Here is a 70781-nt window from a genome sequence, read left to right as displayed (position 1 = left end):
ACAACGAATTAATTTTTTGGATGTCGAGGTTTACAAACAGAATGGGTCTTTGCAGACACGCATCTACACGAAAACCACAGACAGAAATACGATACTACACTATAAAAGTAACCACCCTAGACACCTGCTTGAATCCCTCCCCAAATCACAGATGTTGAGGGTCATTAGAATAGACAGTGACCCTGTACAGTGTAAAGAAGACCTGGTAAAAATGGGAAACAGGTTCCTGGAAAGGGGATATCCACCCACACTAATTAACGATACCATGAACTCAGTTTCAACCTTGTCTAGGGAGCAGTTACTTCAGGGTACTACAAATACCATACAAGAAACAACTAAAGAAAAAAATGATATTTACTATGTGAGTAAATTTAATCCTTACAGCAAAGCCACAAAAGAAGCTGTACTCAGACACTGGGAGATGGTGGCCAAAGATGAAATGCTAGCCCCAAAGGTTCCAAAAAAGCCAAAGTTTAGTTATTCACGGAATACAAATTTAAAGGAACACTTAAGCCCCGCCGATCCAGTAACCAAATATGTACCACCCAAAGCCCAACACTTTCTGTCTGCCCGCCCGGGAGTACATAAATGCACAGGTTGCGTGGTGTGTAATACCCTAATACTGGGGAAGGAGTTCAGGCACCCCAGAACAGGGAAGAAATACGAAATTAAGCAGAGGCTTACATGCACGTCAACTATGGTAATTTATATAATCAAGTGCCCATGCAGTTTAATTTATTGTGGTAAAACCATTAGACAGTTGAAGGAAAGAATCAACATGCATAGGGCTAGCATAAGGGCAGCATTGGATACAGAAAGGCGGGTTGAGGCTAATAAACAGGACATAGCACAACAACCTGTGGCCAAACACTGGAAGGAGGCAAAACACGATCCAGCCACATTTAAGTGTATGCCGATTGATCAGATATCGAAACCACCCAGAGGTGGTAACATTGACAATTTATTACTAAAACGTGAAGCCTTTTGGATTCACGAACTTGATTGTGTTATGCCTAAGGGACTTAATGGACAACTATCACTGAATTGTTTCCTTGAGTAAATAATTTTCCTGTATAAAAGCTACTGATAAAGTTACATTGACTTGTACTGACAATGGCTATTCTATCCCATAGGAAAAACGATACAAAATGTTCTCCTCAATATCTGTAAGTAATTTGTTTTCCATTTACTATCATTTATTATCTTTTACTATTGATTGCAACATTGTTTCACAGATAAAACAAAATAACCTTTTTGGAATGGTTATGACAACTAAGCACAGGAGCACAACACTGCCATCTAATGGCGGAATAACAAAAGGACACACCACACTGTAAAAAGCAGAGACTTTATTTTTGGAAACCAAGTGCTTGTATATGGACTGATGACGTCATCAAGGCGCCAAATTTCACATGTGGGGGAGGGTATAGAAACACTTCTATTGTATAGCACTGCATCCTTGATCAAATGTATAGGTTACTGCTATATATATATATATCCCAAAAGCCACGAATATCTTGTAAATTATATCCTTATAAACGGTGAGTTCTGATGTCATTTTTGTCACATGACTCACTCAAATTTGTGTATTATAATAAATAAAGTACCCCCAGTTGTAAAATACGAGGATATTATAAGTTACCTCGGAGTTCCATGACCTGTATAGAAACACTCGGCCTTCGGCCTTGTGCTTTTATATGGCCATGAAACTCCTCGGTAACTTATAATATCCTTATATTTTACAAGAGGGGGTACTTTATTCAATATATATATATATATATATATATATATATATATATAATATATATATATATATATATATATATATATATATATATATATATATATATATATATATATTGCTGATAAGAATACAAAATCGTTCCATATAGGGATGCACCAAATCCAGTATTCGGTTCGGGATTCGGCCAGGATTCGGGCTTTTTTAGCAGGATTCGGATTCGGCCGAATTGTTCTGCCCGACCGAACCGAATCCAAATCCTAATTTGCATATGCAAATTAGGGTTGGGAGGGAAATTGCGTGACTTTTTGTCACAAAACAAGGAAGTAAAAAATGTTTTCCCCTTCCCACCCCTACTTTGCATATGCAGATTAGGATTCGGATTCGGTATTTGGCCGTATCTCTCGCAAAGGATTCGGGGGTTCGGCCGAATCCAAAATAGTGCATTTGGTGCATCCCTACTCATAAGACACGGGAACTGGACTGCTCCATAATAGTGAAATAGCGGCTCAGCGTCCTCTGTAAAGATCTCCGCTCCGTATGTAGTAGCAAGCCGGCTGTCAATAAGAGCGGGGCAGAGCTAGATTTTCAGTGCATGAAGTAACATCGCAACACAGGCCGGGTGCAGTTGATCTTCACGGCTGTAGAAGAGGAGATCCAGCTGTCAACAGGTGGCAGGTGAGCAGCAGTTTGTGGTGTGGAGGCGTTGTTAAGATGTAGACACTTAGCAACCAATTTCCACACTAGCCAGAATGTAATAAACAAATTTCAAAATCGGATTGGTCATTGTCTTTAGTGCCATTAGGCCGTCTATATAGTACTGGCCTGTGTTCCGATGTTACTTCATGCACTGAAAATCGAGCTCTGCCCCGCTCTTATTGACAGCCGGCTTGCTACTACATACGGAGCGGAGATCTTTACAGAGGACGCTGAGCCGCTATTTCACTATTATGGAGCAGTCCAGTTCCCGTGTCTTATGAGTTCCACTATACCGGTAACTTCTAGCGCTCACATTTACCAGTTGAAGGGAGGCACCAAACTTTCTATACAGAACTGAAACTAATACTGTATCTATGTAACGATTATGTTTATAGGGAACGATTTTGTATGCTTATCAGCGATGTTGCCATTTTAACAGGGAAAGTTACATTATAACTTAGCTAAACACAGAGAGATGTATTCTAACCCCTTCTCATGTCCATGTACTTTAAGTATTGCTTAATGTTTTCACAGTATGGACCTTGTATTTTGATTTTTGAGTTTATTATGTATATACACTTTTATTTTACTGCACTATGACGTCACTACTTCCCATTTCCTGCCACTGGGGGTTTAATAGGTTGTTGTTTGTTTGAGGGTGCACTTGGAGAAAGGCTAGAGAGCTAGCCCAAATGTTAGTTGTTCTTTTTTGATTGAATAAACACCTATACACTTTTCATAAGACCTGTGAGTGAGAGCTTTGTTTTTGATCTACGTTTACTTATTGGACTTATAGCACCCAGGCAACGTTCACCATCTGACGAGTGTGCTGGCTTTTAGATCTCTCTCTCTCTCTCTCTCTCTCTCTCTCTCTCTCTATATCTATATATATATATATACATATATATATATATACATATATATATATATATATATATATATATATATATATATATATATATATATATAAAATCGCACGCCATGTTTGTAAAAAATAAAACGTCCATAATAAAAACAGCTTTCAGCAAGAATAATCATCTGTACAAAGATATTGCGATGTTTCAGGCGACATCCGCACCCTTAGTCAAGCTTGTCTCCATGTGAGTAAACCGGCACAATTGGTAGTAGTGTCTATAAGTTCCTTGTATCTGCAAGCAGTGGAGCCCATGTGACTAGTGATGGGCGAATTTGCGCCGTTTCACTTCACCGAAAAATTAGCGAAATTCGCGAAACGGCGAAAAATTCGCGAAACGGCACCGGCGTCTCGTTTTTGACGCTGGCGCCCGTTTTTGACGCCGGCCCCCGTTTTTTGGAAAAAAAATTTTGACGCCGGCGAATTTTATCGGCGAAATTTCGCGGGCGTTTCGCGAATTTATTCGCCTGCCGCGAATCGCGCAAATTCGCCGCGAATTCGCGCCTGGCGAATAAATTCGCCCATCACTAAATATAAACCATACAAAGTTGGGAAGCAATCTGTGGAATCAGGGAGGCAATAATCCGTTAAGGGTAAATGATTGGATCACAGATTATCCTCTGGGATGAAACTTCTAGAAAGTGCATCTGCTTTCATGTTTTTGGAACCTGGACGATAAGTAATAATAAAATTGAAACATGTTGTCAGGACTTACCCTGGTGGTCTAGTGGGCAGCGGGGTCCACCGCCGCTCCTTCGGCGTGGACGCCCGCTGCGTAGCTCCCTCTTCCTCCTGTGCCGGCTTCCTCTAGGGCGCGTGCCGCACGCACGTTCGTCATTTATAGGTGCAGGCGCGAGATTTAAAAGTATTTAAAGCCCAATTGGATCACAGGACCTTGCCCGTTGTTAGGTTCAATTTGCTTGTTCCTGGGTGTTATTACCTTTATTCCTGTCCTGATCTACTGTGTTTGACCCTTGCCTGACTGAAACTTCGCTGACCTCTCCAATCCTGACTTTTGCCTGCCTATAACTACGTTGTTCTCTCCTATCCTGAAACCTAGCCTGTCTATCGAAGATTCTACGCTCTCCATCCTGATTTCTGCCTGTCTGACTATTCTTACTGCTTGTGCTGGCCCAGCCTGCCTGTTCCTGCTGCTGAAAGATGCCATAGACAGTCACTGTTGCACCTATTTTGGATCTCATTGTGGACCTGCTCTGGGGAATCTTTAATGATTTGTATTTATTTGTATCCACTTTTGTAATGACCTCTATTTGTACTGTTTATTTAATGTTCTGCTGTACAGCACTGCATGCATTAGTAGCGCTATATACATACATACAAGAAACACCACCAGGGTCGGACTGGGGGGCCCGGGGCCCACCGGGACTGATGTACAGGGCCCCCCACCCCCCTACTAAGACGCGTCGGCTCAACAACAGCGCCGCTCGGTGCTCATGCGCAGGTGGCGCTGCGCAGCGCCGGAAATTGTTTTTTTTTTGTGATCCGAAATATCTGGAGAAGGGTTCTGGGTGTTCAGGGGTCGGGCCAGTCCGACACTGAACACCACTAAGGAATAACCATAAAAATTCTCCACTAAAAATGGTTGGTGCCAGTAGAAAGGATGAAAACAGAACCAGTACTACCATTAGATTTGGATTAACCATAACATTTTGGGGAAGCGAAGGAGATAATAGTTTTTGAAATTACCTTTGCGCCAATCCCAATTGCACCATCCTGATGATGAAAATTTACGTAAATTAATGGGAGGGGACAGGGGCGATGGAGATCATGGGGCCTAGGGCGGCCACTATGTAAATCTGGCCCTACCTACCCCTATTTCTGGTCCATGCCACAGTGTGTCATCAGCAGCTAACACTAATTTGCAAGGGCTGAAAGGAGAAGGTGTGGGACTGCTGCCTGGGGATGGTCATTAGAGGACTCATGGGTGTACAGAGGAAGCAGACCCTGCAGCTGCAGTGGTCCCAGGAGGTATAGGAGCTCTAATTCATATTGAATTTCAATAAATATTGGTGAAAAAGGTCAACATCTAGACATTTTAGGGGCATGAAAAATAATTTGCTGTGAGGACCAGTAATATCTAGTTATGCCACTGACAGGACTATTACTAATACAAATTGTTCCACTTTTTTTAATGCCTAACCATGGATTCATCCCCGTGCCCTTGATCTTTTGAAATACAGAAATAAATAAAGCTGAGTAGGGGTGAAACCACAGAGGGAATAGACACTACAGTTGCTTGGGGTACCTAGTAGGTATAGGTGGCCTAGTGAGAAAGTGACCAATAAGCAGTTTCTTGAAAATTGTCCCATTTCTAAGTTGAAAGGGGCATAAAATGATTTTGCTGTGGAATCCAAGACCTTGTAGTTGGGCCTCTGATGCAGAGAAAACTATTGTAATTGAACAAAACCAAAACCTAATTTGAGCTTTAGAATAACATCCCACATCTAACTGGTAACAGTGCATATAGATATTAGAAGACTCCCAGGTTTCAGGTCGGTGGATCATTTTCAGGACTGAACAAGCTGTTCCCTGTTCACTAACCCTGTACCAGTTAAAGCTTTCAAATGTTCCATTAACATTGATGATGGTTCTCCCATGTTATCCAGTACAAAGGAAAGGAACACAAACCCAAAGAGAATCTACCCCACATGACTCAAAGAGAAGGAGCAATTTTAGACATTATGCCGCCTGAGGCGGCTTCTTTTGCCGCCCCAGCCCCTCCCCACGGCACTCACCTTTACAGCGCCGGAGAGGGCAAGGGCGATCCATGTCGCCTAATGCAGAGAGCGCAATTGTGCTCTCTGCACTATAAGAGCCTAAAAGAGCACTATAAGAGCCAAATTTCCTGGTTGAAAACCAGAAATTTGGCTCTTAGTTACCAGGAGCAGCATTTTTGCCGCCCCTGGCAACCGGGGGGTGCTGCCATCTGAGGCGAGAAGCTCAACTTGCCTCATTGGTGGAGCGCCCCTGACTGGGCCTCTTCCTCTGGCCCCCTCCCCACCTCCCCCCTGCACAGTGCTACACCAGAATATGTGTCCTTTCCTTTCTAGGAATACCGACCTGCACATGCAGAACAGTGCAGAGCACTGGGGCACAATGTTCGCCAGCCCGGGCCTAGGGCATAGAGCGACAAAATAGTAGGGGCAGCATGCCACCCAGCCGCTTTCCCCTGAGCACTGGCTCACCAGCGATCTGGTCCAGGCACGAATGCACAGGGAGGGGGGTATGCAAAAAACTGGCACATGCGCAGTTGAACTTGGAAAGCTACATACTAGTGATGGGCGAATTTATTCGCCAGGCGCGAATTCGCGGCGAATTTGCACGATTCGCGGCAGGCGAATAAATTCGCGAAACGCCCACGAAAATTCGCCGAAAAAATTCGCCGGCGTCAAAAAATTTTTTCGAAAAAACGGGAAATTCGCAAATTTTTCGGCGAAGCGAAACGGCGCAAATTCGCCCATCACTACTACATACATTAGAGAAGGGAAAGAAGAGGATCCGGAAAATGCTGAGGCTGATGAACCCTGTGCTCTGCTGGGTTGTTCTGCATGTGCGAATCAGGATTCCTAGAGGAAACACTTATTCTGGTGTAGCACTGTGCAGGGGGGGGGAAGCAGTGCAGACTTTTAGCTGTGGGAGGGTTTAGTTATCCTTTAATGGACTTGGTTTGATTGATACTACACTTTGCACTGTTTGATTACTACACTTTGCACTGTTTGATTACTCAGTAAAATCTTTTATATACAGGAGTTTGGGGGTGACAGCTCCTTATCTGTTGCATACTTCAAGACCTCTCCCAAAGGTTAGTTCTGGTAGCATATAAATCCAAAATTACTGACCAACTGCTGCAGTCTATGAAGGCCTGTCAAAAAGGGCCAAAGTCATTGGAATATCTCCTGGGGTATAAATCATGTGACCAAATGGAACAACAGTAATGTCTATGAATAAGTACCGTTGGCTACGAAACGTGTAAGGCAAAACATAAATTGGTCTGTATTAGGGATGGGCGAATAAATTCGCCATAGTTAAATTCGCGGCGAATTTCTGCGTTTCGCAGCGGGCGAATTTTTCGCGAAATTGCGGCAAAAATTCGCCTCGCGACTCGTTTCGCCGCGCGACGAACCGCGACGCCGCGAATGCGCGTCAAAATAAAAAGATGCGCGACAAACTGAACGTCACCCACAGCAGCCAATAAGATGTGAGCCATCCCACTGTCTATATAAGGAGCTGCAGAGGCGGCCATTACTCGTGGCGTTTCTGGTAGAGGTAGAGAGAGCAGGATAGTGAGAGATTTGTGTGTGATTTAGCTAGTGGAGTTTGTGTAGAGAGCTTTTTTTTTTTCTGAGTCAGTGCAAGTGGAGGTTGTGGATTTCAGTTTACTGTTTTCCCTCTTCTGCTTGCCTGCTCACCACCCAATAGCCCTTTTTAGGGCTAACTGTCTTTGTCTTTGTCTGTGCTGGTGTGTGTACTCCTAGTGGGTGCACACTTCTGCTGAGGGGATTTAGTTGAGGGTTTTATTTTTTTCTCCTTTCCTTCCCCGAAATATCCAAATCCCCCCCTTATATTTTTTGTTTTTTTAGTTTAGTTGCCCAATATGACGGGCCGTGGGAGAGGGGGGAGGGGTGGTGGTGGTGGGAAGAAGGGTGGGATAGGGAGGGGTGGCCGAGGAAGAGGCCGTGGTGCTGGCCGTGGGCATCCAACCCCACAACAGCCCAGCCCATGTGCCATGCCCAGTCTGGGCACTGTAGCACAGCACAAGCTGCCATCAAAGTAGCTGCCATCACAGCAGCATCTGCAACAACAACAGCAGCAGCAGCCGCAACAACAACAGCAGCAGCAGCAAATGCCACAGCAGCAGGTGGCTTTGGGTCGCAGTGGGGCAACTGGCACACGTAGGACTGTGCCAGATTTTTTTGCCACTGCTTCGCGACCCATACGCTCGCAGCAGGCAGAGGCAGTGGTAGACTGGCTGACCCAGGCTACCTCGTCTGCAGCGGGCACCAGTGAGCGGGCAGGAGGTGGCATCACCTGCTAGCTCAGTGTGGGATGACACCCCATCCCTCTTATTTGATCCTGAGATGGACTTGGGCCCAGACACCCAGGATCTTTTTGATGATCAGGCAGGAATGGGGGGGGCATTCATGTCTGATGAAGAGGAGGAGGTCATGTCACAGCCCACATCAGTAGGGGATATTGGGCAGGGTCCCCTTATGGCAGGGCAGCAAGTTGCTGGTGTGGGGTCAGACACCAGCATGCTGGATGTGGGTATTGATGCCATGTATGAGGCAGGGTCTGGTCTGGGGGAGGATGATGACAGGGACAGACCCTGGGAGCCGGCTCCAGAGGATAACAGCAGCAGTTCAGGGGGGGAACTGTTTGTTGTTGATGAGGATGAAGAGCCGGCTCCACCGACCACTGCTAGGGGGGGCAGGCAACAGGGCAGCACTGCGCCTAGGTCCAAAGCCTATGGGCATACGGGTGGGGACCATCCCCAACCCTCCACAGCAGGTAAGGCAGTGGCCCGCACTTCAGCAGTGTGGGCTTTTTTCACGTGCCAGGCAGAGGACCAGGCAGTAGCAGTGTGCCAGCTCTGCCGGCAGAAGGTTCGAAGGGGGCAGGCAGGGTCACATATGGGAACATCAGCTTTAAGTTCCCATATGAAACGTCATCACAGGATGACGTGGGAGAGGCACCAAAGTGGCAGGGCACCAGGGGGCAGCGGGGCTTCCTGTCCACCTCCTCCCATTCCTCAGGGAAGAGGTGCTAGCTCCCCAGACCCTGCAGCAAGGGAAGAGGATTCTGGGGCTCACAGTCGGAGGCAGCCACTGTGTAGCTCAGCCTCTTCTGCAGCCTCCTCCTCCTCAATGCGGCCCCTGTCCCGCCAGGTTTCCCTCCCCCAGTTCCTCACCCGCAAGACGCCTCTCTCCCCCAGCCACCCCCAAGTGCAGAGGCTTAATGGCTGCCTGGCAAAGCTTCTGGCAGTGCAGCTGCTGCCCTATCAGCTAGTCGAAGCAGCCCCCTTCCGACAGCTGATGGCTTGCGCTGCCCCTAACTGGTGGATCCCCAGCCGCCATTATTTTGCCAGGAAGGCCGTCCCTGCCCTCCACCAGCAGGTGGTGGATAATGTGTCCCTGTCGCTGGATCATGCTGTTGGCGGCAGGGTGCACTGCACCACTGACACGTGGACCAGCAGGCATGGGCAGGGGAGGTACATAACCTACACTGCGCACTGGGTCACCCTCATGAGTGCTGGGGAGGGTGCAAGCCGGGGCGCTCCCCTCAGGCTACAGGTGCTTCCCCGTGGGGTACAGGGCAAACCCCACATGTCCACTTCCTCCTCCTCCACTATGGATGAGCCACCCCTGAAGCGTCCCCGCAGCTACGCTTCAGTGCAGCACAGACGATGTCAGGCTGTGCTGCAACTCCTCTCCCTGGGCGAGAGGAGTCATACTGCACCTGAGCTCATGGCTGCCTTCCAGACTCAGGTGCAGCGGTGGTTCACTCCCCGCCAGCTCCAAGCAGGTAACATTGTTTGCGACAACGGTCGCAACCTGCTGGCCGCCATCCACCTAGGGCACCTGACCCACGTGCCTTGCTTTGCACATGTCCTCAACCTTGTGGTGCAGCGCTTCCTCAAGAGCTACCAAGGGTTGGGTGACATGCTGGAGAAGGTACGTAGGGTATGTGCCCATTTTCGCAGGTCCCCCACCGCCAGCGCGTCTTTGGCACGGATGCAGCGGCAGCATAGTCTGCCACCCCACCGGCTCATCTGTGACCTGCCGACGCGTTGGAATTCCACCCTGCACATGGTGGAGCGCCTCGTAGAGCAGCGCTGGGCGGTCAGCAATTACCTGCTGGAGCACAGTGCCAGGGGTACTCAGGGGGCGGATTTGGGGTACTTTAGTGCAGAGCAGTGGCAGCAAATGAGGCAGCTCTGCCAAGTACTTGCCCCTTTGAGCAGGCGACACGCTTTGTTAGCAGGGACAATGCGTGTCTTAGTGATGTGATACCCCTGGTGTTCCTCCTCAAGCGCACGTTGGATGGGCTGCTAGAGGAGGGTGACGTGCCTGAGGAGGAGGAGAGTAGGCCCCGTAGGCAGGCAGAGGGGGCTGAGGAGGAAATGGTGCCCGATGAGGAGGATGAGGGAGAGGAGGACTGGGTGCCTGCGCAGCATGGGGAGCAGGGCACATGCCACCCAACCACCCCAGCTATTGTCCGCGGCTGGGAGGGTACAGAGCAGGGGCAGGTCGAGCCAGATGACCTGCTGCATCTGGAGGGCAGTCAAGAAGAGGTTGGTCGGGGGCACCTCTTTTACATGGCTGCCCATATGCAGACTTGCCTCCGAAGCGATCCCCGGGTCTGTTCTATCAAAGACCGGGAGGATTATTGGGTGGCTACTTTGCTTGACCCACGGTACAAGGGAAAGGTGGGGGAGTTCCTTGTACCCAGCCAGTGAGAGAGAGGAGGATAGGTCAATTGAGGAAGGCTCTGTGCTCAAAATTAGTGGAGGCCTTCCCCCAGTCTGACACTTCTCAGGCCTCCACTACTCCACACACCCAGCAGAGACGGGGGCCTAGCAGCAGCAGCAGCAGCAGCAGCAGCAAGGGCGGAGATCTCATGGGTGTGTGGAAGAGATTTTTCGAGCCTCAACGGCCAGCAGCAGGCCCAGTCAGCACCCAAAGCCACCACCAGCAGCGGGTGGAGCATATGGTGGCTGACTACATGGGGTCAGTCAGCGTGCAGGATGCCATTCGCCCTGATGATGACCCCATGCATTATTGGGTCTCGAGGCTCGACCAGTGGCCAGAACTGGCACAGAATGCTCTGGAGGTGCTGGCTTGCCCCCCTGCCAGTGTCCTGTCAGAGCGTGTCTTCAGTGCCGCAGGTGGGGTGGTCACTGAGAAGAGGACACGGCTATCCACTGGCAGCGTGGATAAGCTGACATTCATTAAAATGAATGAGGCATGGATAAGCGGGGATATCCAAGTGCCCATTGCAGACAGCAGAGACTAGCCTCCTCTCCTCCTTCTCCTCCTCAGATTTAGCCTCCTCTCTCCATTGCTGCCCATACTCTCCTCCTCAGTAGTATTGCCCATTCCCCATCTGTCTGCACCTGCTGCCCTTGCTGCTGCTGCTGCTGCTGTAGCCTGCTACTAGCCCTAGTAGTACTGCTGCTGTGCTGCATTGTCGGCAAATTTTTTTATGGTGGGGGCCTATCAAAGCTCCTACTGCTATCGTAGATACTACTGTGCTGTATTGTCGGCAAATTTTTTTAGTAGTTGAGGCCTAACATGGCCTCTAAATATGTTTCTTCAAATACTGCCACATTGTTGGCTAATTTCTTCTGGTGGTTGAGGCCTAACATGGCTTCTAAATATGTTGCTTATAATTTTGCCGCTAAGTTGGCTAATTTCTTCTGGTTGAGGCCTAACATGGCTTCTAAATATTTTTCTTACAATTTTGTGGCTAATGTCTTTGAGGCCTGCCTCATTTAATTCTTCTGGCTCTAATATAGAGTTGATTAAAAGTTACAACATGACTGTTGCTGCCGCTGCTGTTGCTACTAATGCCTCGTTATTTGGCAAAAGTCTTCTGTTTGGGGCCTGCCTCATTTAATTCTTCTGGCTCTAATATAGAGTTGATTAAAAGTTACAACATGACTGTTGCTGCCGCTGCTGTTGCTACTAATGCCTCCTTATTTGGCAAAAGTCTGGTGGGTGTCTATCAAGGCTCCTACTGCTGTTGCTGACACTACTGCTGCATTGTCGGCAATTTTTTTTTGTAGTTGAGGCCTAACATGGCTTCTAAATAGGTTGCTTATAATTTTGCCGCTAAGTTGGCTAATTTCTTCTGGTGGTTGAGGCCTAACATGGTTTCTAAAAATGTTTCTTCGAACACTGCCAAATTGTTGGCTAATTTCTTCTGGTGGTTGAGGCCTAACATGGTTTCTAAAAATGTTTCTTCGAACGAACACTGCCACATTGTTGGCTAATTTCTTCTGGTGGTTGAGGCCTAACATGGTTTCTAAAAATGTTCCTTCGAATACTGCCACATTGTTGGCTAATTTCTTCTGGAGGTTGAGGCCTAACATTGCTTCTAATTATGTTGCTTCTATTTTTGCTGCTTAGTGGGCTAATTTCTTCGGGTTGAGGCCTGCCTCATTTAATTCTTCTGGCTCTAGTACAATTGATTACAACAATGCTTGCTGCTTGGTTGTCAAATGTATTCACACTGTTATTACCCCTGAAACGACTGCGGCCAAAAGTCCTGTGCCTCAGTCATTATTCTTTCATTTGAAATGATAGGAGTGCTCTAAAAATGTATACAGGGAGGGCATGTGTGTGTAGCAGTAACTGAGTGAAACATAGGTGCGAAATTCTGAATTGCTCTTCCCATTGATTTCAAAGCAAAACATGGCATATATACATTTATCACTGTGTACAAAGCTTAAAAGTAAGGGAAATGTTGTAATGGTAGCCCCAAAGCCATGTCTGGTCTGGGAGTCAAAATAGGCCCTGACATTCAAATTACACAGAGGCCCAAACAGGCCCCAACCATCAGCCCAGTAAATTTGACTGGAAACCAACCAACCTGGCAACCCTGGGTGACACAAACATAGCCATAAACTCTACTTAAATTCATGCTGTAAGTAATAATTTAGATGGAATTTGTCCTCTATGAATGCTTTTGTCCTTGAGTTAAACACAGTTTGCTTAATGGAAAGAGGAATTTCATTCCTAGATGATGTCCATCTTAAATCCCACTTTCAGCTGCATCTGCTATTTTGCAACTTTCAACTTCACAAGCAGTCTTGTCCCAGTTTGCTGCCCATAACCTTCAAAGAGAACACACGCCATCCTTTGTTTCCAAACACTTTACACAACGTATTCATAGATCCAGTGCAAAGCCCTTAAAGGGGTGGTTCACCTTTAAGGTAACTTTTAGTATGCAATAGTATGGCAAATTCTAAGCAACTTTTAATTTGGTTTTAATTATTTGCCTTTTTCTTCTAAGTTCTGACTCTTTGCAGCTTTTAAATGTGGGTCAATGAGTTGACCCCAACTAAAAAGCAAATACTATGTCAGGCTACAAATGTATTGTTAGTCATTGCTACTTTTTTACATTTAGGCCTCTCCTATTCATATTCCAGTCTCTTATTTAAATCAATGTATGATTGCTAGGGGAATAATGTTACTTCTAATAGTGCCTAATTACCAAATATAGTGTGACTTAATATAATTTATTTAAAAAAATCAATGTATTTGAGTGTTACAGTAGTCAATTTAACAATTTCGGCGCCGTCGCGACGAGATTCGGCGCTGCGCGACGAGATTTGGCGCGCGTCATAGCAAAACTGTGTTTGCGCATGCTCATGCGTGCGCGCGTCGCCACTATAAATAGCCCCGCCCGTGCTTACAGTTGTAGGAGTGCATTTTGAAAATGGCAGGACCTGGCACAATGAATAGGGAACAGCTAAGGTACTTTGTCAGGTACCTGCACCAGGAGGGATACGACAATATCCCTCCTGGTGTGCGAGGCATCCAGGCGCTTCAACGGAGCATAATGGAGAGATTGAGGAGCAGACTGCGGAGGGAGTTCCGCTTGCGCCTAAGCCTAAGGCAGCTCCAGAGGATCTGGAGCGATTTCAAAAGGCGCCACAGCGCATTTGTGGAAGAGCTGCGCGTGGAGGTTGAAGGTAGAGTTATTTAAAAAGAAAACATCTTATAATGATTTGCTTTTTTACAGCAAAAATGTATTTAAGTGAATACTGTAATTAGGATTGGAACAGTTGACTTTGACTGACTGACATAATTGCAGACAAGTTAGATAACAAGTAAATGAGCTGTCAAATGGAGATTATTTAAACAGATTATAATAGATTTATTTAAACGCAATAAATAGGTTTCCCTTCTACAATAAAGCCACTTGATTCCTATTTATTTTGGTATTTTGGAGCAAATGTGTATTTGTTTAGGCCTGTGACAAGGCTAATAAGAATTTTACTTCACATAAAGGAAGATTTATTTAAACGTAATAAATAGGTTTCCCTTCTTAACTACAATAAAGCCACTTGATCAGGCTCGGATCTGTGGAAAGGCCACCAAGGCCCGGGCCTAGGGCTGGAAGATTTTAGGGTGGCGGCATGCTGCTCAACCACACCCATATTGGTTCAGAAACACTGGGGATGCACAGGAGATACAATAGTTTCCCATGCAGCAATCCCCATTGCTCCTGTCCAGATGATAAAAATTTGCCCGTATAAAGGGGAGGGGACAGGGGCGACGAATGGCAGTGGGCCTAGGGGTGCCTACTATGTAAATCTTGCCCTGCACTTGATTCCTATTTATTTTGGTATTTTGGAGCAAATGTGTATTTGTTTAGGCCTGTGACAAGGCTAATAAGAATTTTACTTCACATAAAGGTAGATTTATTTAAACGGTATAAATAGGTTTCCCTTCTTAACTACAATAAAGTTAATTTTCCTGTAGTTACAACATGACACCTTATCCTGTATAATTTATACTATACAAATGCAATTGCTGTGTTACTCAAACTGAAATTTATTCATTGCCAGCTGAGTGGATCCAGGATGATCCCGATGATGATGGGGATAATGTCCCACCACCACCACCTGACCAGGCAGCACCGCCATCGCCTGATGAGGCAGCACCGCCTCCACCTGATGAGGCAGCATCGCCTCCACCACCTGTCCAGGCGGCACCACCACCTCACCGGGCAGCACCACCGGACCAGGCACCACCACATAACCAGGGGCTCAGTGTAGGCACACAAACCAAACATGCCTACTATGACCAGACTGAGCTCCTGGTCACCCTGGTCCACCAGGTCAACGCCATGCGGCAGGATCTGGGAGAGGTCAGGGATATAGTGGAGTCCCTGCAGAGGGTAATTGCTCCTCCTCCTCCTCCTCCTCCTCCTCCTCCTCCACTGTAATTTATTTTTGACACAGCACCGTTGTGCTATTTTGTAAATTAAAAAAGTTTTTTCATATCTCTATATTTTGAGTTCATTTTTCATTTAACTAAACTAATACTCACATGGTACTTGAAATTGTTTGGATTCTAATAACACAACGATGACTATTCTTAATCGGAGTCATTAAAATTACATTACATAGTATTTCAGAATCATTACAATGACATGATGTAAATATAAGGTGCATTCACATAAACATATGGTTTATTCATTTTTATCTGAGATACAAAGCATCCAGATACTATCTGTTCAGATTTATTAGTTGTACTTGTGTTAGTAATCTACTATTAGATATATAAAGTACAGATGGTACTTTTTGGTTAAACAGTGATATAGAGTAGTAGTAGATACCATTACCAGTTGACCAGAGGTAATGTAAAAAATCCACAAACGTTAAAAGTTTAAGAAACTTGCAAAATGGGAGCCATTTTTTCAAGATAGGAGTCCTCTAACAATGCAGGGCATGTGTGTAGCAGTATACTAAGTGAAACACGCATGTGTATTCGTCTTCCCATTGAGTCCAATCCAATTCAGCACATTCAGACACAAAGCAAAAGATACCATGTTCATTTATCATCACAGACTACAAAGCTTGAAACTAAGGGGAAAATTTTTATCTGTAGCCCCAAAGGTGAAAAAAGGTTATACAAACAAAACACCCATAGAAGATGGGTTTCATCAAATTGCACTGCGCGTCAAAAATAACGTTGCGCGTTAAAACACTTATTTGCGTCCGCGACAAAATATTTTGTCGCGCGACGAAATCGGGGCGCGCGTCTCGTTTCGCGAATTTTTCGCCGTTTCGCGAATTTTGCTAGAAATTCGCGAATTATTCGGCGAAGCGAAACACGACAGATTTGCCCATCACTAGTCTGTATGCCTACTTTTTAATATTTATGCTTAATGAAGAATATTTTTTTAACTTTGAGAGAATGTTTTGGAATATATTTTTGGACTTGATAGTTCTGGTAGCACCCTGGCCCATACTTAGACCTCTAGATCAGTGATCCCCAACCAGTAGTGTAAGGAACGTACCTGGTGGTCTAGTGGGGGGGACGGCAGGGACGCCTGCCGCCCCCTCGGCGGGGACGCCCGCCGCGACGAGCGGCTTCCATTAGGCCGCAGGCACCGGCGTCTTAGGGCGCAATCGGCGCGCTCTTGTGTGATTTAAAGGCGCAGGCGTGCTGACGTAATGACGTAATTTAAACACTATTTAAAGCCCATTAGGGCTGTGGGACCTTGCCCGTGATAGGATTGCGTTTCCTGGTGCTTCTGAGCATTGTGCTATTCGTTGCTATATCCTGAACCTGATTGATTCCTGTTTAGACCCCTGCCTGGCTATTTTGACAATTCTGACTTCTGGATTCTGACCCTTGCCTGATTACCGACTACCACTTCTGATTAAACCTCTGATTGACTTCCTGGTTTGACCCGTGCCTGCCTGACAACGTTTATTCTCTGCCTGCCTCGACCCGGCCTGATCTGACTACTCATATCCTGACGAAGGGAGGTTGTACCCCCCGAAACGTTGATATTGGTGGTGAATAAAAATTAAAGAAAACTGCAGAAAATTGGTGTGTGCGGATCCATAATTGAAATTGCTGACTACTCTTTTGCCTAACGCCTTGTACTAAGATCTTCTGTCCAAAGACTTTGCTTTACAGTCGTGCCCCTCTGCCTATCCAGAACCCTCATCTTGCGCCTCTCGTTTAAGTTCAGGTGGCATCCAAGTAAGCCAAGGGCTCCTCCCGAGGCCCAAAGGTGGTCACACTACTGGTGAAGCACGAGCCGAGACCAGGGTGCCTGGTGTTTGTTCTGGTGTTGGGTGCCGACCGTGACAAGTAGTTTGTGAGCAACATGTTGCTCTCCAGCTCCTTGGATGTTGCTCCCAGTGGCCTAAAAGCAGGAGCTTATTTTTGAATTTCAGGCAAGTTTTGGTTGTATAAAAACCAGGTGCACTGCCAAATAGAGTCTCAATGTAGGTTGACAATCCACATAGGGGCTACCAAATGGCCAATCACAGCACTTATTTGGCACCCCAAGAACATTTTTCATGCTTGTGTTGCTCCCCATCTCATTTTACTTCTGAATGTTGCTCAAGGGTTCAAAGGCTTGGGGATCCCTGCTGTAGATGTTTCCCATTCAATGTCTTGCTCTCCCCAAAGTAACAATCACCAATTAGATTTCATATTCATGCAAATTCCCTACTCAACCAGGGTCGAACTGGCCCACCGGGACACCGGGAAAAATCCCGCTGGGCCCCAGTCCTTGTGGGCCCCTGAGTCCATTAGACCACTCGCTCCATCATGCGCTCCAGTTTTGCGCAGAAAAATTATGTTTCCCACAGCTATAAGGTCCCTCCGGGACATGGTGGGCCCCGCTGCCACTCCATCTAGTACGGTACTTAGTAGTACCCGTATACTGCTATAGTAGCTCCACTGTACCTGCTGCACCCCGGTTGGGTTCATTTTTACCGATGTGCGCCCTGATGACGATCCGAGAGTGGCGCGTCAGGGAGGGATCGGCTGTGAATGAAGCATACTGATGCGGTTCCTGGCCTGTGGGGATTGATCCACTGGGGATGTCGGACTGCCTGTGTGCTGCTAGTACTATTCCCTCTCACTGTTTCCTCTCAGCTGCAGCCGCATATTGCTACCTTCTTGACTACTCCTCTGTTGGTGAGCAAACAATCTGATGGGGGAGGGGAAATGGAATTTGCCTGTCTGGGCCCTGGGTGTGGAGGAAACAAGCTGCCAGTGAATGTTTTACATAATCCACACATACTGTATAACCCTGACTGCCCACCACCAACTTTTTAAATTTAATTTTATATTTAAATTTAATTTTTTATTTACTTGATTAATAAAGTGTAACGTTATATATATATATATATATATATATATACATATATATATATATATTTAAAATATAGCTATAATATTGTTCACCTACTTTATTGGTACATTCTCATCAAACCCTTCCCTAAGGTCCCAGGTTCTCTGGTGGGCCCCAGGTGCCCCAGTCACTGTACTCAACTGCCCAAATTAACTCATCTTCTGTGCTCCAGAAGCCAAATTAGCCTCTAACAGACATTGTACATGTCCATGGTCCATTGGTCACATCTATATTTACTGAGTGAGATCTGGAGTGCCTATTTGTGCCCTGGTCATCAGGAAAACTGATTGAGACTGTTTATAGTCCAAGCTGGGACTAGGAAGGGAGAGGCAGTCAAAACTGCAACATTGAGGAGATGGCTAATGATGGCTATTGATGGGCAAATAGATTTGCCAGGCATGGATTTGCGGTGAATAACTGCATTTCGCCGCCAGCTAATAAATTTGAGAAACTGTGGCAAAAAATTGCCCACAACAAATCCGCCGCTACAAAAGAATATGTTGCATGTCAGACTCGTTGCGCACATACAAATTGTCACGTGTCCAAATTATTTGGATGCCTGTTGATTTTAATGCATTGGGACAAAATAATCGCGTGTATGAAAATTGTTGCACGCATCAAAATTATGTTGACACCCTTTGACTTCAATGCGTTTTGCTATTTTTTCGCTGTTTTGTGAATTTTTCTGTAGATTTGTGAATTTTTCTGTAAATTTTCAAATTTTTCTGTAAGTATGCAAATTTTTTCTTTTTTTGCGAATTTTTCAGTAAATTTGCAAATATTTCACTAAATATGCAATTTTTTTACGCCACAGATTCTATAAAGAACAGGGTAAGCTGGTGGCTGAGGGCATCAGGGCACATTCCATGAGGGTCCTTGCATTGTCATGGGCAGCAGGAGCACAACCTGAGTCAATCTGCAGACTGCAACATGTACAACTCTGAACACATTTATTAATCATAAATTAGATGATAGATCTGCTCCTTTGGCTCAGTTTGGGAGTTCAGTACTGCAGACCTCCGCTGTAACCCAATGAAGATTCTGTTATCAAGCATCAATCAGTCAACATCAGGTAAAGACTGGTGAGGGAGGGGGTGGTAATTTGTAAGATTGCTTGTTAAAACATCAAATGGGAGCACTCCCCCTCTCACCTGCACGTTTGATTCAGCCAACCTTTGTGCTTGTACGCAACACGCCCCGGTCCAGGCTAATATCATATGAACACATAACAGAACTTGAGGAGCATTTCGGCAGCTGAAATCATAAAACCTGCATTTATTGGGTATAGTACTATGCCCAATAAATGAAGGTTTTATGAATTCAGCTGCCGAAATGCTCCGCAAGATTGCTTGTTAACCCTTCTGTGTCCGACCGGTGCAGGGATAAAACCCAAATTGTTATTGTGCCAGGGAGGATGGCCAGGAAAAGAAAATCTCGGAAAGTTTTACCAGTGCATCATATTTGCATGTCCCTCTTTGTTATGGAGAAGGTTGCAAGTTCAGCATTGCAGCCCCTACTGGGAGGTGGGGGCAGCCAGTTACCAACCACTAAATGTCATTTAAAAAAAATATATTTATTTCTGGTGAACGGATAAAAAAAGTAATTGGAAGGTGAATTTCCCCTTTAATTGCACTATTCATCATACTGGTCTACTTGGATTCCAATACTTCATTTGCCAATAGGGATGTAGCGAACTGCTGATTTGGTGTTCGCGAACGCCGTTCGCGAACACCGGCAAAAAATGCGAACGTTTGCGAACAGTTCGCGAACTTCGAACACCCGCTAAAATCGTTCGATTCGAACGATCGAAGGATTTTAATCGTTCGATCGAACGATTTTCATTCGAATCGAACGATCGAAGCATTCGATCAAATGCTTTTCATTCGATCGAATGCTTACAATCGTTCGAACGAATGGAAATCGTTAGATTTTTAGCTGTCGAAGGAATTCGAATGGTCGAATGGTCAAACGATTTGTATTCGAATCGAACGCGAACGCAAAATGCGAACGTCGCGCGACGTTCGCGAACATTCGGTGGATGCGAACGGTCGAAGTTCGCCGGCGAACAGTTCGCTACATCCCTATTTGCCAAACTAGTACCAGCTGGCGGCAACAATCTAACTAACAGCCTTACATTGTTGCCGTCCTCTGTTGTTACATTGCTACAGGTTTTATGTGAGGCTCCGGCCATGAAACAATGACTGAACTGTAAGTAGAGAACTGCCCCGCCCATTCCTAATTCATTCCCTTTCATTGTTCTTTAGGAAACCGTCAGCCAATACCGATTTGTCTCCAAAACGGTTTCTCTTGACTGTCTCTTTCCCCCCCATGGTCTCACTACTTCATCCTCCCAGCGGTTTCCCATAGAAACCAGGAAAGTGCAGCGCAAGGGAGAGACGGTGTAACAATATAACCATAAGGGGCAGCACTGAGCTACTAACAGCTCCCAGTCCCGCGCCTTTTTACCCAAGTCCTAAATTCCATTTCATGCCTCACTTTCTGCTAAACCGCTTCGGTATAGAAAGCAACGAGCCGGTCATTCTGCTCTTTAATTGGCTCGGACTTCACAGATGGAAATATAAGGCTTCGCCATGTATAGAAAGAACTGCGCTGGCGCTATTAGCGCGTCAGATTGTGATTGAGAAAAATGTTCAGCTCAGGTATCTAAAGATCCCCCAACTCAAAAATTCCTGAGAACAGCGATTCGGTTCACAGGCAGTTAATTAAATACCCACCCCATTAAACACAGCCCCTATTCACCACAAGAGCCGGTTACAGATCTTCCGGAGAGAAGGTGGCGGGCTCTTAAAAGAGCCTTTGTGTTGCTGGGAGTAGGACAAGGGAAGGAGCAGTTACTTGGCGCTGGTGTACTTGGTGACAGCCTTGGTGCCCTCGGACACGGCGTGTTTGGCCAGTTCCCCAGGCAGCAGCAGTCGGACCGCGGTCTGGATCTCCCGGGAGGTGATGGTGGAGCGTTTGTTATAATGAGCCAGGCGGGAGGCTTCCCCTGCGATGCGCTCAAACACATCGTTGACAAAGGAGTTCATAATCCCCATGGCCTTGGAGGAAATACCGGTGTCGGGGTGCACTTGCTTCATCACCTTGTACACGTAAATGGCGTAACTCTCCTTCCTGCTCTTTCTGCGCTTCTTCCCATCTTTCTTCGGGGTCTTAGTCACCGCTTTCTTGGATCCCTTCTTCGGTGCTGGCGCAGACTTTGCTGGTTCAGGCATTTTCAACAAAACTCAATATTGTTTGTCTCTGTACACTGTATTGCTGATCGTTTTTATAGTCCTCTCATGCAAACGAGGCAGCTCTGTCTTTGAGTTTTCTATTGGCCATTTCTGTCACATGAGCTAAACGCCCACTGCAAAGACTACGTCAAAGCAGAAGCATACGCGACATTATCCAATCAACGCAAAGATTAGCCTTGTGATCTTTTGGTTGGTTCCTGTTAATACACGTCTGGCTTTGGCTGCTTGAAACTCACCCAATCAGCGAACAGGTACACTCTATAAATGAGCGATCCGGCGGCTTGGTGTTTATTGCTAGATTGTACTAGAGTTTTGGCAACATGTCTGGCAGAGGCAAACAAGGAGGGAAAACCCGTGCCAAGGCAAAGACTCGCTCATCTCGTGCTGGGCTGCAATTCCCAGTTGGTCGTGTTCATCGTCTGTTGAGGAAAGGCAATTATGCTGAACGTGTGGGAGCCGGAGCTCCGGTCTATTTGGCTGCAGTGCTCGAGTATCTGACTGCTGAGATCCTGGAATTGGCTGGGAACGCTGCCCGAGATAACAAAAAGACCCGTATTATCCCCAGGCACCTGCAGCTCGCTGTGCGCAACGATGAGGAATTGAACAAACTGCTCGGAGGTGTGACTATCGCTCAGGGTGGAGTCCTGCCCAACATCCAGTCCGTGCTGCTGCCCAAGAAAACCGAGAGTTCAAAGTCCGCTAAGAGCAAGTGAACTGCCCTGTCCCCAATCTGAACACAAGGGCTCTTTTCAGAGCCACCCACACCTGCTAAAAAGGCTGAGATTCTCGTTTTTCGTATCTAGAGAAACTAAATTTGCTCATTACGAACTGGTGTTTGTATGAGGCTCGTGGGAATAGAAGAAACAACCGTAACGGTGTCTCCCGTGGAATCCGTATAATCCGTTAGTACTGGATCTTTACTCACTTTGTCAAAAGTTTTATTTTTTAGAACCATAATTTGTGATACACGTAGAAATACGTTTACGCATAGGATATTTGCCACATTCAATGCCTACTGAACAGAACTTGCAATAGTAATCTAACTTGGGAGTTCTCGTCGTTTTTCATCTTTGGGGAACACTCGTTATTTTGGCGGCAATAAACGGTCACTTGCATAGAAACCATTAATTTAAATTAGCCAATAGCGCGCAAGTATTGCACAGTGGGCGGGGTAGAGCAACCAATGGGGCATTTTACCCTGAAGATGTAATGGTACATGGATAACTCCCTCCCATAGCCAGTATCAATTTATTTCAAAGAGGCTAATGGGAGATCCATGCTGTTTGTGTCCAGCTCTACTTTGCTGCAGTGAAAGTCTCCAAACAAATTGGCTGTATCGTGAGAGATGCCCAGCGACACAATCTACTCTAGGAAGGCAGGGCCATTTACTGGACAGGGGGCACAACCCACAGTATAAAGTTATAATGGTGCTAGAAAAGAGTGCGCTCCAATCCATAAATAGAAATGCAGCAACTACAATAACTTAAGTACCATAAAGCATTAAATGAAAGTCTAGAAGAAAAAAATCTCGTTCAAAATATCACAACTCTTTATATGAATGGGTGGGTGGCTCTGAAAAGAGCCTTTGGGTACAAGATTGATGGGCAATAGAAGATTTAGCCTCCGAAGCCGTAGAGAGTGCGGCCCTGGCGCTTGAGAGCGTACACCACATCCATGGCGGTAACAGTCTTCCTCTTGGCGTGTTCTGTGTAGGTGACAGCGTCTCGAATAACATTTTCTAGAAAAACCTTGAGAACGCCACGAGTCTCCTCGTAGATAAGACCCGAGATGCGCTTGACTCCCCCTCTCCGGGCCAGGCGGCGGATGGCGGGTTTAGTGATGCCCTGAATGTTATCCCGCAACACCTTCCTGTGCCGCTTGGCGCCTCCTTTCCCTAAGCCCTTTCCGCCTTTGCCGCGTCCAGACATGATCACTAAATATGCGTTCTGTACAAACTGCCTCGTCACTCACATAACTACACCTTATATAGCACTAAAGTCGACCGGATAGGGAACTAGACATTTGGGCGGGGCTAATAACGCTTCCGTGTAGTTAGATTTTATTTCTGTTTTCCACTCCCGTCAGTAAATAAACATTTAGAACATGTAGAAATTTTCCGCAATGTGTGTCATTTGCTATTTAGGCTTTAACCGAAATAATGAATCTCATCCAATGATAAACACATTGTCATGTTGTATCATTGAAAGGTTTGGGGAATCAACGATGTGTCAATTGTATCTAGTTTTTATTCTCTAACTATATCGCTTATTAACAGATTCTTATGAACCTCAACCAACTGCGAATTTCCAGTGTTACTTTGGGGCAATACACGATTCAATTTCATTCATAGAATGCCGGAAGAAATTTAAAGAAGCAATATTTACAATTTACAAGATAATGATTTTAAGTTTTAAATTTGCCCAGTGGTACACGATTACAAATTTCTGTCCTATTGGCTACCTTAAAAATATTGTTGACCTCCTATTGGCCCATTTGAAGCTCTTGGTGATATCTGAATTTCAATCTTTGTAAGTGACTCATCGTCTCTGACGATCTTAATTCTGTAAACAAATCTGCGAGATGTATTCGTTTATCTAATTAATCTATATTTTTTAGGTGTAATAATCAGTACGATTGCCCAAGTGCCCAAACACTTTTTTTAATGTGCATGTGACACTAGGTGGCGCTGATAATACTTAGATCAATCTACCACAACATCGCTCAGACCGGCCTCTGCTCCTTGGTTCGGTTGCTAATATGATATGTTACATTCACGGGAAGGATGTCCGTACAGAAATGTCACATTCTACCGATTATACAGCGGGACTGATGGGTTTAGCACTGGGGTCGACGACTATTACAATGTAAATACTTGAAAAACGAGGATGCCACAATAAAAGTTGCAGGTCTAGAAGTTGGTTAGATATAACGCAGATGTTCGTATTAGCCCTTATGTTTGTGGATAACTGAGCGAGATATCGTGGCAAGTTTGAAATTGCTACACATTATATAAGGGGGAGATTGCAGAAACAAACAAAAGCATTAATGATGCCGGTACCACAGCTGTTGCCGCTGTTCGAAATTGGTTCTACACAAGGATCTCACGGGCTTCCCCGAATGAACAGATATTGGAGCGTTGAACTCATTTAATTTGGGATTTGGTGGCTCTGAAAAGAGCCTTTGTGTTTAGTAAGAAAAGTCGCAACTGTATCTAAGCTCTCTCGCCTCGGATCCTGCGGGCCAGCTGGATGTCCTTGGGCATGATGGTGACCCTCTTGGCGTGGATGGCGCACAGGTTGGTGTCCTCAAACAAGCCGACCAGATAAGCCTCGCTGGCCTCCTGCAGAGCCATGACTGCCGAGCTCTGGAAACGCAGGTCGGTCTTGAAATCCTGAGCGATCTCACGAACCAGGCGCTGGAAAGGCAATTTGCGAATCAGCAGCTCAGTGGATTTCTGGTAACGTCGGATTTCTCGGAGAGCGACAGTACCTGGGCGGTAACGATGCGGCTTCTTGACACCCCCAGTGGCCGGAGCGCTCTTCCTGGCTGCCTTAGTGGCCAACTGTTTGCGAGGAGCCTTCCCTCCGGTGGACTTGCGGGCGGTCTGTTTTGTACGAGCCATAGCTATACAACGCAACAAAAAATGTTATGAAGCGAATGGTTTCGTGCCTCTTATTTATACACAGTCTCTCGTTTTTGATTGGAAGGCTATAACATCGAATGTGAGAGCCCGCTTTAAATACTCCCATTTGATTTGCTGATCAATAACCAGTCGTTCTGTGACGTAATTATACCCTGGCGGGAAGGCTAGAATTCAAATTTAAAAGAGCCCGCTCTAAATCTTCTTCTTTGATTTGCTAATAAGGAACTTGAAGTCATGTAAATCACAATTCCTTTTGGACCAGTGAAAAAACCCTGCCATAGCCAGCCCGCCAAAATAATCTCAGTGTCTATAAAGCACAGTCAGTGTCCCATTCTTATATTCCGTTTAGATAATCTCAGATTGTATTGGAGCCGGCGCCTTCCCGTGAAGGCGTATTAATCTCACGCAGGGGAACATTTCAGTTTAAAACAATTGAACATAAATAGATCATACCTCAATAAACGAACATTGATTGGCACCTTCAAAATCCAATCATAACGCATGGATTCAATTATCAAAATAAAGACGTAAGTTTTATTCCAGGAAGTCATTAAAACTTTCCAAAATCAGCCGTGGGTAGAGCAAGAGAAGGATATAAATGTATCCAGTACAAGTCCCTTCCGTTCATATACAGTTGTATCCAATATTAATAGAGAGAAAGTGAGAGTTTGGCATCCGGCTCAGATAAAAGGGGGGAGGGGAGACTGGGATCATTCGCATTCCCAGGGTGCTTCAACCCAATCCCCAAAGGAAAGTAGAAATTGAGCACAGTAAGTGGGGTCTGAGTTGTTAAATGTACAGCTTTATGACACAAAATCGGCCTATATTAGTCTTAGAAACATCCAGCTGGATTTCACAATCATTTATAAAAAGCACAGCAGGAAACCCGAAGCATTTTGGAAAGCATTGGAAGTACTTATGTGAAATAGGTGCAATTGGCCACACGGTGGCAGTGTAATACTGTAAATTTGCGCAGTGAGTTGCGTGTGATACAAATATAAGTGGAAAATGGAGCGGAGGTCCAAAAGTATAATCTGATGGGAGATTCAGGTGATGATACTGGAAACCCTTCCCGTGAGATAATTAAGCCATTCATACAGTATTAGCTGTTTTAATGGAGGAAGTGGTGGCTCTGAAAAGAGCCTTTGGTGGGACGAGCAGGGGTTGCGGGCACATTATTTCTTAGGCGCAGGCTTCTTGGCTTTAGCCGCTTTGGGTTTGGCGACTTTGGCCTTTGCTGGGCTCTTGGCAGTTTTGGGCTTGGTGGCCTTTTTAGCGGGACTCTTGGCCACCTTCTTGGCTTTAACAGCCTTCGGTTTCTTGGGGCTTTTGGCGGCCTTTGCCGGTTTCTTCACCTTCTTGGGGCTCTTTGCTGCTGCCGAGACCTTCTTGGGCTTTTTCGGGGACTTGGGCGCCTTCTTTGCCCCGGCTGCTGGTTTCTTGGCTTTGGGCGCCGCGGGCTTCTTCTTGGCCACCGCCTTGTCCTTGGTCTCCAGTTGCTTCTTGTTGAGCTTGAAGGATCCGGAGGCTCCGGTGCCTTTGACTTGGGTGAGAGTCCCCTTAGTGACCAAGGCCTTGAGAGCCAGCTTGAGGCGGCTGTTGTTCTTGTCCACATCGTAGCCTCCGGCAGCCAGAGCCTTCTTGAGAGCGGCCAGGGACACCCCGCTGCGCTCCTTAGAGGCGGACACGGCTTTGACGATCAGCTCAGACGCGCTGGGCCCGGAGGGTTTCTTGGCTTTTGCGCCTCCCGCTACTTTCTTCGGCTGCTGCTTCTTTGTCTTCTTGGCAGCGGCTGGTTCTGCCGGGGGAGCAACAGGAGCGGACTCAGTTGTAGCTGCCATTCTCGATCCAATTCACTCACACGAGCTGCCTAAAATCGAATATCTTTAGTTTCCCGACCTCCTTATATTCAGCTTTTCCGGATCGCTGATTGGTCAGCTCTCAGAGTTCGACTTTAGTTCTTATTGGGTGATTATACAAACCCCGCCCATGTATTGTCGCTTGTGGAAGTTTTGGGGCATATATCGGTCTGTGTTTCCAGAGTCTGAAAAATGGGGGGTTTCTCTTCTCTCTGATGATAAATGCGCCCAGTTTGTGTGGGATCCTGTTCCCTAGTATATGCCCGTGCCCACTAAAGGGCTTATTTGGTCGCTGGTTACAGAGATTGGCCGGAACAGCTCAGGTTTATTCAGGATTCTCCCTGGAAATATTCCGGTTCTTTTCGTGGGCTCATTTCTTTCATATTTGTATCATGTTCCATAAATTCTTTCTCTTCCACCTTCCCCCAGAGATAGAGGAGCCCCCCGGGTACAATATGGGCAGATGTGGTTGAGAGGGGAGGCAATAAGGGGAATGTGTGGGCTCCGGACTTCCAGACAAGTAACACAGTGCAGGAGGCTTTGCTGTGGGATCTGGAGTGCAGCACTCAGGGGAGGGTCCCACTCACTGCACTGGATTTATTTTGTTCTTACATTATAGATCAAGGATCCCCAACCTTTTCAACCTCTGAGCTACATTCAAACGTAATTAGAATTTGGAGAGCAACAGAAGCATTCAAAAAAGTTAGTTCACATAGGGGCTACCAGTAGTGTCAGCCCACAGGAAGCTTATTTTTGCAGTTCAGCAGGTTTTTATTCAACCAAAACTTGTCTTCAAGCCTGGAATGAAAAAATAAGCGCCTGCTGTGAGGCCACTGACCACAACATACAAGGGGCTGATGAGCAACATTTTGCTCATGAGCCACCGGTTGGCTGCCACTGTTAGAGAAACTGAGCCCTCACTGCTCCCCATCATGGGTACAGGGGGAAGGGACATTAGAATGCTCTGCCCAGAACACAGAATAAATGTGTTTTGGGCAGTACCATGTGGGGTTCCAAAAACACTTGCACATTCCAGTAAAGAGGAACTGTTTTCCAGAGTTCAAAGCTAATTAATTAACTTGTGAGAAATGTGTCAGAAACGTGCCTGAAATCTCAGATTGGGCATTGGCGTGTAGTGGTTAGAGAGAAATATTTTGGCTAAAAACAAGTAGGGACTGGTTCTCTCACAGAACAGTGGTGTCTGTTTTTTCCTTGGCATTGATAGCTCCAGATGGGACTGGAGCCAGAATTATGCAGAAGAGGCACATGCCTAGAGCAAAATAGTGTGGGACACTAGTCACATAGCTCTTCTCCCTAGTTGTAGCCCAACTGTATGTTTGGCCATCAGAACAGTGACGCACCAGTTGCAGTTCGAGTTGGCTGGGATGGATGAGAAGCAGAGTTTTATATGGTGTTGGTTATGTGATGAGGGGGTGGCACTTGGAGGCCAATGATTGCCTTGGGTGCCCTTACCTTTTGGCCTGGCACTGATTGCAAACAGAAGGGGGCATATTTAGTTAGTATTCTGCAGTGTGCCCTGAGTTCGGTAGTTAAACTCCCAGGTAATTACCACATCTGGACACACGGACAATGCTCAAACTCAGAATTTAATGAAAGGTGAACCAAACGGCAGTTTAGCAAAAAAGCAATCACACAGGTCCGAACAGTGGCTCTGTGTCTTTACCCATTAATTTAAATTAGCCAATAGCGCGCAAGTATTGCACAGTGGGCGGGGTAGAGCAACCAATGGGGCATTTTACCCTGAAGATGTAATGGTACATGGATAACTCCCTCCCATAGCCAGTATCAATTTATTTCAAAGAGGCTAATGGGAGATCCATGCTGTTTGTGTCCAGCTCTACTTTGCTGCAGTGAAAGTCTCCAAACAAATTGGCTGTATCGTGAGAGATGCCCAGCGACACAATCTACTCTAGGAAGGCAGGGCCATTTACTGGACAGGGGGCACAACCCACAGTATAAAGTTATAATGGTGCTAGAAAAGAGTGCGCTCCAATCCATAAATAGAAATGCAGCAACTACAATAACTTAAGTACCATAAAGCATTAAATGAAAGTCTAGAAGAAAAAAATCTCGTTCAAAATATCACAACTCTTATATGAATGGGTGGGTGGCTCTGAAAAGAGCCTTTGGGTACAAGATTGATGGGCAATAGAAGATTTAGCCTCCGAAGCCGTAGAGAGTGCGGCCCTGGCGCTTGAGAGCGTACACCACATCCATGGCGGTAACGTCTTCCTCTTGGCGTGTTCTGTGTAGGTGACAGCGTCTCGAATAACATTTTCTAGAAAAACCTTGAGAACGCCACGAGTCTCCTCGTAGATAAGACCTGAGATGCGCTTGACTCCCCTCTCCGGGCCAGGCGGCGGATGGCGGGTTTAGTGATGCCCTGAATGTTATCCCGCAACACCTTCCTGTGCCGCTTGGCGCCTCCTTTCCCTAAGCCCTTTCCGCCTTTGCCGCGTCCAGACATGATCACTAAATATGCGTTCTGTACAAACTGCCTCGTCACTCACATAACTACACCTTATATAGCACTAAAGTCGACCGATAGGGAACTAGACATTTGGGCGGGGCTAATAACGCTTCCGTGTAGTTAGATTTTATTTCTGTTTTCCACTCCCGTCAGTAAATAAACATTTAGAATATGTAGAAATTTTCCGCAATGTGTGTCATTTGCTATTTAGGCTTTAACCGAAATAATGAATCTCATCCAATGATAAACACATTGTCATGTTGTATCATTGAAAGGTTTGGGGAATCAACGATGTGTCAATTGTATCTAGTTTTTATTCTCTAACTATATCGCTTATTAACAGATTCTTATGAACCTCAACCAACTGCGAATTTCCAGTGTTACTTTGGGGCAATACACGATTCAATTTCATTCATAGAATGCCGGAAGAAATTTAAAGAAGCAATATTTACAATTTACAAGATAATGATTTTAAGTTTTAAATTTGCCCAGTGGTACACGATTACAAATTTCTGTCCTATTGGCTACCTTAAAAATATTGTTGACCTCCTATTGGCCCATTTGAAGCTCTTGGTGATATCTGAATTTCAATCTTTGTAAGTGACTCATCGTCTCTGACGAGCTTAATTCTGTAAACAAATCTGCGAGATGTATTCGTTTATCTAATTAATCTATATTTTTTAGGTGTAATAATCAGTACGATTGCCCAAGTGCCCAAACACTTTTTTTAATGTGCATGTGACACTAGGTGGCGCTGATAATACTTAGATCAATCTACCACAACATCGCTCAGACCGGCCTCTGCTCCTTGGTTCGGTTGCTAATATGATATGTTACATTCACGGGAAGGATGTCCGTACAGAAATGTCACATTCTACCGATTATACAGCGGGACTGATGGGTTTAGCACTGGGGTCGACGACTATTACAATGTAAATACTTGAAAAACGAGGATGCCACAATAAAAGTTGCAGGTCTAGAAGTTGGTTAGATATAACGCAGATGTTCGTATTAGCCCTTATGTTTGTGGATAACTGAGCGAGATATCGTGGCAAGTTTGAAATTGCTACACATTATATAAGGGGGAGATTGCAGAAACAAACAAAAGCATTAATGATGCCGGTACCACAGCTGTTGCCGCTGTTCGAAATTGGTTCTACACAAGGATCTCACGGGCTTCCCCGAATGAACAGATATTGGAGCGTTGAACTCATTTAATTTGGGATTTGGTGGCTCTGAAAAGAGCCTTTGTGTTTAGTAAGAAAAGTCGCAACTGTATCTAAGCCTCTCGCCTCGGATCCTGCGGGCCAGCTGGATGTCCTTGGGCATGATGGTGACCCTCTTGGCGTGGATGGCGCACAGGTTGGTGTCCTCAAACAAGCCGACCAGATAAGCCTCGCTGGCCTCCTGCAGAGCCATGACTGCCGAGCTCTGGAAACGCAGGTCGGTCTTGAAATCCTGAGCGATCTCACGAACCAGGCGCTGGAAAGGTAATTTGCGAATCAGCAGCTCAGTCGATTTCTGGTAACGTCGGATTTCTCGGAGAGCGACAGTACCTGGGCGGTAACGATGCGGCTTCTTGACACCCCCAGTGGCCGGAGCGCTCTTCCTGGCTGCCTTAGTGGCCAACTGTTTGCGAGGAGCCTTCCCTCCGGTGGACTTGCGGGCGGTCTGTTTTGTACGAGCCATAGCTATACAACGCAACAAAAAATGTTATGAAGCGAATGGTTTCGTGCCTCTTATTTATACACAGTCTCTCGTTTTTGATTGGAAGGCTATAACATCGAATGTGAGAGCCCGCTTTAAATACTCCCATTTGATTTGCTGATCAATAACCAGTCGTTCTGTGACGTAATTATACCCTGGCGGGAAGGCTAGAATTCAAATTTAAAAGAGCCCGCTCTAAATCTTCTTCTTTGATTTGCTAATAAGGAACTTGAAGTCATGTAAATCACAATTCCTTTTGGACCAGTGAAAAAACCCTGCCATAGCCAGCCCGCCAAAATAATCTCAGTGTCTATAAAGCACGTCAGTGTCCCATTCTTATATTCCGTTTAGATAATCTCAGATTGTATTGGAGCCGGCGCCTTCCCGTGAAGGCGTATTAATCTCACGCAGGGGAACATTTCAGTTTAAAACAATTGAACATAAATAGATCATACCTCAATAAACGAACATTGATTGGCACCTTCAAAATCCAATCATAACGCATGGATTCAATTATCAAAATAAGACGTAAGTTTATTCCAGGAAGTCATTAAAACTTTCCAAAATCAGCCGTGGGGTAGAGCAAGAGAAGGATATAAATGTATCCAGTACAAGTCCCTTCCGTTCATATACAGTTGTACCAATATTAATAGAGAGAAAGTGAGAGTTTGGCATCCGGCTCAGATAAAAGGGGGGAGGGGAGACTGGGATCATTCGCATTCCCAGGGTGCTTCAACCCAATCCCCAAAGGAAGTAGAAATTGAGCACAGTAAGTGGGGTCTGAGTTGTTAAATGTACAGCTTTATGACACAAAATCGGCCTATATTAGTCTTAGAAACATCCAGCTGGATTTCACAATCATTTATAAAAAGCACAGCAGGAAACCCGAAGCATTTTGGAAAGCATTGGAAGTACTTATGTGAAATAGGTGCAATTGGCCACACGGTGGCAGTGTAATACTGTAAATTTGCGCAGTGAGTTGCGTGTGATACAAATATAAGTGGAAAATGGAGCGGAGGTCCAAAAGTATAATCTGATGGGAGATTCAGGTGATGATACTGGAAACCCTTCCCGTGAGATAATTAAGCCATTCATACAGTATTAGCTGTTTTAATGGAGGAAGTGGTGGCTCTGAAAAGAGCCTTTGGTGGGACGAGCAGGGGTTGCGGGCACATTATTTCTTAGGCGCAGGCTTCTTGGCTTTAGCCGCTTTGGGTTTGGCGACTTTGGCCTTTGCTGGGCTCTTGGCAGTTTTGGGCTTGGTGGCCTTTTTAGCGGGACTCTTGGCCACCTTCTTGGCTTTAACAGCCTTCGGTTTCTTGGGGCTTTGGCGGCCTTTGCCGGTTTCTTCACCTTCTTGGGGCTCTTTGCTGCTGCCGAGACCTTCTTGGCTTTTTCGGGGACTTGGGCGCCTTCTTTGCCCCGGCTGCTGGTTTCTTGGCTTTGGGCGCCGCGGGCTTCTTCTTGGCCACCGCCTTGTCCTTGGTCTCCAGTTGCTTCTTGTTGAGCTTGAAGGATCCGGAGGCTCCGGTGCCTTTGACTTGGGTGAGAGTCCCCTTAGTGACCAAGGCCTTGAGAGCCAGCTTGAGGCGGCTGTTGTTCTTGTCCACATCGTAGCCTCCGGCAGCCAGAGCCTTCTTGAGAGCGGCCAGGGACACCCCGCTGCGCTCCTTAGAGGCGGACACGGCTTTGACGATCAGCTCAGACGCGCTGGGCCCGGAGGGTTTCTTGGCTTTTGCGCCTCCCGCTACTTTCTTCGGCTGCTGCTTCTTTGTCTTCTTGGCAGCGGCTGGTTCTGCCGGGGGAGCAACAGGAGCGGACTCAGTTGTAGCTGCCATTCTCGATCCAATTCACTCACACGAGCTGCCTAAAATCGAATATCTTTAGTTTCCCGACCTCCTTATATTCAGCTTTTCCGGATCGCTGATTGGTCAGCTCTCAGAGTTCGACTTTAGTTCTTATTGGGTGATTATACAAACCCCGCCCATGTATTGTCGCTTGTGGAAGTTTTGGGGCATATATCGGTCTGTGTTTCCAGAGTCTGAAAAATGGGGGGTTTCTCTTCTCTCTGATGATAAATGCGCCCAGTTTGTGTGGGATCCTGTTCCCTAGTATATGCCCGTGCCCACTAAAGGGCTTATTTGGTCGCTGGTTACAGAGATTGGCCGGAACAGCTCAGGTTTATTCAGGATTCTCCCTGGAAATATTCCGGTTCTTTTCGTGGGCTCATTTCTTTCATATTTGTATCATGTTCCATAAATTCTTTCTCTTCCACCTTCCCCCCAGAGATAGAGGAGCCCCCCGGGTACAATATGGGCAGATGTGGTTGAGAGGGGAGGCAATAAGGGGAATGTGTGGGCTCCGGACTTCCAGACAAGTAACACAGTGCAGGAGGCTTTGCTGTGGGATCTGGAGTGCAGCACTCAGGGGAGGGTCCCACTCACTGCACTGGATTTATTTTGTTCTTACATTATAGATCAGGGATCCCCAACCTTTTCAACCTCTGAGCTACATTCAAACGTAATTAGAATTTGGAGAGCAACAGAAGCATTCAAAAAAGTTAGTTCACATAGGGGCTACCAGTAGTGTCAGCCCACAGGAAGCTTATTTTTGCAGTTCAGCAGGTTTTTATTCAACCAAAACTTGTCTTCAAGCCTGGAATGAAAAAATAAGCGCCTGCTGTGAGGCCACTGACCACAACATACAAGGGGCTGATGAGCAACATTTTGCTCATGAGCCACCGGTTGGCTGCCACTGTTAGAGAAACTGAGCCCTCACTGCTCCCCATCATGGGTACAGGGGGAAGGGACATTAGAATGCTCTGCCCAGAACACAGAATAAATGTGTTTTGGGCAGTACCATGTGGGGTTCCAAAAACACTTGCACATTCCAGTAAAGAGGAACTGTTTTCCAGAGTTCAAAGCTAATTAATTAACTTGTGAGAAATGTGTCAGAAACGTGCCTGAAATCTCAGATTGGGCATTGGCGTGTAGTGGTTAGAGAGAAATATTTTGGCTAAAACAAGTAGGGACTGGTTCTCTCACAGAACAGTGGGGTCTGTTTTTCCTTGGCATTGATAGCTCCAGATGGGACTGGAGCCAGAATTATGCAGAAGAGGCACATGCCTAGAGCAAAATAGTGTGGGACACTAGTCACATAGCTCTTCTCCCTAGTTGTAGCCCAACTGTATGTTTGGCCATCAGAACAGTGACGCACCAGTTGCAGTTCGAGTTGGCTGGGATGGATGAGAAGCAGAGTTTTATATGGTGTTGGTTATGTGATGAGGGGGTGGCACTTGGAGGCCAATGATTGCCTTGGGTGCCCTTACCTTTTGGCCTGGCACTGATTGCAAAACAGAAGGGGGCATATTTAGTTAGTATTCTGCAGTGTGCCCGAGTTCGGTAGTTAAACTCCCAGGTAATTACCACATCTGGACACACGGACAATGCTCAAACTCAGAATTTAATGAAAGGTGAACCAAACGGCAGTTTAGCAAAAAAGCAATCACACAGGTCCGAACAGTGGCTCTGTGTCTTTACTAGGGATGTAGCGAACTGCCGATTTGGTGTTCGCGAACACCGGCAAAAAATGCGAAAGATCGCGAACTTCGAACACCCGCTAAAATCGTTCGATTCGATCGTTCGAAGGATTTTTCATTCGAATCGAACGTTCGAAGGATTTTAATCGTTCGATCGAAGGATTTTCATTCGAATCGAACGTTCGAAGGATTTTAATCGTTCGAACGAATGGAAATCGTTCGAACGAATGGAAATCGTTCGATTTTAGCGGTCGAATGGTCGAATGGTCGAACGATTTGTATTCGAATCGAACGCGAACTCAAAATGCGAACGTTCCCAAACGTTCGCGAACATTAGGTGGACGCGAACGGTCGAAGTTCGCGCGAACAAGTTCGCCGGCGAACAGTTCGCTACATCCCTAGTCTTTACACTGTGTAATACAATTTTATATCAAAATCAAAACATCAACATTTTTTATTACGTAACATATTTTATTCAATTTCATAGGTTAGTACATCACATATTTAATTATTTCTTTTTTTCTCATTGGTGTTTTTATACAGACATAATATCAGTGCCTAAAAGAAATAAAAAAAAAGAAATTGCAGACTTATAATATCATTTATAGGGATGTAGCGAACGTCGGAAAAAAAAGTTCGCGAACATATTCGCGAACTTGCGTCAAAAATGCGAACGGTTCGCGAACGTCGCGAACCCCATAGACTTCAATGGGAAGGCGAATTTTAAAAGCTAAAAAAGACATTTCTGGCCAGAAAAATGATTTTAAAGTTGTTTAAAGGGTGCAACGACCTGGACAGTGGCATGCCAGAGGGGGATCAAGGGCAAAAATGTATCTGAAAAATACATTGTTGACACAGCGCTGCGTTTTGTGCTGTAAAGGGCAGAAATCACACTACATTTCTAAACCTGTGTAATAAACTGCTTTAAAACGTCCGGCGTCTACATGCCAATCAAGTCGTGTAAAGGTTACAGCCTGTTCACACGCAAAGACGAAACGCAAAGAGCTTTAATGAATGATACCGTCAAGTGAGCAAATAATAGTTGTTAATTACTAGTTGAGCTTGTCACCTCCAGGATGTTCGTCCTGTTGGTGGCAATATTTCTGTAGTGGTGTGTTTAGCAGTCACCGTGCTTGTGCGCACGTGCACGGTCAGGCAGAGGTAATTCAATGTACAGTGAAGTGAACCAAAAAACACTGATTCTGCAGTGTGGGCCCAGTTTTGGTCTACTTTATTGATCACCTGCTGTGACCATAAAAGATGCGATTTTGCCACTGTTGCAGAACCCTGAAAAATTAGGCATGTGTACTTTCCTGAAAAATTATGTTTTTTTTGTCGCAGCCACTGAAGCACAGAGGCCAGAAAAAATATGCCATATAAATGCTGAAAATATTCATTTTTTTTTGTCGCAGCCACTGCAGCACAGAGGCCAGAAAAAATATGCCATATAAATGCTGAAAATATAAAAAAAATTTGTTGCAGCCACTGAAGCACAGAGGCCAGAAAAAATATGCCATATAAATGCTGAAAATATTCATTTTTTTTTGTTGCAGCCACTGCAGCACAGAGGCCAGAAAAAATATGCCATATAAATGCTGAAAATATAAAAAATTTTTGTCGCAGCCACTGAAGCACAGAGGCCAGAAAAAATATGCCATATAAATGCTGAAAATATTAATTTTTTTGGTTGCAGCCACTGAAGCACAGAGGCCAGAAAAACTCAGGATTTACCTGGATTCAAATGAAACCAGTAGGGTTTGCACCCTAGTTTGTAACGGTGGCGGAGGGAGGAGGACGCTAAAGGACAGCTGTGTGTGGAGTCATGAGGCGTGCAGAGAAGGACAGCTGCACGGGGAGTCAGAACAAGTCTTCCGGCGTGCAGTAACCCTCCGAGATCCACGCCTCGTTCATTTTAATAAAGGTCAGGTAATCCACACTTTTGTGACCTAGGCGAGTTCTCTTCTCAGTTACAATCCCTCCTGCTGCACTGAAGGTTCTTTCTGAGAGGACACTTGAGGCGGGGCAAGACAAGAGGTTCATGGCAAATTGTGACAGCTCTGGCCACAGATCAAGCCTGCGCACCCAGTAGTCCAGGGGTTCATCGCTCCTCAGAGTGTCGATATCTGCAGTTAATGCCAGGTAGTCCGCTACCTGCCGGTCGAGGCGTTCTTTGAGGGTGGATCCAGAAGAGTTCTGGCGCTGCCTTGGACGGAAAAACATTTGCATGTCTGACGTTACAGAGTGGCCAAAGTGCTTTGTCCTTGCAGGTGCGCTCGTGGCAGGATTACTGGCACCTCTGCCCCTGGAATGTTGATGAGTTCCTGAAGTGACATCACCCTTAAAAGCATTGTACAACATGTTTTGCAGGCTGGTTTGTAAATGCAGCATCCTTTCGGACTTGTGGTACGTTGGTAACATTTCTGCCACTTTATGCTTGTACCGAGGGTCTAGTAGCATTGCGACCCAGTACAGGTCCTTCTCCTTAAGCCTCTTGATACGGGGGTCCTTCAACAGGCATGACAGCATGAAAGACCCCATTCTCACAAGGTTGGATGCAGAGGTATCCATCTCCGCTTCCTCGTTATCAAGGACTACATCATCCACGGTCTCCTCCCCCCAGCCACGTACAAGACCAGGGGTCCCCAAAAGGTCACCACAAGCCCCCTGGGAAGCCTGCTCCTGTTGGTCCTCCTCCTCCACAAAGCCACCTTCCTCCTCTGACTCCACTTCTGACACCTCTCCCTGCGTTGCAGCAGGTGCCTGGGTTCGTTCTGGTGATTCCGACCAGAAATCGTGCGCTTCCTGCTCCTCGTCACGCTGGTCTACAGCCTCATCTGTCACTCGTCGCACGGCACGCTCCAGGAAGAAAGCAAAGGGTATTAGGTCGCTGATGGTGCCTTCGGTGCGACTGACCATGTTTGTAACCTCTTCAAAAGGGCGCATGAGCCTGCAGGCATCGCGCATAAGCACCCAGTAACGGGGGAAAAAATCCCCAGCTCTGCAGATCCAGTCCTACCACCCAGTTCAAACAGGTATTCATTGACGGCTCTTTGTTGTTGCAGCAGACGTTCCAACATGAGGAGCGTTGAATTCCAGCGAGTCTGGCTGTCGCAAATTAAACGCCTGACTGGCATGTTGTACCGCTGCTGAATGTCAGCAAGGTGTGCCATGGCTGTGTAGGAACGTCTGAAATGGGCCGACACCTTCCTGGACTGCCTGAGAACGTCCTGGAATCCTGGGTACTTCGAGACAAAACGTTGGACTATTAAATTCAGAACATGTGCCATGCAGGGCACATGTGTTAAATTGCCCAGTCTCAGTGCTGCCAACAGATTGCTTCCGTTGTCACACACCACTTTTCCGATCTTCAGTTGGTGTGGGGTCAACCACCGATCGGCCTGTGACTGCAGAGATGACAGGAGTACAGATCCGGTATGGTTTCTGCTTTCCAGGCACGTCATCCCCAAGACAGCATGACAACGGCGTACCTGGCACGTCGAATAGCCTAGGGGGAGCTGGGGGTGCACAGGTGTGGAGGAGGAGGACCCAGCAGCAGAGGAGGAAGAAGAGGAAGAAGACGAGGTAGAGAGCGAAGGAGGAGTAGAGGTGGTGGCAGAACCGCGTGCAATTCGTGGCGGTGACACCAACTCCACTGTTGTTGTTGAGCCACACATTCCCTGCTTCCCAGCCATTACCAAGTTCACCCAGTGGGCAGTGTAGGTGACATACCTGCCCTGACCATGCTTGGAGGACCATGCGTCAGTAGTCATATGGACCTTTGGCCCAACACTAAGTGACAGAGATGCGGTGACTTGGCTCTGCACATGGTGGTACAGGTGTGGTATTCCCTTTTTTGAAAAAAAATTGCGGCTGGGTACCTTCCACTGCGGTGTCCCAATTGCTACAAATTTGCGGAAGGCCTCAGAGTCCACCAGCTGGTATGGTAAAAGCTGGCGGGCTAAGAGTGCAGACAAGCCAGCTGTCAGACGCCGGGCAAGGGGGTAACTCGCAGACATTGGCTTCTTACGCTCAAACATGGCCCTCACAGAAACTTGGCTGGGGGCAGATGACTGGGAATGGGAACTGGTGGTCAAGGTGGAAGGCGGAGTGGAGGGTGGTTCAGACGGGTCAAGGACAGCAGAGGTAGAGCAGTAAGATGCTGGACCAGAAGGAGGGTGGCTTTTAGTTTGTCTGTTGCCTTTGAGGTGTTGCTCCCAAAGTGCTTTGTGCTTGCCGTTCATGTGCCTTTGCATAGAAGTTGTACCTATGTGGCTGTTGGGCTTCCCAAGACTCAGTTTCTGACTGCACTCATTGCAAATTACAACGCTTTTGTCAGAGGCACACACATTAAAAAAATCCCACACTGCTGACCTTTTTGAAGCTGGCAATCTGGAGGTAACAGTAGAAGTTGCCAGCGTTGGCGGCAATGGCGGGTGCGTTGGCCGGCTGACCACAGGTGCCGATACATGTTGTTGCCCTACTGTTCCCTGCGAGCTGTCCTCCCTGCTTCTTCTAAGTCTTATTCTCCTCCTGCCTCTCTGACTCTCCGTCTCTCCATCTGAACTATCCTCCTCTTGCTCTCTTCTACTGGGCACCCACAAAACATCAATCTCCTCATCATCATTCTCCTCAGATGCATCAATTTCTTCTAACAGCTCACAGAAGGAAGCAGCAGCGGGGACCTCCTCATCACTCATTATGTCCATTATGTTCTCTGCCAGAATTAAATCTGGTGTAACGTCCTCATCTCCTTCATCTTCTTCTGCCAATAATGGTTGTGCATCACTCAGTTCAAGAAACTCATGTGAAAATAACTCCTCTGACTCCAGTGAAGAAGGGGCGCCGGTGGTGGAGGAAGTGTTACGTGGGGTGCCCATAGCAGTGGAGGATGAGGATGTTGTGGTAAAGTTAGAAACGGTAGAGGATGGGGTGTGCTGTGTAAGCCAGTCAACTACCTCTTCAGCATTTTGGGAGTTCAGGGTCATTGCCTTTTTAAAACTGGGCAATTTCCTAGGGCCACAGGATAGCATAGCAGCACGGCCCCTAGTGCCTCTGCATGGCGGCCTGCCTTTGCCTGGCATTATTTTTAAAACAACAACAACAACTCAGGTGGTGTTTCTGGAGACGGTATTATTATTGATATTTAGACAGAATGTGAACAAGCTCACACAGCTAGGTGGCAGTTGTTTGAAAATGAAGAACACACTGGGCAAACAATGCCTGCAAGGTAAACGTATACACTACAGCAGTGGATACGGAATATATTATTGCTGCTTGAAAAACGTCAATCAGGTGGTGGTTCTGGAGACGGTATTATTATTGATATTTAGACAGAATGTGAACAAGCTCACACAGCTCGGTGGCAGTTGTTTGAAAATGAAGAACACACTGGGCAAACAAATTGAAACAATGCCTGCAAGGTCAACGTATACACTACAGCAGTGGATACGGAATATATTATTGCTGCTCAGGTGGTGTTTCTGGAGACGGTATTATTATTGATATTTAGACAGAATGTGAAAAAGCTCACACAGCTAGATGGCAGTTGTTTGAAGAACACACTGGGCAAACAATGCCTACAAGGTCAACGTATACACTACTACAGCAGTGGATACGGAATATATTATTGCTGCTTGAAAAACGTCACTCGGGTGGTGTTTCTGGAGACGGTATTATTATTGATATTTAGACAGAATGTGAAAAAGCTCACACAGCTAGATGGCAGTTGTTTGAAGAACACACTGGGCAAACAATGCCTACAAGGTCAACGTATACACTACTGCAGCAGTGGATACGGAATATATTATTGCTGCTTGAAAAACGTCACTCGGGTGGTGTTTCTGGAGACGGTATTATTATTGATATTTAGACAGAATGTGAAAAAGCTCACACAGCTAGATGGCAGTTGTTTGAAGAACACACAGGGCAAATAATGCCTGCAAGTGCACTCAGTGTCGGACTGGGGCACCTGGGGCCCACCAGAGAACTTGATCTGAAGGGCCCCCTCCATTTAGTCAGGGAAGCCCGCAAGGGAAAATAAAGGACATATAAAGAACAAATGGCATTCAATGCAATGATGCAGAAACTGAGGTAAATTCGATAGGAATCTCAGATTAGATGGGGTAGGGACTGATGGGAAAGTGAAACTATATAGCTATATGTCTATACATACAGTATAGATATATAGAGATAGAGAGATATGTGCACACAGTACTCAATTTAATCAACTTGTAATTCATTAATTGATTAAAAATTCATGGTACACTTCATTTAAATAAAAATATTAAAAACAAAATAAAAGTGAGCATTTCAATTATTTAATACATTTTTAATTTATTAATTGTAAGCACTCCCATCCCAATCCCAGTAAAATAATTCATTGCTTAACTAGGGGAGAGATGAAGCAACTGGAAAGGAGCATGGAGATGGGCAGTAAGATAAAAAAAAGTGGGGCAGCAAACTTAGTGGGAAAGTTAAGAGACCATAGGACATTTTTAAACTAAATTAAAGAAGTTGGTGGAGGGCACGCAGGGTTTTACAGTCCATGTGGGTAATGGGGGTAATTAGGCCCACCCCTCCCCCTAGATCATTTACTTACCAGCACTGTAGTAGGAGCCAAGCAGATCAAATCTTCCCTGGATAGCACTGGCAGAGGAGAAAATGAGAAGGCAGCAGTATCAGACCACCAGCAGCCCAACTTGACCAGCGGATTGAAATTTAGCACAGACAGATGCGGCCAGGATCTACCCATCGCACCATTAGTAATTGCATCAACAGCCGATCCCTCCTTGACGCTCCTCTCTCTAATTCCCCCCACGTGATGGACGCCGGTCAGTCAGTGACATCATCGCGCACAGCTGCAACAAGCTCAACTTTCCAGAGCAAAATACGAAGATATGAGCAGCGTTGCCAGGCGGAGTAGTGTAGCAGCAGCGGGGCCCACTAGCTACAGCGTGTGGGGCCCATAGTTATTGGAGCGCACAATCGAAGAAAAAAAACGGAGCATAGCGCACAATTCATGTCCGATAATTGGCAAAAAAATAGGGTAGAGTGTGGTCTTGGGGGCCCACAAGGACTGGGGCCCACCGGGATTTTTCCCGGTGTCCCGGTGGGCCAGTCCGACACTGAGTGCACTACTATTGGTGCATTACTATGAAGAACAGCAAACAGCACTGGACACGTTAAAGAACAGTAAGATAAGTAAAATAAAAAAAAAATATATATGTATATTAAAAAAAAAAATTACTCGGTTGGTGCTGCTGAACTACTAGGAGCAGCACAGTAGCACACCAGTCCCACTCCCCAACACAGCTAGACTAATAGCACTGGGCTCTTATAGTAGCAAAGTAAAAAAACAAAAAAGAAAATAAAAGCAGTCCTTACAAGGACTATTGGGTTATTACAGCAGTCAGCAGATGAGATCAGAAGAGATCAGTGCCCACAGCAGCTACATACAGAGCACTGCAGTAGAAGGTAGATTACTAGCCAGCAAAGCTACCTAACCTAAAATGTCCCTCAAATCCCTGCAAAGTTCTGTCCCTCCAATACAGAGCAGTATCAAGTAGATTACTAGCCAGCAAACTTACTATCAACTGTCCCTCAAATCACTAACCAGCTCTCTCCCTACACTAGCTCTTCCAAGCACACACAGGCAGAATGAAAAAACGCTGCAGGGCTTCGGTTTATATATGGAAGGGGAGTGGTCCAGGGGGTGTGGGGGTGGTCCAGGAGGGAGAGCTTCCTGATTGGCTGCCATGTATCTGCTGGTCTGGGGTGAGAGGGCAAAAAAAAGCGCCAGCTAAGGCGAACCCAAAATGGCGAACGTCGCGCGACGTTCGCGAACATTCGCGAGCGCGAACAGTCGATGTTCGCGCAAACAAGTTCGCCGGCGAACAGTCCGCGACATCCCTAATCATTTAGACACTGAACTGTTTTCATTAACAGTGCTTCAATGTCCAGATAATAACCACATACCACAGCAAACACTTTCTGTTCCTATTTTCAAAATTAAAGTGATTCTGACACTAAAAAACGACTTTTTAAAATATGAATGTACATTAAAAGTTACCTATAGGTCTTGTTGATCATTTTTTCCTGAGAAGTTTGGTTATCTAAGTTAGTTGAAGTTTCTAAACCTGACTGTTTTGCCAACCTGACTGTCCCATCTCAGTCTGTCAGAGTTTCTAATGCTAACGGACTCCTGCTGCACAAATATGGCAGCCCCCTCATAGAGGAACATGGGGCATCAGACAGGTAATGTAAAAGCAGTGGACAAATACTTTATGGCAAAGTTATAAGTAGCTTTCAAAGGCAATATTATGACAGATGTAAAAAAGAGTTTCATTTCTGGTGTCAGTATCTCTTTAATGCAATATCATAATTCAGCAGTATTAAGACTTAACTCTATAATAGCAAGCATAAGCAGCTTGACTAGGGATGTAGCGAACTGCCGATTTGGTGTTCGCGAACGCCGTTCGCGAACACCGGCAAAAAATGCGAACGTTCGCGAACAGTTCGCGAACTTCGAACACCCGATAAAATCGTTCAATTCGAACGATCGAAGGATTTTAATCGTTCGATCGAAGGATTTTCATTCGAATCGAACGATCGAAGCCATTCGATCGAATGCTTTGCATTCGATCGAATGCTTACAATCGTTCGAACGAATGGAAATCGTTCGATTTTTAGCGGTCGAAGGAATTCGAATGGTCGAACGATCGAACGCGAACTCAAAATGCGAACGTTCCCAAACGTTTGCGAACATTCGGCGGATGCGAACGGTCGAAGTTCGCGCGAACTAGTTCGCGGGCGAACAGTTCGCTACATCCCTAAGCTTGACCTGTCTTTGAGGCCTGTTGCTTATTTTTTGATCTTAACAGTACGCTGGCTGCTAGGGATGTAGCGAACTGCCGATTTGGTGTTCGCGAACGCCGTTTGCGAACACCGGCAAAAAATGAGAACGTTCGCGAACAGTTCGCAAACTTCGAACACCCGCTAAAATCGTTCGATTTGAACGTTCGAAGGATTTTTCATTCGAATCGAACGTTCGAAGGATTTTAATCGTTCGATCGAAGGATTTTCATTCGAATCGAACGTTCGAAGGATTTTAATCGTTCGAACGAATGGAAATCGTTCGAACGAATGGAAATCGTTCGAACGAATGGAAATCGTTCGAACGAATGGAAATCGTTCGAACGAATGGAAATCGTTCGAACGAATGGAAATCGTTCGATTTTAGCGGTCGAATGGTCGAACGATTTGTATTCGAAACGAACGCGAACTCAAAATGCGAACGTTCCCAAACGTTCGCGAACATTAGGTGGACGCGAACGGTCGAAGTTCGCGCGAACAAGTTCGCCGGCGAACAGTTTGCTACATCCCTTCTGGCTGCATCCACACTTGTGAAGGTGACGGCATGCCCTGCTCTTCATATTCCATTGAAATGGCCTTGATGATTCAGCTGCTCAGAGCTCTTTCTCCCACTTCTGATGGTAAGGAAGGTAAAACAATGGGTTCATTTAGATGAAAAATGAGACAGGTCTTAAAACGACCATTTTCTTTCATGAAAAAGGTTGATTCTGCTCAATGTTATCTGCCAAAATATGGCAACGTCCATTGCACAGAGCACCAGTGGGACCAATTTAAAGGGATCCTGTCATCAGAAAACATGTTTTTTTCAAAACGCATCAGTTAATAGTGCTACTCCAGTAGAATTCTGCACTGAAATCCATTTCTCAAAAGAGCAAACAGATTTTTTTATATTCAATGTTGAAATCTGACATGGGGCTAGACATTTTGCAAATTCCCCAGCTGCTCCTGGTTATGTGACTTGTGCCTGCACTTTAGGAGAGAAATGCTTTCTGGCAGGCTGCTGTTTTTCCTCCTCAATGTAACTGAATGTGTCTCAGTGGGACATGGGTTTTTACTATTGAGTGTTGTTCTTAGATCTACCAGGCAGCTGTTATCTTGTGTTAGGGAGCTGTTATCTGGTTACCTTCCCATTGTTCTTTTGTTTGGCTGCTGGGGGGGAAAAGGGAGGGGGTGAGATCACTCCAACTTGCAGTACAGCAGTAAAGAGTGATTGAAGTTTATCAGAGCACAAGTCACATGACTTGGGGCAGCTGGGAAATTGACAATAACTGAATATAAAAAAATCTGTTGGCTCTTTTGAGAAATAGATTTCAGTGCAGAATTCTGCTGGAGCAGCACTATTAACAGATTCATTTTGAAAAAATTTTTTTTTCCCATGACAGTATCCCTTTAATTAAAAGCAATCCTTTACTGGTAGTGTTTAAAACACGGAGATCTTATGAATATATCCCAGTAAAGCTATAGCTTTTGAAAAAGTGGCTTATAGCCACGAAACACGTCTAGGATATGTTCATAAGATCTCCATGTTTTAAACACTACCAGTAAAGGACTGTTTTTAATTAAATTGGTCCCTCTGGTGCTCCGTGCAATGGACTTGCTAATATTGGATGATGCTTGGCTGTACGTTGTAGCACGGCATGAGGCGAGATCTGTGAGTGCTCCTGTTTTTTATTATCTACCAAAATAGCCATAGCTTTTGATACAGAGGCAGCTGTGACAGCAGGTTTACACATGGTCCCTTCCATATAAGTATCCTTTAACTCCATCCATCTATCCATAGGATATTTTAAGGATGAAATGTTGCCAATTGGAAGAGCCACTGGAGATTGCCAGTTGGTGAGTTCTCCCAGACCTCTAGGTAATCCTGAGGAAAGGGTGTATATTAGAAACCTCGGTGTTGATGGGAACAAGAATGAACTGGAGCAAGCTTCTGACTATTATCCGCCTTTGCGTCATATATGGATTCCAAGAAAGCCCCCTGGATTTGCTTTTGTACATTTTTAAACTCACTATAATGCAGATGCAAAAGTACAAGGACTTCATGAAAAGACTCCATGGGCAACTGTGTTAAAGATGAATTCTCCAGAGGAGGAAATTGGAACCATATTCCAATTTCCCTTTCTATTCTCTGCCCTGGTGGCTCAGACTGTTGATACAATGAATGCCAAAGTAAGCCAGCTGATTAACAGACCTGATCTAAAACTTTCGCAACGTTGTGTAAAGTAACAACTTGAAGTTAGGGAAATGTTGCTTTCAATAGCAATTGTTTTTACAAATAACTTTAAATGCACTGAAGATTTTTTAAATAAATATATATTGGAACCTTCTAAATCTACTAGTTTCAACCTGAGACGGTTATTCCTTAATTTACAGCTAAAACATGAAAATCTGGGCTCCAGGCTAGTGGTTTCACTAGACACGGCTAAGGCATTTGACTCAGTGGAATGGCCATATCTATGGGAGGTACTGACTAGAATTGGGTTTGGTCCTTCTTTCACGAAGTGGCTTAAGCTGATGTATAGCGAACCAAGGGCATCCATCAGGGTTAACGGCATTGCTTCATCACCATTTCACCTTACAAGAGGTACTCGCCAAGGGTGCCCCCTGTCCCCGCTAATTTTCGCGTTAGCTATTGAACCCATGGCCATAGCAATCAGGAATTCCCCAAGAGTAAAGGGACTCATATATAAAACAATTGAGGAGAAGATCTCCTTATATGCGGACGATACGCTGCTATAATTGGCAGACCCGCACGATTCACTCGCCACTGTTCTCGGAATTGTTAAGAGATTTGGTAGGTTCTCGGGCCTGCAAATTAATTGGGACAAGTCCATAATCTTTCCCCTTGACGGACAACTCCCGACAGAGATGGACTCAGACTGTAGTCTTAAAGTGACAGATAATTTTAAGTACCTAGGGATAATGATACACAAAGACCCGACACTATTTTTACAGCATAATTTATACACCTTACATCGCAAATTTAAGGATACACTTGCACACTGGACTAAACTTCCTCTCACGCTAATAGGCAGAATAAACATATGTAAAATGATTTATCTTCCTAAATTTCTGTATATACTAAGTAATACCCCCTGCCACATACCTAAGAAAGTCCTACATGAAATAGACCGCACACAATCTGAATTCATTTGGGGAAATAAAACACCCACGTTGTTCAGAGTCACTCTCAATGCCCCACAAGACCAGCTGGGATTGACCTCTCCCAATTATGAGCTGTACTACCTTGCCTCCCAGGCTTATCATGCAGCCAGTTGGAAAGTGTTTGACGCAGACAACCCAGCATCCATAATAGAGGCACTATTTCTCACTTCTGTGGAAAGCCTGCACAATGCTTTATATAGGACTCAAAAGGATATTGGCCCTTTACTACCTGTTATGGATGCCACTAAGAGAGCTTGGGACGCAATGGTGCAGCTCACTAAGGCTAACACCACACTATCTCCAGATGCACCTTTATGGGGTAACAGTAATTACTCACACTTAGCTGCATTTTTAGAAGTGGGAATTTGGACTAAGTTAGGGCTAAAGCGGTTGTCCCAAGTATACACTGATGGGAGTCTTCACACACTGGCTACATTTCGTCAGACCCTCTCTCTGCCTGATTTATCCGAATTCAGATACAACCAAATCAGCCATCTTTGCTCAACACAATTTCCAACTCCTCCTCTGCAACTACAGTACACGGGGTTAGAAGAATTAGTTTCTCAGCCCACCAAGACGAAACTCCTCTCCAATACCTACAAACACTTAATTTCCAATAGATATGATCCCCGACCCAGAGTGAAATATAAGTGGGAGAGCAGCGGGGTTGTTGTGGACCCAGATGATTGGGAAGAAATCATAGACAATCTTTATATTCCTTTGGTGAGTGTTAGAGACAAACTTATACAATTCCGGATCATACACCAAACATACCTCACTCCGCAGAAACTGTATACTATGGGGAGGGTGGCTTCATCCGGCTGTCCAAGATGTGGTGCTTCTGTTGCCAATTTTATGCATTTAATGTGGGAGTGTCCAGTGATACTCAGATATTGAAGGGCAATTGTGAGCTTTATGGCTACGGAACTGGAACTTCCCCAAATACTTAGCCCTGCTACCTGTCTTCTGGGTATCCTGGACTCCGTGATACCCAGAGTAAATACTAGATGTCTGATGAGGCTGCTCCTCTTTTACGCAAAAAAAGTGGTTGCCCTGCATTGGATGGGCCCAATGCCACCGACATTGAGCAGATGGATTGAACTAATCAATTCGCAATTGGAACTGTACAAACTCACGTATCTAGCCCGAGGATGCCCAAAGAAATTTGAAAGTATATGGAAACCTTGGCTCGAGTCGCCAGCCACATCAACTAACCAATGAACATCAATTTACAGCCATACTTCCCACCCTTCCCCCTTCTTTTCCTTTTCTATCTAGCTTCTCTTCCCTCTATCTTCTTTAAGTTGTAAAATTCAATAAAAATTAACCTTTAAAAAAAAATATATATATATTGGTAAGTTGCTTAGAATGGTGTTTTTTTTATAAGCCAACTTTTTTTTTGGAGTTGACTTGCCCTATAGGAAACGTCCCCACATGCTTTAATAATGGTAAGGGCACATGGTACAGTATGTATCACCTGCAATAAATATTTGCTACTGGGGAGACAAAATGTCCCTTCCCCCCTTATTTCCTTCCCAGTGCCTAAAATGCAAATCATCAGCACATGTCTGGACTGTGAGGCCCTTGCATTTCAAGTACACAGAGGACTCAAACATCCCCCCAACATGTTCGGGGAAAACGAGGGAATCTGCAGCGCAGTGGTAAAGAGTCTTTTAGTGCTTCCATCTAGACAGTGACTGATTCATCAATGGTGGTAAGAAAGTAACCAGTCTCTTTACAGTTGCACGCCGTTAAGCAGCAATATATCTAGTCCCACACTTGTATATTGCAACAAGGTTTCCCGCTTGACTCTTGTAACAAGGTAACTAAAGTAACAATAAAAACAACCAGCAACTCGCTGTAAGCAAAGTCAGAAATCTCAAGGATTTCTACTGACTATCATCAATTAATAACAGATTTTCCCAAATTCACAGAACACAGACTTCAACAACCTAACAAAAACCTGTAGTTTAGGCAGAGAGATCAGGTGATCCTGAGCTATAAGAAACCTCTTCTGGAATAGGATTGGCTGCCAAACCAGAAGGCAAAGTAACCATTTGTTGCCTGGAAAACAACCCCTAACAGGCCTATATGTGGACATTGAACTTAGGTGAGAGGAGAAACCCTTAATAAATTGTCTGTAACAATTGGCAAAGCCAATAAATCTTTGTATGGCCCTTGTGTAGTTAAATAGGGACCAGTCCTGTAACAGCCACTGAAGTCTCTCTGGCCTCTAACAGACCTATATTTGGACCTATAACTTAGGTCTTCAGTGTCTTTTATTCATTCATTTATTTTAACATGATGACATCACTACATGCCGCACAAGTGTCACATTGTGCCTATGGGTGCCACCATGTTGAAGCCAAATCGTTCCTGATAGTACCCCCTCCCCCACCCCAGGGGGCCCATCTGACCACCAAGACAAGGTTTGTTTGTAAATGTCCGTAGAACTCCTGCACAAAACGTGGAGCATGGACATCAGAGTGTTTAACCCAAGAAAATTCCTCAGGCCCAAACCATTTCCACTGAATTAAATACTATAAAGAGGCTCAGGAAATTCTTGGGTCCAGGATTTTCTCCACTTCGTAATCTTCCTGACCATCAATGTTGATTGGAGTTTATGGAGGTTGTCTAGGGATGAAATTGTTAGAGATTGTAGACTTTATGAGAGATACATGGAATACCATAGGGATGCACATTTCAGGAAGAAGTTGGAGTCAGAAGGTCACTGAACTGATAATTTCTAGAATAGAGAAGAAACCAATAAATTTAGGACTCATGTTGGGAGAAGGAATCTTGAAAAGGATATCCTTAGAAGGGAGTCAGAATATAAACCATACAAAGTTGGGAAACAATCTGTGGAATCAGGGAGGCAATAATCCGTTAAGGGTAAATGATTGGATCACAGATTATCCTCTGGGATGAAACTTCTAGAAAGCGCATCTGCTTTCATGGTTTTGGAACCTGGACGATAAGTAATAATAAAATTGAAACATGTGAAAAAGAGCAGCTACCAAGCTTCCGGGGGTTCATTCTCTTGAGAGCCTGTATGTATTTCAGATTTTTGTGATTAGTATAGAATAGTAATGGGATGCGAGGTTCCTTCTAGAAGATGTTGGCAGTAACTTCATAGCAAGTAACTTCCAGTTCCCAATGTCATAATTCTATTCAGAAGAGGAGAATTTCTTAGAAAAATAAGCACAATGGTGAAATTTCACATCTGATGCATGCTTCTGATAAAAAATAGCTCCTGCTCCAAAACTGGAAGCGTCAACTTCAATGAAAAAGGTCTAACGTGGATCAGACAGAAGCAGAAGCAAAAGACTTTTTCAAGGATTTAGAAGCTTCCAAGGCTTGCAATGGGCAAACATTAGGTTTCCCACCCTTGCAGATGAGAGCCAGGATGGGTACAATGTGAGAGGAGAAACACTTAAAGTGGACCTGTCACCCAGACACAAAAATCTGTATAATAAAAGTCCTTTCCAAATTAAACATTAAATCCAATTTCTATTTTTTATTAAAGCACTCATAGCTATTGTAAGCTCATTTAAAAATCTTGTCTGTCAATCAAATATTTTCTGGCCCTCCTCTATGCCTCAGGCATAGAGGCGGGGCAGACAATTATTTTCACTTTCCATTCAGCACTTCCTACATGTCACTGCTCTCCCCACATTCCCCTGTTTTCTTTGCCATTTAATTGTGTAACCAGCTCATGGGAATAGACATTGGGTCCCCCATTCTGGTGCACAACCAAGATTCTGAGATGATGCAAGGCTTTCCTTAAAAACAGTGTCCACAAAGTGGCTGCTGCCTGCTTGCTATCATTTTGAATTCCCAGACTGAAGGAAACAAGATTCAAATAATGTATACAGGGCGTGGCTTGGACATGATAGAGAGCGGACGCTGATCAGTGGAGCTCCGTGCACAGAGGGGAAATCTATCTGAATATCGGACGATTATTAGGAGATAATAAGATGGGCAGGACAAAAAAATCACGTAAGAGTCCAGATAAACAAAACATTCCACAGGAATCGCATCTTACGAGGTATTTCCAACGGCGCTCGGTCTCCTGCTCAGACGTGCAGGCCGAGGCGCAGGCGCCATCTTGGAAGGCTCCGCATTTTGACTGCGACACTGATGACTGCGGTACGGAGGATTGCCCGGAGGAGGGAATGGAGTCGGTAGCTCGGTCGGATGATCAGGACACTCTGGCGAGTATTCTTCCATTACCCCATACTTTATTGGCACATAAGACCCAAACACGGGAGTCACCGCAATGGGAGAGCGGGGATGATTGGCAGGTCTCCCCTTCCTCACCGCACGATAAGCTTGTTTGCGCATTAGAAAATAACATGGAAAACTCGACCTCTCTGCTTAAAAAAGACAGTCAGTTTAATGCTGGATCTAATTTATCACCAAATGGAGGGAAAACTATGTTGCCAAACTCTAAACCTCCTCCTCAGGTTACTCCTGAACAGGATCTGGAGTATATTCAAAACCCAGGTGGGGCCTCTTCATTGGACGCTGAATTAAGGGCCCATATTTTGTCATTGCCTTCACGTAAAGACATAGAAATCCTGGTAATTAAGACGGAAACCACATTAAAAGCAGAAATCTCTACTATATATAACAAATTGACAGAAATTGGAGAGAAACATGCACAACTGGAAAAATCTGTTAATCAGAACACTGATAAGCTTTCGCAAATGGGAAAAATTATGATGCAATATGAAAATCGCTTTTCTCATTTACAGAGCCTTCTGGATGATCAAGAAAATCGCTCCAGGCGAAATAACATTAGGATTAAAGGCATACCAGAATCTATTAGTCAAATGGAACTGACTCAGACTCTAACTGTGCTATTTAATCAATTGCTGGGGGAAAAACCTGATAACCCTATAATTATTGACAGAGCCCATAGGGAATTAAGACCTAAAGATCTAATTTCCAACATTCCTAGGGATGTCATTTGCAGAATACATTTCTATAAAGTCAAAGAAATGATCATGCTTAAAGCCAGAGACAAAGGAGAGATTGAATTCGCAAATGCAAAACTACAATTTTTTCAAGATTTATCTAAATACACACTACGTCTGCGCAGAACCCTTAAACCTATCTTGGACCTACTCAAAGACCGCGGAATAAGATATAAATGGGGTTTTCCTTTTGCGCTGATCGCCATGAAGGAGGAGAAAGCAATTATAATCAAGTTTCACCGAGACATTATCCCTTTTTTGGAAAGTTTTGACTTACCACAAGTTCAAGTCCCAAATTGGAATTCATGGGAATGGATCTACTCACCCACTTTCACTCAAAAAGGCCCACCAGTTGGCAAAGGTCGGCTGACAAGAGATCAGACACCGAGAAGTGGACCAAGTACACCAACCAAGAAAAGACTGGTTACCACTTGAGGAATTGTTCTTAAATACTCATATTTATTGAGTTGTGTAGTTTCATATCTTTGTCCTAGTCCATAGTTTTGCAAGGTCCGATATGATAATCAATAAGTATATTTTAGATTCCTCTATTGCATTGATAATGCCCGCTTGTCTTCAGTCCTTTTACCACCTTTACCCCCTCCATATAAATCATATGTTATGATTGTGTCTAAGCCTATACCCCCAAATAGGCCCATTGAACTAAAACGCTCTTTAACTTGTTTTTTTGGTTCAAATAATGTATACAGTGTAATTAAAGTTCATTTTGCTTGACTAATGTGATAAAATAGGATTTTGAATAATTTTTTGGGGTGACGGCAGTGGCGGAACTACCGGGGGAGCAGGGGAGCAGGGCCCGCACCCCTTCAGGGCCCCCCCGGCAGCTCGCTCACCACTGCTCACCACTGAAATCCGGCATGTGCGGAGGGGGGCGGGGCCCGGCTGCGGGTCACGCACCAGGGCCCGCCCCCCTCTAGTTACGGCACTGGGTGACAGGTCCCCTTTAATAAATTGTCTGTAACAATTGGCAAAGCCAAGACATCTCTGTATGGCCTTTGTGCAGTTAAGTAGGGGCCAACCCTGTAACCACCCCTGAAGACTCTCTGGCCTCTCTTGTCATCCCCACTTACATGTGCTCTCATGCACCTATGCCTTCTTCTGTGCTAACTTACTGTTTTGCTGAGCTTACACTCCTGTTCTTACTTACATCTTCACCTCTTCTCTGGCTTCTAGGACTTTCCCTTCTCTTTTCAAACAGGCTTGTGTCAAGCCTTTCCTTAAAGGACAAGTAACATTAAAAAAAAAGTAAAAAAAAAAATTGTTTCTTTTTAACGAAAAACAGTTTTAACTTTTAAATTGCAAAGCTTTTATTAAGAAATTACTTACCAATTCTTTGCATGCGCTACTCTTCAGAAATGGTGACAGGGCGACGATCCATTGTGCGATGCTCGATTTCTCCTGCCTTCTATAGGAGATAGCCAGGGAGGAGAAATCGAGCGCCGCACAATGGATCATTGCAGTTTCTGAAGAAGAGCACATGCAGAAAATAGTAATTTCTTACTAAAAGCTTTGCGATTTAAATGCTAAAACTGTCTTGATTTTTTTTGTTGTTAAAAAGGAACAATTTTTTTTTTAAATTTGTTACTGGTCCTTTAAAAAGGCCATGCTAGATGCACTCTGGTATCAAGGCCTGGGCTGGAAATCTGTAGATTCTGGCAAATGCCAGAGGAGCTGCTGAAAGATGCCATAGACAGTCACTGTTGCACCTATTTTGGATCTCATTGTGGACCTGCTCTGGGGAATCTTTAATGATTTGTATTTATTTGTATCCACTTTTGTAATGACCTCTATTTGTACTGTTTATTTAATGTTCTGCTGTACAGCACTGCATGCATTAGTAGCGCTATATACATACATACAAGAAACACCACCAGGGTCGGACTGGGGGGCCCGGGGCCCACCGGGACTGATGTACAGGGCCCCCCACCCCCCTACTAAGACGCGTCGGCTCAGCAACAGCGCCGTTCGGTGCTCATGCGCAGGTGGCGCTGCGCAGCGCCGGAAATTGTTTTTTTTTTTTGCGATCCGAAATATCTGGAGAAGGTTTCTGGCCCGGCGGGGGCCCACGAGGGTCGGGCCCACCGGGTTTTTTCTCGGTATCCCGCCGGGCCAGTCCGACACTGAACACCACTAAGGAATAACCATAAAAATTCTCCACTAAAAATGGTTGGTGCCAGTAGAAAGGATGAAAACAGAACCAGTACTACCATTAGATTTGGATTAACCATAACATTTTGGGGATGCGAAGGAGATAATAGTTTTTGAAATTACCTATGCGCCAATCCCAATTGCACCATCCTGATGATGAAAATTTACGTAAATTAATGGGAGGGGACAGGGGCGATGGAGATCATGGGGCCTAGGGCGGCCACTATGTAAATCTGGCCCTACCTACCCCTATTTCTGGTCCATGCCACAGTGTGTCATCAGCAGCTAACACTAATTTGCAAGGGCTGAAAGGAGAAGGTGTGGGACTGCTGCCTGGGGATGGTCATTAGAGGACTCATGGGTGTACAGAGGAAGCAGACCCTGCAGCTGCAGTGGTCCCAGGAGGTATAGGAGCTCTAATTCATATTGAATTTCAATAAATATTGGTGAAAAAGGTCAACATCTAGACATTTTAGGGGCATGAAAAATAATTTGCTGTGAGGACCAGTAATATCTAGTTATGCCACTGAGAGGACTATTACTAATACAAATTGTTCCACTTTTTTTAATGCCTAACCATGGATTCATCCCCGTGCCCTTGATCTTTTGAAATACAGAAATAAATAAAGCTGAGTAGGGGTGAAACCACAGAGGGAATAGACACTACAGTTGCTTGGGGTACCTAGTAGGTATAGGTGGCCTAGTGAGAAAGTGACCAATAAGTAGTGATGGGCGAATTTATTCGGCAGGCGCAAATTCGCGGCGAATTTGCGCGATTCGCCGCCAGCGAATTAATTCGCGTAAAAAAAAAACGGGCACCGGCATCAAAAACGTGCGCCGGCGCCAATAACGAGACGCTGGTGCCGTTTCGCTAATTTTTCGCCATTTCGCGAATTTTGCGCGAAATTCGCTAATTTTTCGGCAAAGCAAAACGGCACAAATTCGCCCATCACTACCAATAAGCAGTTTCTTGAAAATTGTCCCATTTCTAAGTTGAAAGGGGCATAAAATGATTTTGCTGTGGAATCCAAGACCTTGTAGTTGGGCCTCTGATGCAGAGAAAACTATTGTAATTGAACAAAACCAAAACCTAATTTGAGCTTTAGAATAACATCCCACATCTAACTGGTAACAGTGCATATAGATATTAGAAGACTCCCAGGTTTCAGGTCGGTGGATCATTTTCAGGACTGAACAAGCTGTTCCCTGTTCACTAACCCTGTACCAGTTAAAGCTTTCAAATGTTCCATTAACATTGATGATGGTTCTCCCATGTTATCCAGTACAAAGGAAAGGAACACAAATTCAAAGAGAATCTACCCCACATGACTCAAAGAGAAGGACTATAAAAAAGCCAATCTTTCTTACCCATTTCTGACATTTGCAAGGCTGAATTAGGAAACTCTGTCCATTAAATAGCCAAGCATCAAATCATATAAGACCTAAAGATCCTATATGGTGAACAACTTCATCCAAATGCTGGTGCCTAGCCCTAAGAGCATACTCATAGTACTACTGATACTTGCTACAATGAGTTATGCCAACCATGCACAGACATGCCAACCAAGCATACAAGGAGCACACTCATGGGATGAGCAGCAGAAGGCTCATCAAGGAGACTTCAGTATGTTCTTGGGCATTGTAGAAGAATTTATTTAAAGTGATATAAAATCCTCCCCCCACAGCCATAAGTGCCCACTGGACCAAGGGGCGATTTTAGCCATTATGCTGCCTGAGGCGGCTTCTTTTGCCGCCTCAGCCCCTCCCCACGGCACTCACCTTTACAGCGCCGGAGAGGGCAAGGGCGATCCATGTCGCCTAGTGCAGAGAGCGCAATTGTGCTCTCTGCACTATAAGAGCCTATAAGAGCACTATAAGAGCCAAATTTCCTGGTTGAAAACCAGAAATTTGTCTCTTAGTTACCAGGAGCAGCATTTTTGCCGCCCCTGGCAACCAGGGGGGTGCTGCCATCTGAGGCGAGTAGCTCAACTTGCCTCATTGGTGGAGTGCCCCTGACTGGGCCTCTTCCTCTGGCCCCCTCCCCACCTCCCCCCTGCACAGTGCTACACCAGAATATGTGTCCTTTCCTTTCTAGGAATACCGACCTGCACATGCAGAACAGTGCAGAGCACTGGGGCACAATGTCAGCCAGCCCGGGCCTAGGGCATAGAGCGACAAAATAGTAGGGGCAGCATGCCACCCAGCCGCTTTCCCTTGAGCACTGGCTCACCAGCGATCTGGTCCAGGCACGAATGCACAGGGAGGGGGGTATGCAAAAAACTGGCACATGCGCAGTTGAACTTGGAAAGCTACATACATTAGAGAAGGGAAAGAAGAGGATCCGGAAAATGCTGAGGCTGATGAACCCTGTGCTCTGCTGGGTTGTTTCTGCATGTGCGAATCAGGATTCCTAGAGGAAACACTTATTCTGGTGTAGCACTGTGCAGGGGGGGGGAAGCAGTGCAGACTTTTAGCTGTGGGAGGGTTTAGTTATCCTTTAATGGACTTGGTTTGATTGATACTACACTTTGCACTGTTTGATTACTACACTTTGCACTGTTTGATTACTCAGTAAAATCTTTTATATACAGGAGTTTGGGGGTGACAGCTCCTTATCTGTTGCATACTTCAAGACCTCTCCCAAAGGTTAGTTCTGGTAGCATATAAATCCAAAATTACTGACCAACTGCTGCAGTCTATGAAGGCCTGTCAAAAGGGGCCAAAGTCATTGGAATATCTCCTGGGGTATAAATCATGTGACCAAATGGAACAACAGTAATGTCTATGAATAAGTACCGTTGGCTACGAAACGTGTAAGGCAAAACATCAATTGGTCTGTATGCCTACTTTTTAATATTTATGCTTAATGAAGAATATTTTTTTAACTTTGAGAGAATTTTTGGAATATATTTTTGGACTTGATAGTTCTGGTATAACCCTGGCCCATACTTAGACCTCTAGATCAGTGATCCCCAACCAGTAGTGTAAGGAACGTACCTGGTGGTCTAGTAGGGGGGACGGCAGGGACGCCCACCGCGACGAGCGGCTTCCATTAGGCCGCAGGCACTGGCGTCTTAGGGCGCAAGCGGCGCGCTCTTGTGTGATTTAAAGGCGCAGGCGCGCTGACGTAATGACGTCAGCGCGCAATGGCGTGAAATTTAAACACTATTTAAAGCCCATTAGGGCTGTGGGACCTTGCCCGTGATAGGATTGCGTTTCCTGGTGCTTCTGAGCATTGTGCTATTCGTTGCTATATCCTGAACCTGTTTGATTCCTGTTTAGACCCCTGCCTGGCTATTTTGACAATTCTGACTTCTGGATTCTGACCCTTGCCTGATTACCGACTACCACTTCTGATTAAACCTCTGATTGACTTCCTGGTTTGACCCGTGCCTGCCTGACAACGTTTATTCTCTGCCTGCCTCGACCCGGCCTGATTTGACTACTCTTTTGCCTAACGCCTTGTACTACAATCTTCTGTCCAAAGACTTTGCTTTACAGTCGTGCCCCTCTGCCTATCCAGAACCCTCATCTTGCGCCTCTCGTTTAAGTCCAGGTGGCATCCAAGTAAGCCAAGGGCTCCTCCCGAGGCCCAAAGGCGGTCACACTACTGGTGAAGCACGAGCCGAGACCAGGGTGCCTGGTGTTTGTTCTGGTGTTGGGTGCCAACCGTGACAAGTAGTTTGTGAGCAACATGTTGCTCTCCAGCTCCTTGGATGTTGCTCCCAGTGGCCTAAAAGCAGGAGCTTATTTTTGAATTCCAGGCAAGTTTTGGTTGTATAAAAACCAGGTGGCACTGCCAAATAGAGTCTCAATGTAGGTTGACAATCCACATAGGGGCTACCAAATGGCCAATCACAGCACTTATTTGGCACCCCAAGAACATTTTTCATGCTTGTGTTGCTCCCCATCTCATTTTACTTCTGAATGTTGCTCAAGGGTTCAAAGGCTTGGGGGATCCCTGCTGTAGATGTTTCCCATTCAATGTCTTGCTCTCCCCAAAGTAACAATCACCAATTAGATTTCATATTCATGCAAATTCCCTACTCAACCAGGGTCGAACTGGCCCACCGGGACACCGGGAAAAATCCCGGTGGGCCCCAGTCCTTGTGGGCCCCTGAGTCCATTAGACCACTCGCTCCATCATGCGCTCCAGTTTTGCGCAGAAAAATTATGTTTCCCACAGCTATAAGGTCCCTCCGGGACCTAGTGGGCCCCGCTGCCACTCCATCTAGTACGGTACTAGTACTAGTAGTACCCGTATACTGCTATAGTAGCTCCACTGTACCTGCTGCACCCCGGTTGGGTTTCATTTTACCATGTGCGCCCTGATGACGTCACTCGCTGGCGCCCTTCACGTGGGTGGGGGAATCCGAGAGTGGTGGCGTCAGGGAGGGATCGGCTGTGAATGAAGCATACTGATGCGGTTCCTGGCCTTGGGGATTGATCCACTGGGATGTCGGACTGCCTGTGTGCTGCTAGCACTATTCCCTCTCACTGTTTCCTCTCAGCTGCAGCCGCATATTGCTACCTTCTTGACTACTCCTCTGTTGGTGAGCAAACAATCTGATGGGGGAGGGGAAATGGAATTTGCCTGTCTGGGCCCTGGGTGTGGAGGAAACAAGCTGCCAGTGAATGTCTTATATATATAAAAAATATAGCTATAATATTGTTCACCTACTTTATTGGTACATTCTCATCAAACCCTTCCCTAAGGTCCCAGGTTCTCTGGTGGGCCCCAGATGCCCCAGTCACTGTACTCAACTGCCCAAATTAACTCATCTTCTGTGCTCCAGAAGCCAAATTAGCCTCTAACAGACATTGTACATGTCCCATGGTCCATTGGTCACATCTATATTTACTGAGTGAGATCTGGAGTGCCTATTTGTGCCCTGGTCATCAGGAAAACTGATGAGACTGTTTATAGTTAGGGATGTAGCGAACGTCGGAAAAAAAGTTCGCAAACATATTCGCGAACTTGCGCAAAAACGCGAGCGGTTCGCGAACGGTTCGCGAACCCCATAGACTTCAATGGGAAGGCGAACTTTAACATCTAAAAAGACATTTCTGGCCAGAAAAATGATTTTAAAGTTGTTTAAAGGGTGCAACGACCTGGACAGTGGCATGCCAGAGGGGGATCAAGGGCAAAAATGTATCTGAAAAATCTGCCTGTGTGTGCTTGGAAGAGATAGTGTAGGGGAGAGCTGTTAGTGATTTCAGGGACAGATGATAGTAAGTTTGCGTGGCTAGTAATCTGCTTGATACTGCTCTGTATTGGAGGGACAGAAGTCTGCAGGGATTTGAGGGACATTTTAGCTTTAGGTAAGCTTTGCTGGCCTAGTAATCTACTGTTCTCTTTAAACAACTGCCATACGTTGACCTTATAGGCATTGTTTGCCCAGTTTTTTTGGACGCAGCCACTGAAGCACAGTTGCCAGAAAAAATATGCCATATAAATGCTGAAAATAGTAATTTTTTCGCCATACGTTGACCTTGTAGACATTGTTTGCCCAGTTTTTTTGGTTGCAGCCACTGAAGCACAGTTGCCAGAAAAATATGCCATATAAATGCTGAAATAGTCATTTTTTGCCATACGTTGACCCTTGTAGGCATTGTTTGCCCAGTTTTTTTTTGGTCGCAGCCACTGAAGCACAGTTGCCAGACAAAAATATGCCATATAAATGCTGAAAATAGTCATTTTTTGCCATATACGTTGAGTCAACGTATGGCAAAAAATGACTATTTTCAGCATTTATATGGCATATTTTTTCTGGCCTCTGTGCTTCAGTGGCTGCGGCCAAAAAACTGGGCAAACAATGCCTACAAGGTCAACGTCGTTGACCTTGTAGGCATTGTTTGCCCACGTTTTTTTGGCCGCAGCCACTGAAGGCACAGAGGCCAGAAAAATATGCCATATAAATGCTGAAAATAGTCATTTTTTTTGGTCGCAGCCACTGAAGCACAGTTGCCAGAAAAATTATGCCATATAAATGCTGAAAATATAAATTTTTTTGGTTGCAGCCACTGAAGCACAGAGGCCAGAAAAATTATGCCATATAAATGCCTGAAATATAAATTTTTTTTGGTTGCAGCCACTGAAGCACAGAGGCCAGAAAAATTATGCCAATATAAATGCAGGAAAATATGCATTTTTTTGGTTCGCAGCCACTGAAGCACAGTTGCCCAGAAAAATATTGCCATATAAATGCTGAAAATTGTCATTTTTTGCATACGTTGACCTTGTAGACATTGTTTGCCCAGTTTTTTGGTTTGCAGGGCCACTGAAGCACAGAGGGCCAGAAAAAATTAAACCAGTAGGGTTTGCACCCTAGTTTGTTAACGGTGGTGCGGAAGGAAGGAAGGACGCTCAAAGGACAGCTGTGTGTGGAGGGTCTGAGGGCCTTTGAAAGAGAAGGACAGCTGCATAGAAGGTACAGAACAAGTCCTTCCGCAGCGTGTGCAGTACCCTCCCGGGAGATGCCACCCCTCAAGTATCCATTTTAATAAAAGGTCAGGTAATCGAGACATTTTTGTGACCTATGGCGAGTTTCTCTTGCTCAAGTTACAATCCCTTCTCTGCTGGCACTGAAGGTCCTTTCTGAGTTTAGCACACTTGAGGCTGGGGCCAAGACAAGGAGGTTCATGGGCATAATTGTGATCAGCTCTGGCCACAGATAGCAGAAGCCCTGGCCACCCAGTAAAGTCCAGGGGTTCCATCGCTCTCAGATGTCGATATCTGCTCAGTTAATTGCCGAAGGTAGTCCGCCTAACCTGCCGGTCGAGCCGTTCTTTTGAGGGTGGGATGCCAGAAAGGGTTGTGGACGCCTGCCAGGTTGGACAGAAAAACATTTGCAATGTCTGACGTTACAGACTGGCCAAAGGGCTTTGTCCTTGCAGGATAGCACGCGTCGTGGCAGGATTACTGGCACCTCTGCGGCTGGAATGTTGATGAGTTCCTGAAGTGACATTCACCTTTAAAAGCCATTGTACAACATGTTTGCAGGCTGGTTTGGTAAATGCCGAGATGCCCCAGCGGGGACACAATCTCTCTAGGGAAGGCCAGGGCCATTTACTGACAGGGGCACAACCCACACTATAAAATTTATAATGGTGCCTAAGAAAAGAGTGCGCTCCAATCCATAAATAGAATGCAGCAACTACAATACACTTAAGTACCATAAAGCATTAAATGAAAGTCTAGAAGAAAAAAAATCTCGTTCAAAATTTCACAACTTTAATATGAATGGGTGGGTGGGCTCTGAAAAGAGCCTTTGGGTATAAGATTGATGGGCAATAGAAGATTTAGCCTCCGAAGGCGTAGAGAGTGCGGCCCTGGCGCTTGAGAGCGTACACCACATCCATGGCGGTAACGGTCTTCCTCTTGGCGTGTTCTGTGTAGGTGACAGCGTCTCGAATAACATTTTCTAGAAAAACCTTGAGAACGCCACGAGTCTCTCGTAGATAAGACCTGAGATGCGCTTGACTCCCCCTCTCCGGGCCAGGCGGCGGATGGCGGGTTTAGTGATGCCCTGAATGTTATCCCCGCAACACCTTCCTGTGCCGCTTAGCACCTCCTTTCCCTAAGCCCTTTCCGCGTCCAGACATGATCACTAAATATGCGTTCTGTACAAACTGCCTCGTCACTCACATAACTACACCTTATATAGCACTAAAGTCGACCTGATAGGAACTAGACATTTGGGCGGGGCTAATAACGCTTCCGTGTAGTTAGATTTTATTTCTGTTTTCCACTCCCGTCAGTAATAAACATTTAGAATATGTAGAAATCTTCCGCAATGTGTGTCATTTGCTATTTAGGCTTTAACCGAAATAATGAATCTCATCCAATGATAAACACATTGTCATGTTGTATCATTGAAAGGTTGGGGAATCAACGATGTGTCAATTGTATTCTAGTTTTTATTCTCTAACTATATCGCTTATTAACAGATTCTTATGAACCTCAACCAACTGCGAATTTCCAGTGTTACTTTGGGGCAATACAAATTCAATTTCATTCATAGAATGCCGGAAGAAATTTAAGAAGCAATATTTACAATTTACAAGATAATGATTTTAAGTTTTAAATTTGCCCACTGGTACACGATTACAAATTTCTGTCCTATTGGCTACCTTAAAAATATTGTTGACCTCCTATTGGCCCATTTGAAGTTCTTGGTGATATCTGAATTTCAATCTTTGTAAGTGACTCATCGTCTCTGACGAGCTTAATACTGTAAACAAATCTGCGAGATGTATTCGTTTATCTAATTAATCTATATTTTTTAGGTGTAATAATCAGTACGATTGCCCAAGTGCCCAAACACTTTTTTTAATGTGCATGTGACACTAGGTGGCGCTGATAATACTTAGATCAATCTACCACAACATCGCTCAGACCGGCCTCTGCTCCTTGGTTCGGTTGCTAATATGATATGTTACATTCACGGGAAGGATGTCCGTACAGAAATGTCACATTCTACCGATTATACAGCGGGACTGATGGGTTTTAGCACTGGGGTCGACGACTATTACAATGTAAATACTTGAAAAACGAGGATGCCACAATAAAAGTTGCAGGTCTAGAAGTTTGGTTAGATATAACGCAGATGTTCGTATTAGCCTTATGTTTGTGGATAACTGAGCGAGATATCGTGGCAAGTTTGAAATTGCTACCACATTATATAAGGGGGAGATTGCAGAAACAAACAAAAGCATTAATGATGCCGGTACCACAGCTGTTGCCGCTGTTCGAAATTGGTTCTACACAAGGATCTCACGGGCTTCCCCGAATGAACAGATATTGGAGCGTTCAACTCATTTAATTTGGTGGCTCTGAAAAGAGCCTTTGTGTTTAGTAAGAAAAGTCGCAACTGTATCTAAGCTCTCTCGCCTCGGATCCTGCGGGCCAGCTGGATGTCCTTGGGCATGATGGTGACCCTCTTGGCGTGGATGGCGCACAGGTTGGTGTCCTCAAACAAGCCGACCAGATAAGCCTCGCTGGCCTCCTGCAGAGCCATGACTGCCGAGCTCTGGAAACGCAGGTCGGTCTTGAAATCCTGAGCGATCTCACGAAACCAGGCGCTGGAAAGGCAATTTGCGAATCAGCAGCTCAGTGGATTTCTGGTAACGTCGGATTTCTCGGAGAGCGACAGTACCTGGGCGGTAACGATGCGGCTTCTTGACACCCCCAGTGGCCGGAGCGCTCTTCCTGGCTGCCTTAGTGGCCAACTGTTTGCGAGGAGCCTTCCCTCCGGTGGACTTGCCGGGCGGTCTGTTTGTACGAGCCATAGCTATACAATGCAACAAAAAATGTTATGAAGCGAATGGTTTCGTGCCTCTCTATTTATACACAGTCTCTCGTTTTTGATTGGAAGGCTATAACATCGAATGTGAGAGCCCGCTCTAAATACTCCCATTTGATTTGCTGATCAATAACCAGTCGTTCTGTGACGTAATTATACCCTGGCGGAAGGCTAGAATTCAAATTTAAAAGAGCCCGCTCTAAATCTTCTTCTTTGATTTGCTAATAAGGAACTTGAAAGTCATGTAAATCACAATTCCTTTTGGACCAGTGAAAAAACCCTGCCATAGCCAGCCCGCCAAAAATAATCTCAATCTCACGCAGGGGAACATTTCAGTTTAAAACAATTGAACATAAATAGATCATACCTCAATAAACGAACATTGATTGGCACCTTCAAAATCCAATCATAACGCATGGATTCAATTATCAAAATAAAGACGTAAGTTTTATTCCAGGAAGTCATTAAAACTTTCCAAAATCAGCCGTGGGTAGAGCAAGAGAAGGATATAAATGTATCCAGTACAAGTCCCTTCCGTTCATATACAGTTGTATCCAATATTAATAGAGAGAAAGTGAGAGTTTGGCATCCGGCTCAGATAAAAGGGGGGAGGGGAGACTGGGATCATTCGCATTCCCAGGGTGCTTCAACCCAATCCCCAAAGGAAAGTAGAAATTGAGCACAGTAAGTGGGGTCTGAGTTGTTAAATGTACAGCTTTATGACACAAAATCGGCCTATATTAGTCTTAGAAACATCCAGCTGGATTTCACAATCATTTATAAAAAGCACAGCAGGAAACCCGAAGCATTTTGGAAAGCATTGGAAGTACTTATGTGAAATAGGTGCAATTGGCCACACGGTGGCAGTGTAATACTGTAAATTTGCGCAGTGAGTTGCGTGTGATACAAATATAAGTGGAAAATGGAGCGGAGGTCCAAAAGTATAATTTGATGGGAGATTCAGGTGATGATACTGGAAACCCTTCCCGTGAGATAATTAAGCCATTCATACAGTATTAGCTGTTTTAATGGAGGAAGTGGTGGCTCTGAAAAGAGCCTTTGGTGGGACGAGCAGGGGTTGCGGGCACATTATTTCTTAGGCGCAGGCTTCTTGGCTTTAGCCGCTTTGGGTTTGGCGACTTTGGCCTTTGCTGGGCTCTTGGCAGTTTTGGGCTTGGTGGCCTTTTTAGCGGGACTCTTGGCCACCTTCTTGGCTTTAACAGCCTTCGGTTTCTTGGGGCTTTTGGCGGCCTTTGCCGGTTTCTTCACCTTCTTGGGGCTCTTTGCTGCTGCCGAGACCTTCTTGGGCTTTTTCGGGGACTTGGGCGCCTTCTTTGCCCCGGCTGCTGGTTTCTTGGCTTTGAGCGCCGCGGGCTTCTTCTTGGCCACCGCCTTGTCCTGGTCCCTCCAGTTGCTTCTTGTTGAGCTTGAAGGATCCGGAGGCTCCGGTGCCTTTGACTTGGGTGAGAGTCCCCTTAGTGACCAAGGCCTTGAGAGCCAGCTTGAGGCGGCTGTTGTTCTTGTCCACATCGTAGCCTCCGGCAGCCAGAGCCCTCTTGAGAGCGGCCAGGGACACCCCGCTGCGCTCCTTAGAGGCGGACACGGCTTTGACGATCAGCTCAGACGCGCTGGGCCCGGAGGGTTTCTTGGCTTTTGCGCCTCCCGCTACTTTCTTCGGCTGCTGCTTCTTTGTCTTCTTGGCAGCGGCTGGTTCTGCCGGGGGAGCAACAGGAGCGGACTCAGTTGTAGCTGCCATTCTCGATCCAATTCACTCACACGAGCTGCCTAAAATCGAATATCTTTAGTTTCCCGACCTCCTTATATTCAGCTTTTCCGGATCGCTGATTGGTCAGCTCTCAGAGTTCGACTTTAGTTCTTATTGGGTGATTATACAAACCCCGCCCATGTATTGTCGCTTGTGGAAGTTTTGGGGCATATATCGGTCTGTGTTTCCAGAGTCTGAAAAATGGGGGGTTTCTCTTCTCTCTGATGATAAATGCGCCCAGTTTGTGTGGGATCCTGTTCCCTAGTATATGCCCGTGCCCACTAAAGGGCTTATTTGGTCGCTGGTTACAGAGATTGGCCGGAACAGCTCAGGTTTATTCAGGATTCTCCCTGGAAATATTCCGGTTCTTTTCGTGGGCTCATTTCTTTCATATTTGTATCATGTTCCATAAATTCTTTCTCTTCCACCTTCCCCCCAGAGATAGAGGAGCCCCCCGGGTACAATATGGGCAGATGTGGTTGAGAGGGGAGGCAATAAGGGGAATGTGTGGGCTCCGGACTTCCAGACAAGTAACACAGTGCAGGAGGCTTTGCTGTGGGATCTGGAGTGCAGCACTCAGGGGAGGGTCCCACTCACTGCACTGGATTTATTTTGTTCTTACATTATAGATCAAGGATCCCCAACCTTTTCAACCTCTGAGCTACATTCAAACGTAATTAGAATTTGGAGAGCAACAGAAGCATTCAAAAAAGTTAGTTCACATAGGGGCTACCAGTAGTGTCAGCCCACAGGAAGCTTATTTTTGCAGTTCAGCAGGTTTTTATTCAACCAAAACTTGTCTTCAAGCCTGGAATGAAAAAATAAGCGCCTGCTGTGAGGCCACTGACCACAACATACAAGGGGCTGATGAGCAACATTTTGCTCATGAGCCACCGGTTGGCTGCCACTGTTAGAGAAACTGAGCCCTCACTGCTCCCCATCATGGGTACAGGGGGAAGGGACATTAGAATGCTCTGCCCAGAACACAGAATAAATGTGTTTTGGGCAGTACTATGTGGGGTTCCAAAAACACTTGCACATTCCAGTAAAGAGGAACTGTTTTCCAGAGTTCAAAGCTAATTAATTAACTTGTGAGAAATGTGTCAGAAACGTGCCTGAAATCTCAGATTGGGCATTGGCGTGTAGTGGTTAGAGAGAAATATTTTGGCTAAAACAAGTAGGGACTGGTTCTCTCACAGAACAGTGGTGTCTGTTTTTCCTTGGCATTGATACCTCCAGATGGGACAGGAGCCAGAATTATGCAGAAGAGGCACATGCCTAGAGCAAAATAGTGTGGGACACTAGTCACATAGCTCTTCTCCCTAGTTGTAGCCCAACTGTATGTTTGGCCATCAGAACAGTGACGCACCAGTTGCAGTTCGAGTTGGCTGGGATGGATGAGAAGCAGAGTTTTATATGGTGTTGGTTATGTGATGAGGGGGTGGCACTTGGAGGCCAATGATTGCCTTGGGTGCCCTTACCTTTTGGCCTGGCACTGATTGCAAAACAGAAGGGGGCATATTTAGTTAGTATTCTGCAGTGTGCCCGAGTTCGGTAGTTAAACTCCCAGGTAATTACCACATCTGGACACACGGACAATGCTCAAACTCAGAATTTAATGAAAGGTGAACCAAACGGCAGTTTAGCAAAAAAGCAATCACACAGGTCCGAACAGTGGCTCTGTGTCTTTACACTGTGTAATACAATTTTATATCAAAATCAAAACATCAACATTTTTTATTACGTAACATATTTTATTCAATTTCATAGGTTAGTACATCACATATTTAATTATTTCTTTTTTTCTCATTGGTGTTTTTATACAGACATAATATCAGTGCCTAAAAGAAATTAAAAAAAAGAAATTGCAGACTTATAATATCATATAGACACTGAACTGTTTTCATTAACAGTGCTTCAATGTCCAGATAATAACCACATACCACAGCAAACACTTTCTGTTCCTATTTTCAAAATTAAAGTGATTCTGACACTAAAAAACGACTTTTTAAAATATGAATGTACATTAAAAGTTACCTATAGGTCTTGTTGATCATTTTTTCCTGAGAAGTTTGGTTATCTAAGTTAGTTGAAGTTTCTAAACCTGACTGTTTTGCCAACCTGACTGTCCCATCTCAGTCAGAGTTTCTAATGCTAACGGACTCCTGCTGCACAAATATGGCAGCCCCCTCATAGAGGAACATGGGGCATCAGACAGGTAATGTAAAAGCAGTGGACAAATACTTTATGGCAAAGTTATAAGTAGCTTTCAAAGGCAATATTATGACAGATGTAAAAAAGAGTTTCATTTCTGGTGTCAGTATCTCTTTAATGCAATATCATAATTCAGCAGTATTAAGACTTAACTCTATAATAGCAAGCATAAGCAGCTTGACCTGTCTTTGAGGCCTGTTGCTTATTTTTTGATCTTAACAGTACGCTGGCTGCATCCACACTTGTGAAGGTGACGGCATGCCCTGCTCTTCATATTCCATTGAAATGGCCTTGATGATTCAGCTGCTCAGAGCTCTTTCTGCCACTTCTGATGGTAAGGAAGGTAAAACAATGGGTTCATTTAGATGAAAAATGAGACAGGTCTTAAAACGACCATTTTCTTTCATGAAAAAGGTTGATTCTGCTCAATGTTATCTGCCAAAATATGGCAACGTCCATTGCACAGAGCACCAGTGGGACCAATTTAAAGGGATCCTGTCATCAGAAAACATGTTTTTTTCAAAACGCATCAGTTAATAGTGCTACTCCAGTAGAATTCTGCACTGAAATCCATTTCTCAAAAGAGCAAACAGATTTTTTTATATTCAATGTTGAAATCTGACATGGGGCTAGACATTTTGCAAATTCCCCAGCTGCTCCTGGTCATGTGACTTGTGCCTGCACTTTAGGAGAGAAATGCTGCTGTTAGGAGAGAAATGCTGCTGTTTTTCCTCCTCAATGTAACTGAATGTGTCTCAGTGGGACATGGGTTTTTACTATTGAGTGTTGTTCTTAGATCTACCAGGCAGCTGTTATCTTGTGTTAGGGAGCTGTTATCTGGTTACCTTCCCATTGTTCTTTTGTTTGGCTGCTGGGGGGGAAAAGGGAGGGGGTGAGATCACTCCAACTTGCAGTACAGCAGTAAAGAGTGATTGAAGTTTATCAGAGCACAAGTCACATGACTTGGGGCAGCTGGGAAATTGACAATAACTGAATATAAAAAAATCTGTTTGCTCTTTTGAGAAATAGATTTCAGTGCAGAATTCTGCTGGAGCAGCACTATTAACAGATTCATTTTGAAAAAAATTTTTTTTCCCATGACAGTATCCCTTTAATTAAAAGCAATCCTTTACTGGTAGTGTTTAAAACACGGAGATCTTATGAATATATCCCAGTAAAGCTATAGCTTTTGAAAAAGTGGCTTATAGCCACGAAACACGTCAAGCGTGTTATACTAGGATATGTTCATAAGATCTCCATGTTTTAAACACTACCAGTAAAGGACTGTTTTTAATTAAATTGGTCCCTCTGGTGCTCCGTGCAATGGACTTGCTAATATTGGATGATGCTTGGCTGTACGTTGTAGCACGGCATGAGGCGAGATCTGTGAGTGCTCCTGTTTTTTATTATCTACCAAAATAGCCATAGCTTTTGATACAGAGGCAGCTGTGACAGCAGGTTTACACATGGTCCCTTCCATATAAGTATCCTTTAACTCCATCCATCTATCCATAGGATATTTTAAGGATGAAATGTTGCCAATTGGAAGAGCCACTGGAGATTGCCAGTTGGTGAGTTCTCCCAGACCTCTAGGTAATCCTGAGGAAAGGGTGTATATTAGAAACCTCGGTGTTGATGGGAACAAGAATGAACTGGAGCAAGCTTCTGACTATTATCCGCCTTTGCGTCATATATGGATTCCAAGAAAGCCCCCTGGATTTGCTTTTGTACATTTTTAAACTCACTATAATGCAGATGCAAAAGTACAAGGACTTCATGAAAAGACTCCATGGGCAACTGTGTTAAAGATGAATTCTCCAGAGGAGGAAATTGGAACCATATTCCAATTTCCCTTTCTATTCTCTGCCCTGGTGGCTCAGACTGTTGATACAATGAATGCCAAAGTAAGCCAGCTGATTAACAGACCTGATCTAAAACTTTCGCAACGTTGTTTAAAGTAACAACTTGAAGTTAGGGAAATGTTGCTTTCAATAGCAATTGTTTTTACAAATAACTTTAAATGCACTGAAGATTTTTTAAATAAATATATATTGGAACCTTCTAAATCTACTAGTTTCAACCTGAGACGGTTATTCCTTAATTTACAGCTAAAACATGAAAATCTGGGCTCCAGGCTAGTGGTTTCACTAGACACGGCTAAGGCATTTGACTCAGTGGAATGGCCATATCTATGGGAGGTACTGACTAGAATTGGGTTTGGTAGGGGGGCGTGGCTTGCCGCCGAGAGTAATGGCCGCATGTTAGGGGAGCTCTGACAGTCTGCCGTCGGTTGAGGCCTGATACGCACGGTATATCATGGGGAAAACTGGCAAAACAAGAGCGGAGAAGGAACAGACACCAATGCGGAGGCAAACTTCGGCACAACAGGATTTAGCACCGCTGTTTGTGAAGAAAAAGCCGGACCGCGCGGCTTCCAAAATGGCGCCGATGGCGGCGGCCAGAGAAGCGTATGCGGAGGCAGAGAGGGATACCACTGAACCGGAGAGTGATGCGGAAGAGGAGGCAAATATCCGCTCTTACCTGGCTAACCTCCCATCTCGTTCAGAGCTTAAGTCCATGCTTCAGGAGGTCACTGCTTCGCTAAAGGAGGAACTGCAGGAAATAAAACGTGACATGGTAAGCATTGTGTCTCGTACTGATGACATTGAAACTAATCAAAACAAACTGCTCCATAATGAAAAGCTTTTCCATACCCAGTTGACTGCCCAGGCTCGCATCATTACCGATATGCAGAGGCAATTGGAAGATAGCGAGAATAGGAGCAGGCGCAATAATATAAGGGTTCGAGGCCTCCCTGAAACTGTACTCTCGGATGAGATCCGGCCTGCACTATTACAAATTTTTAATGGCATTTTATCAAGGGATGCAGGAACGGACATTGCTATAGAAAGGGCCCATAGGGTCCAGAAACCGAAGGCTGCCCCATTAAATGCCCCACGAGACGTGTTGTGCTGCTTAAATAGTTTCAAACTTAAAGAGGATATCATCCAAAAGGCGAAGGATATGGACGGTTTGACCTATGAGGACAATGCAATAAAATTGTTTCAAGATGTGTCTCGTTCTACGTTAATGAAACGAAAAGCTTTGAGACCATTAACAGATGTTCTCAGGGAAAGGAGCATTGCCTATCGATGGGGGTTTCCATTTGCCTTGATGGTGTCGAAAGATGGCACCCAAACTGCTCTGCGAGTTCCAGAGGATACCCCTCACTTCTTGAGAAGGCTGCAACTTCCTCCAATACAACTCCCGGGCTGGTCTACAGAAACTACAGGGGCTCAAGCACCAGATTTTGAGTTGGAGGGAAGATGGTCGTCCCAACGTACCCCCAGACAGACCCCGAGGACGCCGAGGAACATGTCTTCTAGAGAGAGATTCGCCTCTCCTACTGCACCTCCTCACTGAGAGAGGGCCTCTCCTTTTTGTCTACGGTTTCTACGCCTCTTCGGAGGTATGTCGGCAGAACGCTGTTATTGAGGTTGCTCTCTTCATTGGACCTATGAGGACTTTCTATGGCTCTCCTGGTTGATAAGTCTA

General features: G+C 45.2%; 6 protein-coding genes and 5 pseudogenes across 6 annotated transcripts; 1 reads left to right on the top strand and 10 right to left on the bottom strand.

Annotated features, from left to right (window-relative positions):
* Positions 1–21063: 21063 nt before the first annotated feature.
* LOC121398077 (histone H2B 1.2-like) lies at positions 21064–21645 on the bottom strand. Its single transcript, XM_041576628.1, has one exon. The coding sequence runs from the start codon at positions 21497–21499 to the stop codon at positions 21119–21121; it is 381 nt and encodes a 126-aa protein (XP_041432562.1). The 5' UTR covers positions 21500–21645; the 3' UTR covers positions 21064–21118.
* A 54-nt stretch (positions 21646–21699) lies between these two features.
* On the top strand, positions 21700–22280 carry LOC121398070 (histone H2A type 1-like). The gene has a single exon (XM_041576619.1). The coding sequence runs from the start codon at positions 21841–21843 to the stop codon at positions 22231–22233; it is 393 nt and encodes a 130-aa protein (XP_041432553.1). The 5' UTR covers positions 21700–21840; the 3' UTR covers positions 22234–22280.
* Positions 22281–23085: 805 nt separating this feature from the next.
* Positions 23086–23522, bottom strand: LOC121398088 (histone H4). Its single transcript, XM_041576638.1, has one exon. It carries the CDS (start codon positions 23446–23448, stop codon positions 23137–23139), a length of 312 nt encoding a protein of 103 aa, XP_041432572.1. The 5' UTR covers positions 23449–23522; the 3' UTR covers positions 23086–23136.
* An 811-nt stretch (positions 23523–24333) lies between these two features.
* On the bottom strand, positions 24334–25529 carry LOC108716541 (histone H3). The gene has a single exon (XM_018262738.2). It carries the CDS (start codon positions 25140–25142, stop codon positions 24732–24734), a length of 411 nt encoding a protein of 136 aa, XP_018118227.1. The 5' UTR covers positions 25143–25529; the 3' UTR covers positions 24334–24731.
* Positions 25530–25677: 148 nt separating this feature from the next.
* Positions 25678–27064, bottom strand: LOC121398060 (histone H1B-like). Its single transcript, XM_041576611.1, has one exon. The coding sequence runs from the start codon at positions 27002–27004 to the stop codon at positions 26339–26341; it is 666 nt and encodes a 221-aa protein (XP_041432545.1). The 5' UTR covers positions 27005–27064; the 3' UTR covers positions 25678–26338.
* A 2085-nt stretch (positions 27065–29149) lies between these two features.
* LOC108716551 lies at positions 29150–29581 on the bottom strand (annotated as a pseudogene).
* A 128-nt stretch (positions 29582–29709) lies between these two features.
* On the bottom strand, positions 29710–31536 carry LOC121398063 (histone H3-like). Its single transcript, XM_041576613.1, has one exon. The coding sequence runs from the start codon at positions 31200–31202 to the stop codon at positions 30768–30770; it is 435 nt and encodes a 144-aa protein (XP_041432547.1). The 5' UTR covers positions 31203–31536; the 3' UTR covers positions 29710–30767.
* Positions 31537–32343: 807 nt separating this feature from the next.
* On the bottom strand, positions 32344–33154 carry LOC121398061 (annotated as a pseudogene).
* Positions 33155–61213: 28059 nt separating this feature from the next.
* LOC121398012 lies at positions 61214–61640 on the bottom strand (annotated as a pseudogene).
* A 1127-nt stretch (positions 61641–62767) lies between these two features.
* On the bottom strand, positions 62768–63248 carry LOC121398068 (annotated as a pseudogene).
* A 427-nt stretch (positions 63249–63675) lies between these two features.
* On the bottom strand, positions 63676–65083 carry LOC108716539 (annotated as a pseudogene).
* Positions 65084–70781: the final 5698 nt, after the last annotated feature.

Source organism: Xenopus laevis, chromosome 9_10L (genome assembly GCF_017654675.1).
Source record: "Xenopus laevis strain J_2021 chromosome 9_10L, Xenopus_laevis_v10.1, whole genome shotgun sequence".
NCBI classification, from domain to species: Eukaryota; Metazoa; Chordata; class Amphibia; order Anura; family Pipidae; genus Xenopus; species Xenopus laevis.
The sequence above is the reverse complement of the archived record's forward strand: the minus strand, read 5'-3'. Positions and strand labels throughout refer to the sequence as shown.

What these genes read in the sequence shown, in the direction of transcription:
- LOC121398077 (XM_041576628.1), bottom strand. Translation starts at nt 21,499, where the DNA reads ATGCCTGAACCAGCAAAGTCTGCGCCAGCACCGAAGAAGGGATCCAAG.
- LOC121398070 (XM_041576619.1), top strand. Translation starts at nt 21,841, where the DNA reads ATGTCTGGCAGAGGCAAACAAGGAGGGAAAACCCGTGCCAAGGCAAAG.
- LOC121398088 (XM_041576638.1), bottom strand. Translation starts at nt 23,448, where the DNA reads ATGTCTGGACGCGGCAAAGGCGGAAAGGGCTTAGGGAAAGGAGGCGCC.
- LOC108716541 (XM_018262738.2), bottom strand. Translation starts at nt 25,142, where the DNA reads ATGGCTCGTACAAAACAGACCGCCCGCAAGTCCACCGGAGGGAAGGCT.
- LOC121398060 (XM_041576611.1), bottom strand. Translation starts at nt 27,004, where the DNA reads ATGGCAGCTACAACTGAGTCCGCTCCTGTTGCTCCCCCGGCAGAACCA.
- LOC121398063 (XM_041576613.1), bottom strand. Translation starts at nt 31,202, where the DNA reads ATGGCTCGTACAAAACAGACCGCCCGCAAGTCCACCGGAGGGAAGGCT.